Here is a 72089-nt window from a genome sequence, read left to right on the forward strand (position 1 = left end):
ACCGCTCGAACTGGTAACTGGACCCCTGACCAGTTCGTTTTTAAAAACCATGCTTGAGAGTGTTCAAATTTAGGTTGGATTGGCTTCAGCCCTAGGCTTGAATTTTAAAGTTGGACCTGGGTTTGCCCAAAGCCCAGACCTGCCCATCAACGTTGCGGTCCTATGAGCTAACGGTGCAAATCTGACTGGATTAGGTTGGGTTGAGGTCAACCCTAATTGTACCTTTGTTGTTGAATGGTTGAGCCCCAATCCTACCGGATTCCTCACTTCATTTTATCAAATGTTCTTATCTCTTAGACATAAAATCAGAGGATCAAGTTCACTGATTTTAGGATTACTATGTATACGAGACAAAGTTAAGGGTGTCAATCGACCGGTTTTGGGTTAGATTCAATCTGATCCAAACCTTATCAAATCAGATTTGGACGGTTCATATAATTATCGAATTGGGCTAATCCAAAATAAATTGGTCCATATTTTTTATTGGTCTGAATTGGACCTAAACCAAATTTTCAATAATCTGATTATGAGGCCAAACTCTTGTCCAATTTGAAACCGATCAAAACTGAAGCAGGCATAAAATCACTTTTATGAAAGTACTTTTACGTAAGCACTTTTATAAAAATAATTTTATGAAAAGTACTTATACGAAAGCATTTTTCAAAAATACTTTTATGAAAGCACTGTTACAGAAGCAGTTTTGTACTAACACTTTTACGAAAGCACTTCAATAATAGCACTTTTACAAAAGAACTTTTACATAAGTACTTTTATGAAAGCACTTTTATGAAAGTACTTTTACGAAAGCACTTTTATGAAAGTACTTTTATAAAAGAACTTTTACAAAAGTACTTTTTTGAAAGAACTTTTACAAAAGTACTTTTATAAAAGCACTTATACGAAAGTAATTTTACAAAAGAATTTTTACAGAAGCACTTCTACGAAAGTACTTAAGTACTTTTACAAAAGCACTTATACGAAGGTACTTTTATAAAAACACTTCTATGGAAGTATTTTTATATAAGTACTTTTACGAAAGCACTTCTAGAAAGCACTTTTATGAAAGTACTTCTACAAAAGAACTTTTATCAAAGTACTTTTATGAAAGCACTTTTAGAAAAGCGCTTTTTCAATGCCAAAAGGGTATTTTCTTTTTTTGTAATTTTCAGATTTCTTCATTTTAATATATTTTTGTAATTTTTATATGTTCTGTTTTTTATATATAATTTTTGATATTTTATTCAGTTTAGATTGGATCCAATCTAGTCCATTTACATTTTAATGGATTAGATTGGATTTGGTTTGTATTGGATTTGGATTGGATTGGGTCCTGTCCATTTGTAAGTGGACTCACATTGGACTGGATCAGGTTGGACCAAATCCAGTCCAATTTACACTTCTAAACAAAGTTATATTGCTATATCACACAATTACAAAATTTTTGCCTTCAATTTTAAAATTGTTGAACATACAAATATGAAGAAGACATGTAGAGTTTGGATTGGGTCAAGTTGGCCAAGGCCTCATACCTAAACCAAGCTACATTGTTTAGGTTATTTCATGGTAACCCAACCCAAGTTCCTGATTGGCCGGGCCCATAGTAGGATATTCGTCTGAATGCACAAATAAATTGGACTAGCTAATACATGGAGAATAATGCATCCATCTCCCATGGAGCTGATCAAGGTGGTTTGAGCTACGATGCATTCATCCGTGATTGGAAGCAAGAGCATGAACAATAACCACTGCAAACCCAAATAAAGAAAATGTTAAAATTAAAAAGGAAATGAATAATTGAAGGATTGTGTGGAAAATAGAGTATTAGGCTCAGTTTGAAAAGAGTTCAAATGCAAATATAGACACTACAAATACATGAAAAATAATATAAAATATAAGGTTTTGCACTTTACATATTTACATTTGTATTCCTTTCAAACTGTGCCTTAAGAGCAATCGATATATTAAACCTACCTAATAGTAATAGCTATTACTTTCTCATACTCCTGAGCAATGATCCAGTTCTGGTTAGCTCGTGCAGAGGTTTGTCTGTGAACCTTATTAAATTATAGGAAAAAGCTCCAGCAATAGTGCCAACAATTGGCCCCACTATGTAAACCCAGATAGACTTATATTGGTGCATAACAATGGCAGGTCCAAGACTCCTAGCAGGGTTCATTGATGCTCCAGATACCGGCCTGCAAATTAAATGGACAGTAGATTTATGCTAATGAAGTATAAATCTAAGTGCTATATATATATATATATATGTATGTATGTATGTATGACTTTTTAACTACTAATTAAAGTGCTTAGAGAATGAGAATTAATGAATTGAATTACCCAGCAATAACGACATTTAATAGTATTGTCATTCCGATTGCTATCCCTGCAAGTTCTCCAATCTGCAAAAAAGAATTTCATAAGAAAAAAAAAAAGTATACGTAGAAGATCGAAAAAAAGCTTAGAGGGTCTCTTATTAAAATTTAAGCTTAATTTAAGAGAAACTAAATTTGCTGTGACTAAACTTTAATTCCTTTCCAAGAAGTTAGATCCAAACAGATTTTTTCGTGATACTGAAACTTATGTTTCTAATTAAGCATGCATGAATCCAAAATTAATTTGTTCTTGCCAATAAACTCTAACCCAACTGAAAATGATAAAAAGATGAATAAAAGATTCTGTTAACTACTAAAGCTTTAGAGCTACTGTACTGACCGCTCTGTCATCAGTCGCAACACCTGAGATGACAAACATCAAGAGGTAGCTAATGATAATCTCAAGGACCAGAGATTGGATGTCAGATCCTACAGGAAGAGTTCCGAAATAATCCTTAGGTTTTACGGGAAACAGCAGATACAATGTGGCACTTCCAAATGTTGATCCTACTACCTGAGCCATAACGTAAATGGGCACCTGCACGTATAATTAGATTGCTTAATTGTTCATATAGAATAAAGATACACGGAGTAGACATCCCGTTTTAGAGATGTCAATGGTCGGGTTTGTTGTTGGTTCTTGCTCTGGGGTTTGTTTTGTTGTCCGTCCTGATTAATAATTTTTCTTATTGTCGAACCCATGATTTTGAAAATCGGATCGGAAAAACTGGGAACCGGTCAGGTGATCGGTTTCATTTTACCTAGAATTGTTATTTTGTCAAAAACAGTTGATTGGGTCAGTAAACCGCTGACTTGGACTGTTAAACCGTCCAACGGTTTTGATGGTTTTTTAATTTTTTTGTTAAAATGGGCCATCTGTTCGGTTTGAACGATCAGACCGTTCGACCCGGGAAACAGACCGCTGACTGGTTCATTGTTTGATTCGATTTTAAAAACCTTGGTCAAACCATTCGACCCGGGAAATGGATCCCTGACTGGTTCATTGTCCGGTTCGATTTTAAAAACCTTAGTCAAATCAATTAAGACCCGGACCAATTATATATAAATGTCTTTTTGTTTTTAGTGTTTAAAAGGTAAATTTCATAGGTATTATATAAAATATTCATTTTTAATTAAAAACACTTGTTTTTAAATTTCATAGAACCGATAAACAGGATTTATGTAGCGCACTCACATATATAATTGGGATAAGGCTTGGATGATGATTTTACTTTCAAAGGTTATATTATCAAAAACGAAGTTCTAAGTTGTTATTATCTTAAGTAATTATAGATGTTAAGTATAATCAGGTGTGATTGGATCTAGGGGTGTCAATTAGATTAGATTTGGTCCAATCTGGTCCAGTCCAATGTGAGTCCATTATAAATGGACCAGGTCTAATCCAAGCCAATAAATGTTTTGGACCAATTTGGACCGGTCCAATTCAATGTCTAGACCATCCGATCTATTCAAATTCATTTTGATTTAGATTGGTTTCAACCCAAACCCGGTCCATTGACACATATATTCTTATCTTATATCAATGGACTATATATTGGGTTAATCCAATCCAATCAAATATAAATTTGTTATGGACGGACCAGGTCCAATCCAATATAATAAATATTTTGGTCCAGATTGGTCCAATCCAATATATCTTGTTGGTCTGTTCAATCCGTCCAAATTGAGTTTGGACTGGGCGGGATCCAATCCAAAACCGGTCCATTGACACCCTTAATTGGATCAAATCCGATTGTCTTGATTAATAAATGGTTCATATAATCTGTGAAGACTGAAGAGGTTAAATTGCAACAAACTCCCCCAAAGGAAACCTCTTAGCTTTAAGAAGTTTTAGAAGCTCTAACATGCCTGAAGAAGTCTCAACTGCTAAACCTTTAAAATGGGTTGCTGTTTGCAGATATTGTCTTGTATTTTGTTTGCCCAAATCAATCCTGAAGCAGCCAATAAGAAGGAAAAGGGAAATTAAGAGAATGAAAGAGAAAGTGAGGACCTGTGCCCAAGGGAAGCCTCGAAAGATGGCGAAAGTGATGGTGACTGCTGGGTTGAAATGGCCGCCGGAGATATGTCCGACGGCGTAAATCATCACCATAACTATCAAACCCCATGCCACACACATCCCTGGAAATGAGATAGACCCATATATCTTATTGATGGCCACAGCCCCGCAGCCGGCGAATATAAGAAAATAAGTCCCAATAACTTCTGCTATCACCTAAAGATGAGACAAAGATGATGCATGATAACTCAGTCGATCGATCGGCTTAATTAATTGCATGCATGATTCAAAAACTAATTAGATTTTACATTTTAGAGAGAAAAAGAAAGCTATGCATGCAGGCACAGTACAACTACTATACAGACTGATATACGTACGTAACCTTTTCTAGCTAGTTTTCTTTGCTTTTCAAAAATTGTATCATCATCTTATTAATATAATGTAAATACCTTTTGTATGAGGCTTACGACAGCCCCTGATGCGCAAAACTCAGGGATCTTGTGGCCGCCGACTGAAGGACTATATGAACCTTCTTCCAACTTTGTGATTTCTATTTCATCCGCCATTGTCTAATTATATTATCCCACCCTCTCTCTCTCTCTGTCTGTCTCTCTGTCTGCAGATTATTAAAGATAAAAAGGAGATAACTTTATCCGGTCTTGAATGGAAACGAGAAGATAAATTAATGGTGGCTGTTCATGCAGGTCTTAATTATATAATTACGCTTTTCCAAGAAAATAATGATGGATTAATTCAATTGTACCTTTGAAGTAGTCCAGATGAGTAAATAGCAACTGATGACATACATACCTGTATTCGATCAGATCACAGGTCTAAGAAGAAACAATGACCCAGATGGGTGGGTTGACGACCGTTTCACCACGCTAACGAGTAATGACTAATCCAATCCAAAATGGGCCCCTTGTATTTATACTTTGTTTAGCCCAATGATATAATAGATCTGTAAACAGAAAACGTCTCTAATTAACAGTTTTTTGATTCCCTGTCATCAAGACTGGTTCCACCTGATGGTTCAATGACAAATGTCCCACAAGATGGAATGTTAGATCCTAAAATTTTCAATCACCACCTAAAATTCAAATAGGAGCTTTTGTTTTTTTTTTTAATAATTTTGTATGGTTGAGTGTGAAGCTGTGACTCTCAGGGGCTTTCCCCTGAAACATCGGTATGCATAAGGTCTGGAATCTGGATCCACCAATATTATTCATTCAAACTTCAAAGGGTCCCTACCCTAACTAGCTAAGGCTAAGAGATCACTCCATAGACATCGGCTGGCCGGATTTGGAAAGTAGACGACCTGGTCGATCGGTTTTTAAATAATTTTTGGAGCTAGCTAGCTCTCCTAGTTTTAGCTCTTAGGAGAAGGTGATGTTTTAGCTCATGATCCCTGGACATGGATGGTTCAGTGAGAGTGAAACATCTCTCCGTGATTTAGTGGATTTTGTTTTTAAATGATCAAATATAACATGCAATATTACGATCCACCGTACCATAGTTACAATCCTGCCATGAAAAAATAAATGTTAACCTTGTAATATTTCATCCAAAAGATGTTGAAGGTGCAAGTCATTACTTCCAATGGCTGCTTCATTTCCTCTGCAAGAAATTCAAAACAAATTTGCTCCTCTTGAATTGGCGTCCACAATTTGGTGGTAGATTCCATTGATTCCTCTTCTACTGCATTGCGTGGTGAGGCAATGCACAGTAGGCCTGGTCATAGGCAATGCAAAATGAGGTCCTTCAGACTTCAGAACAGGGTTTTATTACTACTTCCAGATTTCAGGGCCGGGTCTATCCAAAATTTGACAAAATCCCAACCCAAGCCCGCCTAAGTTGCATCTCTATTGGATAGACATTTATGAGCTAGCTAGAGTGTCTACCTATTGTTCTAGATTAAAACATAAGATAGAGTCAAACTATTCTGAAGACTAATCAAGTTTGGACCAGTCTGTGTCCTCTCCAAACCAATGAAAGCTTATTTTTTCTTTTTGAAATCATACTCAATAAAACAAAGCTTAATGGTTTTTAGTCTTTACTTTCTAGGGCTTAATTTGGGCCTAGGCCCAGGCTAACCTCAATTTTCTGCTGCCTTGTAAATTCTTACTTTGACTTTACCATTGGCTGATATAGATAAGCCTATAGTGGTCAATTGGTCTGAATTTCTTACTCCCCATGACTTATTGGAAGGGAAGTTGTCAGACCACCCAATTCACTATTTTTCTCAGTGGATCACCACTTGGACCATCAGAGCCAATCTGGGCCTGACAACGCTGCTTCATATATGAATTTGTTCCCTTGTCTCAAGTCAAACTCTTTACCTACTGAAATCACCTGTCCGAAGGTGGATAAGCATCATTTATGTAATGTCCCTTCTTTCACTTCCTGGAGACATAAATTCATTACCACTGGTTGAGTTTGGACACGACAGTGTCATTGGATTCTCCATCATCCCGTTATCTTCTTTTGAATAGATTAGTTACTTTAATATTCTAGAGCCTTTGAAAGATTCATATTCTTCTCTTTTCACTTAACCACCACATATTCAGCCATCTTTCTCTATCATCTCTTTCGCCTCCATATTTTCACATATATCCTTATGTTTCATTTAACAGAAAATAAGAGAGAAATAGAAAATTAGGCAAAGTTCTTAAAGCTCAGTTTGTTGGCGGTGTAAATTTCATTTCTACTTGTATATTCGGTTCAGATTTGGCTTTATCTTTATTTCTTAGTGACAAGTAAAATTATGTATACCATCAACCGATTTGAAAGAGAATGAAGGTAGGAAGAGGGCTATTCATCTAAGATGAGATAAGAAGCATTATGATGTTATCTCACTTTATATGAGAGAAAGTTGATGTAGGAGAGAAGTGGCGCAAAGTTTGCATCAGTTTTTGTGAAAAAAAATTTGCACTTCCAATCGGTGCAAATGAGAACAAAAAAAAATTTGTATCAGGAAGAAGTGCAAATCATAGTTACAAATAAACAAATGCAAAACTAAACTGAGTGCAACATTTGTATCTGGTTCAATTTGCAGTGCAAATAAACACAGGCTAAGGATTTTCAAACACGGCTTAAGAGAGACCCAACCAGCACAAACCTAACAAGAGATGCATACGTTTTCATTCAGAACTGGCAAGGAAAACTGTACCACATTCTGCTTGGTGGTTGAAGCAGTTCTAAGAGGACTCTGCATCATCATTGACTCAAGGGTGACCATTGTAGTAAATTGGATTAAGGGTCTTAAAAGTTTAGCAGATTGAAGGTGTCAATAGTGATTCGCAAGTCTGTGTCATTATTGGCATATGTATCAGTCATTATCCTCTTTTAAGAGTGACCAAAATTCTCAACTATGTGTGGTTGCTACCAATGTTTGATGGGTGGAGAAAAGTTTTATTGAACTTCAATGCATAAACCGGATGGTGGAAAATCAAGAATTGATGCTTATTTTTGGTGGAGACCCAATCAAATCCTATGCCTATGGTGGGTTTTGAGCTTTCAAATATCCAATACGTGGCAAAAGCCCAGACCACAACCTACAGATGATGATCAATATCACAAATCCAGGATATAGTTCCAGATTTCAGAAATTATTCATGAAACTTGATGCTTGTACATATTGAAGAACATAACTAATCTAATTGACCTCAGCCACTTATTTTGTTGGACTGAGCTACACTCCTTGATTTTAGCTCAGACATTATGAGTTGCATGTATTAACCATTAGAATATCCATTGGGTTCTTATTACAAGTTACGTTTATTACCCAAAATAAAAAATAAAAAAATTAAGCAAAAAAAAAAGAAAAAAACTGTTTTGCATCGGGTAGCTCCAGTTCATATTGACTCAAGTTTTGTGAATCATTAATTAACAGCGGCAGAGATATTGATGATAAATGGAGTCTTTACTAAACAGTAAATAAAATCCATTTTCTGCACTCAGATAAACCCCCCAAAAAACTCTATGATTCATACAGAGAGATCAGGTATGGATTTAAAGGGTTTCACCTGTTTCTAGTTTGCACCGGAGACTTTTGGCTCTTTTGTTTCTTTGTTGGTTGATTCAACTGGTTTTCATATTTTTTCCTCTGTTTCTTTTTCAGAAAGAAGAGGTGACGTTTGGTATGCATAGATGTCAATATGTTAAACGTTGCACTTGAAATTAGGAAAATATTATTTTCCTATTGATTTTCCCCATGTCTATGACAAAACTTGTACTATTTTTTGTTTCATTTGCATTCATCAGCAGTGCGGAATTTACATCCCAGAAACTTCTGTGAATTTTGTACCACCTTTCGCCTACCTACATTTTTTTCTCTCTCCTACGAAGTGCGGATCAAAGTAATTTTACTTCTTCAAAACCACCAACTTCCTCTTTTCATCTTCTCTCATATAAATTAGGGACAACATCATTTTACCTCCCATTTCACTCCTCTCAGACAAACAAAAGAAATTAAATTTCGACCTCTGGATTCCTGTTTGCACCCATTACAACTAAAAATCGTTTGGCAAGAAAATAATTTATTAATGCAAAACTAAACAAACTTTGCATTTGCATGGACCAGACTGCACTCTACATATTTATATTTGTACTTTATTTGCATTCTTCCCAAATGGAGCCTAAAAGTTTTTGTTTGAATAGAATGAGCATATAACTATATTAACCAGAAACAAGATTTTAATGGGATTGGGATCATTGGGTGCTAGAATATGCACAAGAAGTTGGTGAAGAGTCAAGACCATTGTGAACTTTAGTTGACATTTCTTGCAACATATGTAACCCTACCAAGCTCAGCTTGCGAAGCTATATGCAGAACCAAACCCAGAAAAAGGCCTAACAAAATGGATCACCTTGACCTATCATCATGACTTGGATTATGACATTATATCTTTAAGATATTTCACCTTACTTGGAGCTCCCCAGAGACTCTTATTCAGATTCTTATGGTATGGTGCTGGCACTAGTCTGGATTGAGAAAAAGAGGCAGATTATTATGGTCTTCCACACTGGCTGCAATCATTTGGGTGATAATGGAATGAGAAGATTGCACAGAGGTAAGATATTCAAAGACAAGACTAGCTCAGTAGATGCCCTAAAAAACAAGATAATTGGCATTCTTTGGTCTTGGATGGCAGTTATAAAGCTCTCTTCAGAGATGTCTCTTTTTCTTCACTCTAGATTTTCAAGTTATTTTTGAGCATTGCTGATAATTCTATGATACTGGTGAGTGGTGACATTACAACCATAGTGCTGCACAACATCTCATTGTACTTGGTCACAGTTGTACATGTGATACTCTTTCCTCAGTAATAAAAATTAAACTCCCTGAAGAAAATAGAAAAAGTATAGAAATCAAACGAACTGTAAGTACTTGAGCAACAAAGGTTCCAAGTATCCAAATAAAGTGATCTTTCATGGCTACTACTCCAGAGTGGCATTCTTATATCCAAGTCATTTTCCATCAGAACCCACATTAACATGAAATCTCAACTGTGAAAAGAAGATACTGATGGTATTAGTGTTCATTCTCCTTGGGGCAAAGATACCGTAAGCTTATCATATCAGGTTCACATCTAAACTGTTGTGTTCCCCGGTTGCTTGATGATACAATGTGCATGTAAAGAACCTTCTCCATATGAGAGGATAACTGCTCTGCCTCTAAGTGACCATGGCTTTGATGTAAAGCAACGAACTGGATCAATAATGTTGAACAAAATTAGCTCATTGGCTGGATGCTTGGGATCATGAAGAGGACAAAGTAGTGATAGAATTCAAAAGAGTAAACAGTAGACCTTTTACCATTTGTAAAACATTTAATACAACAGCTATTGTTTTACAAAAGAAGAAAATACCCAGGTAATCCCTATATATTGACAATTACCAGTCACTAGATACCACCATGGCCTGGACTGGCATATTTGCTATCTTATTTCTTCACTATGGAAAAAGAAATATTTTCCACTGTAGAAAAACCACACAGGTGACAACAAAAACAATCATTTTGATGAAACTTTGGAGGTACAATTAGCTACAGGCAGATCAGAGGGGGTACACACCAATGCCCTCTGCTGTAAATGTCTCAAGCTCTGTTCCATGCTAACTTGCACCATTTCTGCCAGCATCTTCTTCGCTTTCCCACTTAAATCTTCACCATCAATCTGAGAGACGATATTGCAAACAATATTCTCTAGTGTGTCAGGTTGAAGTTCAGATCTCCTGTAAGGGGACTCTCTCAGTAACTGCAACAGGGTATGTGCTTTTGACTTAGACTTTGGTGTTCCCTGAACAGTGAGTTCAAGGAGACCAGGGATGACGCCTTCACTAAGAATTGGCTCCCTATATCTGCATCTGTCACTCTCACACATTGTCAGAAGAGCACCAACTGCATGTTCTCGGCTTTGGAAAGATCCATTCTCGAGAACTTCAACAACTGCAAGCACTCCACCTTCTTCAGATGTCAATGCAGTTCTCCCTTCATCAAAACCCATCAAAGACTCTAAAAGTGCACTGCACTTCTCAGCTGTTTTTGAAGATTTCTTGCAGTTCTTAAGCAAGTTAACAAGAGGAGGGATGACCTTTTCTGAAAGAATAATGCTGAGATTCCCTGGGTGAGTGGAGAGATTGTAAATGGCCATCAATGCATCAATCTTGGCTTGTTGGCCTGCATCTCTAAGGATTTCAACTAGGAGAGGAATGACGCCAGAACAACTTATTGTTGGCTTGTTGATGGCAGACGCAGAGAGGGTGAGCAAAGCTGCAGTGGCATACTCCCGTAAATTTGAATTGTTTGACTGAAGAAGAAGGACTAGTGGTTCAAGGGCACCAGCATCTACAATCTTGATCTTATTCCTGTAATATAAAGAAGAAAATCACATTGGGTAGAGAGAAACGTCAAGGAAGATATGATTGTGTTCCAATGAGACAAAGGCTACCACTGTACTGAAAAAGAATATCATCTAACACATTAAAAGGAGCAAAGAACCCTTAAACAATAGCAATCCAATCTATATTCCAAAGAACCAATAAATGATAATCTATTAATTGATGTATGGTTCTTCCAGCTTCAACCTGCAGCCTTAACCTAAACCATCTAAACAGGAAATTGTGTGTTTGGGTGGGCTACTGAACAAATAAACATCAGTTGGTAGGATAAGGCATTAACCAAGTATCATATTCACCCCTTCCAAAAATAATCATATGGAAAAATTAGTAAACTTCTGCATGGAAACTTTATTACTGATATTCTAACCATCCATTCTAATCCATAAACCTTTCTCCACCCTAATGGAAGATTTTCTGTCATAAGAAATTGTGAATTTCTTGCTAAAGGTTTGCACTATGTTAAACCAATTTAGGAAAGATACAAGTATTTGACCATGTTAACAGGACTTTTTAAAACTATTTAGACTCCAGTTCATAAAAGAGGAAGAGTTCATTGGGCCATTGCTTTCTTATGCAGCCAACGATAACAAATGGAGCTCAAAATAAATGGTTAGCATATAAACAAAGATTCTCATTTTTCCTTAATCATTATAGCCCAATAGCAGTATGTGAATTGTAATTGTTACATTGGTTACATGCAACAGAAAAACAATTGGACTTGAGAATGAAACAAAAAATGATGCCCTAGGAAATTTTGAGACTGATTATTTTTTATTTTACATTTGATTAAAAATGCATTAATTAAGATTGCACTAAGAATTCTCACCAAAGTCATTCCCAGACATTTCCTAAACATATGTATATAAGGAACTTTCTGATATTGAATATTACGAGGAGAGATACTGTAAAAAAAGCATATTTCCCTGAAGACATGATGGAATAGTCCTCTTATGCAGATTGTTTCGTCAACTAATTTATTACCCAGGTTAGACATATGCTTTACCAGAAAGGAAACAGACATCAAGAAGAAATATGAAATGGACAAAGGAGAAAATGTAGCTAAAATGACAAGAACACAAACAGGAATGGAATTAGAGAGAACCAAAACTACAGGAGATCCACTGCTCTAAGCCCTCCTTGATATTAAACCTAAAATCTGATCACGGTCCATATCAGAGTCAAGCAAATTACAACTCTTAGAACATTTTTACATCATATTCATGAAAACAACGTTGACTTAAGCAACACAAAACCGTTTTCAACTTTTGAGCAAAGTAGCTTTTGATTAATGAACATGGTCGATTGGACCACTTTGATGATGATAGCAAACCTTAACTCTTAAGGTCATCCAAACACATATTTATACCTTTGCCTTAAGGTACACCATTCCAACTAAATATAAATAAAAGACCAACTGCCTACTCATCTATAGTAGAGAGAAAAAATAAGCAATCTTAGTATTTCCTTTCCGTTTCTTTTCTTGAAATGGTCTCCGAATATTAGTGGTTGTGTGTTGACCACAAGAACTTGGTACACATAAATTGGTGCCAACTGAACTTAGAATGTAACCTATGCAGCCAATGTTCTTGCCAAATTAATATGATGAACCAATTCCACAACATAAATCAATCACCTAGAAAGATGACTTTGCAGTCCCTTCATACTATAATAGCCTCCTCATCTGCAGGAAAATACAATAATAAGGTCTTATCTGATTTATGGATATGTTGAAGGCTAGACACAGATAAGTACGACACAGCTTTCTATTTCCCTTGGAAGGGACTTGGATTCACATATAGGAAGAGTTATCACCTTCAGTTGGCGGTTTATAGAAGTGCACTAATAACACAATTAGCTAGAAATACCATTTGTTCTCATGAATAAAAGGGAAGCTTCATGGATTTCCTAAAATTACGAGTATGAGTATGGGCTTCGCTGCACCACTCCCCAAAGAACAGAGAAAGAGCAAAAGGATACAATAGCTAAGCCAAAAATGGCAATAAGATGAAGAAACAATTGCCTTCACATATAATTCAAATTGCATAATTATACACATTTCTTATAACTCCCTACTTCCTTCCCACTTGCTTCTTCTAAACAAACAGACATGATTAGAATAACCCAATTCAAGAAATTAGCAAATCCCAAAAATCCTTAACTTTTTGTTCCGTACTATAAGATAAGCCTCGAAAGTTAAAGAAATCAATTCGACAAGATAAATTCAGGGGAAAGAGAAAGAATAAGAGAAAAAGAAAAAGGGGAAAGGTTAAAACGAAGCGTAGCACCGGAACCAAAGAACAGTCACTTAGGTGGCATGGAATCTCATTACTTAACCAACAAAGCATCAGTTTTTCGATTTAAACAATTCAAACTAATGGAATTACTGACAAATACTTAGAATTCCAATAAATTCAATCCATAATTTAAACAGAACAATCACACGATTGCAAAGATGAAAACAAGATAAAAATAACGAAATAACAATGTACCTCTCATCTTTGACGGCGAGATTGAGTAGGGCGAGAAGAGAAGCTTCTTTACATTCGAGGGAGTCAGATTTTAGCATGGAAAGAAGGGGTTCAATTGCGCCAGAAAACTGCCGTCGGTGCTTCTGAGACGTCTTGGTGAGACGTCGTATTTCTCTGGCCGCTTGAATTTTGGATTCTGTATCCTCGGACTGGATGAGTTCAATTGTCTGTTTCACGATGGCCGATTTCCTGACAGTACTTGCACCGAGGTTGCGGCTGGAATCGTCACCGGAGAACTGGCTCTCCGACTCCATGACCTCTCTTCACAAGCACGGTACCGAGACAAAAGAGGGAGATAGCAGAGATGGCTTGGAGAAAAATCTGGCGTTCGAAATGTTAAAATAGAGTTTAAGCGAGCAAACGAACAAGAGAGAGAGAGAGATGTTGGGTGGAGACTGGAGAGGAACGCGAGTGTGGCGTTAAGTAACAGTCATAACCGGCCTTTTCAACGGTTTCGACGAGCGGGCATGCGAACAGCGACAGTGGTGGTTTCTACTTTCCGTTTGGGTGGAAGTTTTGTTCTTATCTTCTCATATTTATGGTAGTGGGAGGTTAGATTAGATTGCTTCATTTTACATAAACACCCCCAATTTTCTATAAAAATGACAAACAAGCACGATTACCGAGTCAGCAAACTTTTACAATAATTGTCCAACTGTACAGGGGTATTTTGGCCATTTTACTTTAAAGAAACCCCCGCGATTACATGATCAAATCGTATAGCCACGAGTGATCACTTATCAAAAAAAAATCGTCCCAACTCCCAAATGAAATGGTCCTATTTGTATACAAAAGTGAGGAAAAAAATTTCTTTGGTGTAAAGTGATTTTGCTTCATTACCTTTTTTGCTACAAAATTTTTCTTCTCCAGGTTGATTTTTTTCTCCCCGGTTGGTGGAGCTACAGAATGGGGTGTCTTCCCATCCCCTTAACCCCAACGGATGTTGGCAGCGAGATTTGATCCCGAAGTCTAAGCTCTGAGCCAAAGCAGAGATCTCCAGGTTGAATTTTGATTAGCACGAAAAGTACTTTAAAGTCGAAAGCATAAGAAGAACTTATCGATGCTGTTTCTAGAGGGAGTTGATTTGGGCACATCAAATACTTATTATAATAAACTAGGCGTCTACGCCACAACCACATCAGAGACTCTGTCTTTTCAATAAAGTACTTTTGGGAATTAATTTGTGTCACATTAATAAAAAAGGGATGTGACCCAATCACCATATTCACCACCCCTTTTAAATATTTTCACTTTCTTCTTTTTTCTCCCTTCATATTGTTCTTATTTTAATGGTATGTGTGTAGATAGAAATATTTTTAGTAGCATACACCCATTTGACAATGGCCAATAGAGAAGCTATATGCAAATCAGTTGCAGGTACTAGGGAATATAATTGCCATTTTCTAAAGTCTGGTCATGTTAAAAAACTTGCAAAAAAAATAAAATAAAATAAACCATAAAAAACAAAAAGAAAATCTCCCTCAACAAACACCTTTTCAATGAGGCATTGGCAAGTTTGGAATAAATCACAAACTTAGAAATCAATATTATTGATTCGTTTGGTGCAATGGTAACATGATTGTCTCTTGGCTATGTGTATATTAATTGGATCTTACAGAAAAATATCCTGAAATAGAAAACTAATGGAAATCCTTGATCAAAGAAAGGATAAAAAAAAATTAGCTGAATATATTTTTAGCTTAAGAAATGAAATAAAATCTATCAAAAACATCATCATCACCATGGGGTTGAATTGATCAGAGAGATGTTAAGGTGTTCAGCTTTGGTACATGGGAGTAGTAATTCACATAAGAATTGTGATTAAAATTAGGTCTTAGTATCAATAATTGTCACAAATTTGAATGGGGCACATCAATTCTTAGTAACCCATGTAAAGTAAAACCTTGACACCAGTGCTCATGGTTTTCCTCTCTTTCCTTTTATCAGCTTCACCGACACTCAAGGTGGTAGAAATGGGTGATTTTGTTTAAAGAGGTTTCTTCTCTGTATGGGAAACCTTTATAGCATGTAGAGGGTTGATTAGCTTCTAGCCTTTCTAGCCCACCTTTTTTAATACCCACAATTTGGGTTAACTATATGACCCACCTTACAATATATGCCCTGTTTTTCCTATTTACTATGAATTTTTTTCTATACTTTTTCTTTCTTTGAATTGAACTGGGAGTAGGGGCAATTTTGGGACCCAAACAAGTGTTCTACAATCTCTTTCATTAATTTAAATAATTGGATCTATAAATTAAAAAAAAAAAGAAGACATGGGGTCATCTAACTTGATTATATTCCTAGCTTAATATAGCATTTTCTGAATAAAATAAACAAACATCCCTAGCTTAACTACAAATAAAGAAAACCTACTCCGTGGTTCGGATTGCCCGTGCTTGTTAATTGTTAGATATAAGAAAGTAGGATAGAGAGTTGAGGCTGGGTACATACAAAGGCTTTGCTGAGAGAGGGATTTGTACTCTTTCTCTTGGGGAGTTGTGGTTGCATCGACCACAAATTAGTCTGATGTGGTCGATCAAGTTAGTACCCACTTTACTATCAGTCAATTTTGGTCTTATTTGGCTGCCCCATGGGAAAGTGAGTGTTGATTCTCTGATTCTCTACTCCCATTTAATAAGTGTGGACCATGGAGAAGAAAGTAAAATGCAGATGTGACCTAGGTCTTAGGGGTTGTTTGGGAATTCCATCTAATGGTAATGGTCGGCAAGAATAATGAAGCTGGGGCAGAAAGAGTGATTAATAAATTATGTATGTGGCTCGTTCTCTATGAACCCATCTTCCCACAACCATATCTATATCTATTTACTTTATGTGATTACATGACCACATTTAATTAATGGATTCATATGCAATGTTTAATGTTGATTAGTATTGGTGCCTATTGTACAATACGTATTGGTTTTTGAATCTATTGAATATTAAGAGTTAAGACATGTGGCTACTTTTGGAGGGTAATAGTAATACCTTTCCAAGAAATGATTTGATTCAATTCTTGAAATTAAAAATTAAAAAGTAAATCTAAGTATATCATCCATTGGGTTCAGAATTTCAGATCTGTTACCAATAAACGCTCAACACTGTCCTAACAAATCATTATAATTGTATATCAATGAGAAAGGAAAAGTTCCCCATATGCGGCTCAGTAACCTGTTGGGAAAATTTTATTAGTAACAGGTCCCTTCTCAGAATAAGACTGTAAGAGGTGGGGACAGGGCAAGGTGCACGTGTATGCCTCCATATTTCGAGGGATACCAAATAACCATCTCAATTACAGAGTAATTAATCCACCACTAAGGAGGCCCATAATAGTGCCACTCCTCTCGGTAAAATGGCATCTTCATCAACCAACCATCACCGAAAATGACAGTACACTGGGGATATTTTGGTCAATCCAGTGTTGGTCATGGGTTTAAGGCTAATCGGGTTGGCCTTAAATCAGGTTTTGGGTCGGTTCAGGTTGACGTGAAGAGGTGCTGAACCTGACCCAGTGACATTGTTGAAATATTTGTACCTTGACTCTAGATGTATTACATGGGATGGATTGGTTTAAGTTTGAGCCACATTGTGTTGGTTCAGGTTGAACCAAATCAAATCTAAGGCTAAACATGACCCTTCACACAGCGGTTTATGGCGTTGTAAGATGAGCCTCACATAGACTGCTAGAAGCTAAGTTTAGTGAAAACTGAAAAGCCCAGAAAGTCCAAGTATGCCATCACTCAACTAGAAAATTGGCTTGTTTTAGTGGCTTCCTTAAAGTGGATCCGTGAAATTAAAGCAACTCTCAAGCAAATTAAACTGAAGCCCTCCAATGAAGCTTGTTTTAGAATCCATTTGGGAGTGGGAGGGCTTCTGCATTTGGGGTATGTTGTATTAATTGAGCTGTGATGTGATGGTTGAGCACTGGGTATTCTGAAGAAAGTAGTTTTATATTTGAGCAGTGGTTTGGACGTTCGGAAAGCCCATGTTGGTTTTATAGGTTGCAGATCCAATCCAAGCTCGTAAGCACCATCTTCCTACGATATCATAAGGATGTGTTTGCTTTGCAAGGAAAGGTAGAAAAACCTGTACAAGTTTTGTATAGGTTTTCCTACCTTTTATTTCAAACCAAACACAGCTTAAAGTTAAAGGTTATCCGTGTGCAAAGATAAATTTTGGTTGATTTATCTCTTCCTCTCTTCTGCTTCTCTACTACATCTACATCTAACAGCCACCAATAAGAGCTTTTTCATGATTAAAACGCAAACGACTATTTTCACATTCGAAGGAATCGATTCAAATAGTCAGCCCCCTTACACAAATATTCTGTTGGTCCAAGAAGAAAACGGGAAACATGTTAATGTTAAAGCAAAGGGAGTAGTTGAAATGGAACAACATTCGTCTCGCTGCAGCTTCCTTGCTGGTCTTCTTACACAGGGGAAGATGAGCTCATGTGCTAGTTCACTTTTTCTTCATGTGCAGGTGGCAATCCCTTATTCATACTCATACATTTGGTGAGCCTCGGATGGGCCCAAAGCCCACTCCATTTTTTTAATTCAAATTTATTGTTTTTTTTTTTAGTATTTTATTGCTAAAGCCATTTTCTTATAACCCAAGATATCCATCCATCTGCAAAGGAATGTGGAGTTGTAGTGTTTACAGAGCGACATCTTCCTTTTATCATTAAGGATAACATGCAACACATGTGCATGAGGAATGTTTATATATTGTGTTGTGACATTATGTGACACATCAACCCTTTTTGGGCCTCATTGACACATGATTTTGGGCCCCCATTGGACAAAACTTTAGGATCTTTTCCTTGTAAAAATATCTGAATTAATTGGCATGTGCTTAGCATGTGTTTAGCTTTGTAGTATATATTATACAATAGTGTAACGGGAGTTGGTATGGGCTAACATTTGATGGGTACTTCATTAGAAAGCATATATCAAATGATTATAGCCTTTTACAAAGATTCTGATTTCAGGGTCTTTCACTGATTGGTCGGTGTCCCTGATTGCTGGGCCCATTCTACCTTTGTCATAATGATGATTTAATAAGGACTCTCTTAAAAAGATGTTTACAAGTCAAAACATTGAAAGGAGCTTAGCTTATTGTTTGATGAAAAGTACCTGGAATTCATGGTATTTGATTTTGTGGGAAACAAAGTTGATGATGCGCGATTTAGAAGTTTTTAACTGGAGGTTGTATGGACGTGCTTCGCGTGTTGAGTTGGATCAATTTGTGAAACAGAGATTAGAGAGATCGAGGTGGAAGACCCAGGGATATCGATCCGATGCTTAAATGTAAACAATCGCATATACTTGGGCTTTAGAGGGGTTGTTAACCTTATATAGCTGAGTCATTGTGGGTCTTATGAAATGGTTCCGAGATCTTCAGCCTGAGTAGATGAGATCAATTTTCACTTTAGTCGAGGAGTAACATATCAGTTAAGGAGTTTGTCGTCTCCGCCCAATCCGGGCATGGAGAGGATAAGGCATGCCGTTATGCGGCGTGATCCCGTGAGGTTTGGAGTTCATTAGGTAGCTTATGGAGTTGATGATGTGTCATTCCAGGTCTTGAGCCCCAAGCTGGATTAGGTGTTGAGATGCCTTTACACCGAGATGACACTATGTCGAGGTGGTTTTGTGCCAAGGTGACCGAATACCCGAGCTCTAACTTTTGCTGACTGGGCACTTTTCACTGAGTTGTCATCCTTCGGGCAGATCGCATCCACGTGACCTCTACTTAGTAGGTCATGCCAAATCACCCTCTATTAATTGCCCCCCACTCCTCATGCCGGGGGTCCTGACCTGGTGCGGGGAGTTCATGACGAGCCCAGGTGGATTTGGCACGAAGTCTAGGCGATATGGAGGTCAGACCGTTGGTCGGACCTGTTTAACCATTTGGCTCAACCAGGAAGTGACCCAGATCGCGTCTCAGCTACGCACGGATGTCACATTGTTTATAAACTCTGCGGACATCAAAGAACACGCTCAAACGATTTCGTCCTCGGCTAGTGTGCAGCCGGTTTCCATGGGAGCCGTCGGATCGTACAAATCACAACCATTGACTCCTGGATATATAGGTTATAAATAGGGGCCGAAGGGCCCATTTTCTCCACTTCAAAATCGTGAATCTAAAGTCCTTGAGCTCGTGTTGCTCTTTTCGATCTTCGTTTGGTCTTTTCGGTCTTCGTTTGGTGAGTTCATCTCCCTTTGCTTTCGGTTCCATTGCCTTTTCTATTAACATGTCTAGTCTTAGCTTAGATAGTCTTTTAGGTGGGAGTGGCGAGTCCGCTGGGGCTGAGGTGGGACCTCGGCGTAGACCGCGGAGCCTCATCCTACCGAGGTAGGCACTTTGGCAGGGGATGTGGACTCTAATCCGTCCGAGGAAGACTCACCTAAGTGAGACTGAGAAGCCTCTGGCAAGTTGGCCTCCACCTCATAGCGAGGTTGCCTGCCAAACAGCTTCGGTCCGTCCACAATGACGGCGAACAGGCTCCTTTCCTTAGTAGCTCAGTATATGCTTCCCAATGATCTTGTTTATAGCATTCCCTTAGGCAACTTTCCTTGGGATCACGGTCATGACGAGATCGTGGTCTTTGAGGAGCAGTTCGTAGTTGGGCTGCGTCTTCCACTCCATTCTTTCATAGTCGAAATCATCATGTTCTTTGACATTGCCCTAGACCATCTACATCCGAACTCCATCTGTAACATCTTAGGTACCATTGCCCTTTTCCATGATTACAACCAACCTCTAGACCTCGACATCTTCTCTTCAATCCTTTCCATCAAAAAGAACTCGTCCTGTGTTCTACCTGACCTCAGGCGAAGTTACTATATGTCTCATCGTCCTGGGTACAAGCTGTTGCACGAGCTCCCTAACAAGGTCCCGACATGGAAGAGGCGCTACTTTGTGGTCCGTAACACCAAGGGGCGGCCTTTCCCGACTCATTGGAGGGTATCCATCCAGGACCTCGGCGTCAAACTAGACCCGAAGACAAGGGAAGAGATCCGATCTTGGGCGAAGCTCCGCCTGAAGTTTGAAAACTTCATGACCAAGGAGAAGCTCGTGCAGGCCAGTTTGAGCCCTCCTGGTAGGTCGCTAATTGTTGAACCTCTTTCTTGTTTTTTTTACTTCGGTGTCATATCTAATTTGGCTCATCACTTGTTGCAGTTGTCATGGACGACATCCCTATTGATGAGCTCTTTGGGAGCATGCAAAAGGGGAAGAAGAAGAGGGCCTCTAAGGAGGCTCGCCTTCACACCGAGACCACCACCTCTGATGCCGCTAGCTCTTCTCCTGGACATCCACCCATCGCCGAACAGCCCCCCCGTGATTGATCTAGTCGAGGAAGACCTAAACAAGGCCACCTCACCCCACGTGCTCGAGGAGACCACCTCTTTAGAGCCTTAGCCTATACCGATGATTGCCACCTCTTCGGGCAACAATACTTTAGTCCGAAGCATTCTGACTCTGAAGTTTGGCCTTCTCAAGAGCAAGGACACGGTGTTTGATGAGGAGGTTACTCATTGGGCTAACCTATCGGTTTCCCAGCTCGGGGCCCAAGCGGCCACGCACTGCATGGTGGTACATATTTAGTCTTCAGATTGTTTCGTATTAGATTTTTCTTCATACTTATGCTTGTTCTCTTCTTTTGGTAGGTGAACTCTTCTATCCATGCTTTGGCTTGTCAGTCCGAGCTGAACTTGAAGTGAGCTCTCGAAGTCGAGGAATCCTCTCGAAATGCCCACTCCGAGCTCAACTTAGCTTGTTGCGAGATCAATCAACTGAAAAAAGACGCTTGAGATAAGGAGCTATTGACTCTGCTGATAATGGAGAAGGAGGATCTCGAAGCGAAGAAGAAGCAATTTGAGGAGCGCGAGGTGGTCCTAAAGAGAGAGAACGAGAACCTCGAGGTGCTTGTGAAGGAGTAGACTGAAATTCTGCTTCAGGCCATAGAGGATGCTAAGGCCAAGGTTGTGGAGGAGTATAAGTCTTCGGCGGAGTACCGTGAGAAGATGGTTGAGGTTGGGACTGCGGGCTACCGCAAGGATTTTAAGCTCAACAGGTGGTTGAACCAGCGTGAATTTCCCCATCTCGACCTTAGCGCCATCATGACACTTAAAGTCACGAAGGAGATGGCCATCGAAGCCGCGAAGGAGCCCAATTCCGAGGAGGAGAGTGGTGACGACCTTCTTGATGATGCTAATGCCGCCGAGGACCGCATGGAGACAAATCCACCCGCTGATGCTTCTCTTTTTTTGTACTATGCACCCGAAGCATCTTATTAATGAAATACAAGTATTCTTATAAAAACTCCTTGTGCACAAAATTTTCTAAGTGTAGATTTCTCCAAATTCGTGAGCTAAACCATATAGGAGCAAAATTTTTATAAGTATAGATCACTCCCAAACTCAAATAGGCATCAATCGTTATTGAATGCCAGGGTGGGGGTAGACACTATAGGGTATATATACTTGACCTGTCTATACCTAAGCCCGTATGTGGTACCGAGGTCTTTTATCAGCTTGACACCTTAACCCTTAGGCATCTGGGAGTGACTTAAGGTCCACTCTCCTTATCCTTGATCTTGCCCATGCCAAAGAAGCGAATGGGTCCCATGAGGTGCCGAGATCTTGTGTTAGCTCGGCACTATAGCCCTTAGGCTTTTTGGTAGGGGACTTCCCAATTTAGACTGAGCTTTCCCACGTCAGGCTCATGTACCATTACCTTGTGAAGGACCAGGTCACCGACTCGGAATAGTCGTTTCCTCACCCGGGCGTTATAGTACCGAGTTACTCTCTGCTGGTAAGCCGTTGTCCGAATGTAGGTTAAGTCCCATACCTCTTCTATCAAGTCTAGGTTGGTATGGAGTTTGTCATCGTTTGCTTCCTCGTCGTAAGCCTTGAGTTGCAATGTTGGCACTTCGATCTCTGCTGGGATCACTGCCTCTGTACCGTACGTGAGGTTGAAGGGTGTTTCACCCATGGTGGTCTTGATGGTGGTTTGGTATGCCCAAAGGACACTAGGCAACTTCTTCACCCATAATCCCTTAGCTCGGGCTAGGCGAGCTTTTAGTCCATGAAGGATCACCCTGTTTGTCACTTCAGCTTGCTCGTTCGCTTGCTGGTGTGCTACCGAGGTGAAATTTTGCTGGATTCCCATCTTGGCACACCAGTTCTGGAACTTGATGTCTTCGAACTACTTGCCGTTATCGGATATCAACACGCGAGATAGTCCGAAACGACACACTATGTTTTTTCCAGAAGAAGTTCTACGCATTGCGGGCTGTAATGGTTACCAAGGGATCGGCCTCTACCCACTTTGTGAATTAATCTACTGCCACGACCAAGAACTTCCTCTGCCTGATTGCTGGTGGGAAAGGTCCGAGAATGTCTATTCCCCATTGAAAAGGCCACGGGCTAGTGAGGTATTTTAGATTTGCAACAGGTAGTCGGGGGATGTTGGCAAGCCTTTGGTAGTTGTTACACTTCTTGACGAGCTCAAGGGCATTTGCCTTCATGGTAGGCCAATAATATCCTTGCCTTAGTGCCTTCTGGGAAAGTGCCCTTTCCCCCAGGTGTCCTCCGCATAGTCCCTCGTGGATGTTACGCAGTACTTGATCTACTTCTGAAGGTCGCAAGAAATGTAGGTAGGGGAGCACGAATGATCTTCTATACAGCCGCTCAACGATAAGAACATATCGGGTTGACTGTCGCTTTACCCTTCGAACTACATTGCATTCTGCTGGCAGGGTCCGTGGAGCAGATAATTGACGAGTGGGTCGACGATCCAACTTGGTTCTGCTACTAACATGGGAGCGACCTCTTCTACCTCCCCGAGAATGATAGGGTGAGGCAGGTCTTTGATATATACTGTCTGCTTCGTGATTTCACTAGTACTAGCCAATCGAGATAGTGCATCGACTTCAACATTCTTGGATCTCGATATCTACTTGAGGAAGCAAGAGTTGAAGTTCTACAGAATTGCTCTGACCTTGACTAAGTATGTTGCTAAGGTTTGGTTACGAGCCTCATAAGCACTATTAACCTGGTTAACCACCAACTAGGCATCACTACATACGACGAGGTGTTTTGCTCCCATCTCCTTTACTAGATTGAGTTTGGCGATTAGTGCCTCATACTCTGCCTTGTTGTTCAGCGCTTCAATTCCAAACCGAAGGGAGTACTTCAGCTTCACCTTGCTTGGTTTGTACAGGACCAGTCCGGCACCGCTTCCTCATAGATTCATTGAGCCATCTACGTGGAGGATCTAGGGCTCCTCATCCCATGTTGGCTTAACCCTGGCAGGGAACGGTGCCGCATTGGTCGATTTCTCCAACATATTGGTGGGCTCAGTCAGTTCTAGGGTCGGCGTGCTGAACGTGTATTCTATGACGAAATCCACTAAGACTTGGGCTTTGATCGATGCATGGGGGCTCAAACCGGATATCATACTTGCTTAGTTCGATGGACCATTTTGTTAATCTTCCAGACACCTCGGGCTTGAGCAGAATCTGCTTCAAAGGCCTGTTGCTAAGGACAACAATAGTGTGGACCTGGAAGTACGGGCGTAGTTTTCAGGCTGCTATGACTAGTGCGTACGCTAGTTTCTCAATCTTGGGGTACCTGGTTTCAGCATCCTGCAAAACTTTACGAACATAGTAGACGAGCCGTTGGACCCGGTCTACTCTGATCAGTACATCTTTAACTCGTCTCCTTCTTCAGGTCGGGTTAGAACCAGAGCAGTACTTAAATATTTTTTCAGCTCGTCAAACGCGAGCTAGCACGCCTCGGCCCATTCGAAGTGCTTGTTCTTTTTTATTGCTTTTAAAAAAGGGCAGGCATTGACCTATCGATTTAGACATGAACCGGCTTAGGGTTGCTACTCGACTGGTCAATCTCTTGACTTCCTTTATTTTCCGAGGTGGTTTCATAACTAGGATAGTCTTAATTTTTTCAAGAATGACTTCGATGCCACGTTGGTTCACTATATAACCTAGAAATTTACCCAACCTGACCCCAAAGATACACTTGTTCGGGTTCAATTTCATACTATACTTAAGACTTGAAAGACATCATTTAAATCATTTAATAAAGAATTCAAAAATTGGGTCTTCGCGACCATGTTATCAACATAACACTCAATTTTATTGCCAATTAATGGTTGAAAAACTTTATTTACAAGGCATTGGAATGTTGCCCCAACGTTTTTCAACCCAAAGGGTATAACTTTATAACAGTATAGCCCGAGCTCGGTTATAAATGTGGTTTTGTCCTGGTTAGCAGGGTCCATTCTTATCTGCTTGTAACCAGAGTAGGCATCCAAAAAACTCAGCAACTCGTGCCTCGAAGTCGCGTCTACTAGGCGGTCAATCTTGGGCAGTGAGAAGCAGTCTTTTAGGCAGGCTTTGTTCAGGCCGGTGTAGTCGACGCACATGCGCCACTTGCCATTGGCCTTCTTCATCGGAACCGGGTTGACAACCTAGTTTGGGTAATGGACTTCCCTAATGAAGTTTGCCGCGAGGAGCTTCCCAACCTCATCATCGACTACCCTCCATCGTTCTAGGTGAGGTTGTGTTTCTTTTGTCTTACTGGTCTGACTAAAGGGTCAACATTAAGCTTGTGAATTATTATTTTGGGGTCAATTTCAGGCATCTCTGTCGCGGACCAAGCAAAAATATCTAAATTATTAAGTAAAAAACTTAATAGTTGAATTCAGAGTGGCTCGTTGATCAAGGCACTAATTTGAAGAGTTTTGGTCAATTCGGTCTCAGAAACCGTTATGTGGACCATTTCTTCTGTCGTGGGGCAGCTTGCTCCTCTGTATGTTACGCTGGTTGCTCAAGCTTGATATCCTCCACCAGTTTTGCTTTTCCTTTTAGGGCGGCCACGTAACATTTATGGGATTCAAGCTGGTCACCTCGCACAACCCCCACATCGTAATCAGTTGGGAACTTCATCACTAAGTAATAAGTGGACACTATCGCATGTAGAACGTGTGTGATAGGCCGACCTATGATCGCGTTGTAGGGGGATGGAGTCCTGACTACTAGGAAAGTGTGCTCGATTCGTACGAATGGTGCATCTGCTGGCTTTAGGTCACTCCGTTGTAACTACAACTTATCGAAGGTCTCCTTGAAGAGGATATCTGCTGAGCTGCCCGAGTCCACCAGGATCCGCTTCACTTCGAAGTCATTGATTCTGAGCTTTACGACTAAGGCATCATCATGCGGATACTGAATCCCGCGTGCGTCGTCTTCGATGAAGAAAATAGGTTCTTTGAGCCGATGTCGCTTTGCGAGTTTTTGCCTACACTCTCCAATTCATGGGCCGGTGTTCTTCTTGCTGCTGAGGTGCACCCTGCAATTATGGATCTGCCGGTGATCATATTGATCACGCAGCGGACTGGTCTCTCCTCTGGTAACTACTGAGGTGGCTGTTCGTTCTGTCTACTACCTTATGGGGAATCTTTTTTCCAATCTCCCTATCGGTCCCCTTGTCCTTTTTCCTCATTCAAAATATACTTCTTCAAGTATCCATGACAGATTAGTTCCTCGATCTCATCACGGAGATTCCTATAGTTTTTTGTGGTGTGACCATGGTCCCGATGAAAGTGACAATAGACATTCGGGTTCCTGGTCATTGGGTCTCTCCTTAGCCTGGATGACTATCTGACAATAGAGGAATCTTTGATGACCATTAGGATCTCTCCCCTCTTCGTGTTTAGGGGAGTATAGTTGGTTCTCTCCATGGGCGGGGTCTTGGAACACCGACCCGACTTATAGCTTCGAGAAGGAGATTTACCTCTTGAGCTCAGGGACTTACTTCTTCGCTTTTGGGAGTTGCTTTTTTTCCTTTTTTTGTTGCTCATTCCTTCTTCCTCTCTTTTCCTCTTTTCGCCAGGCTGGTTGTCAGTTTTTTGGTTTATCTCTTCATCTGTACTGATAAACTAATCGGCCAACTTGTGGAACTCGGTGATGTTCTTCAGCTTGTTGCCCACAACGTGCCATTTGAACTCTTTGTGAGTGATTCCTTTTCGTGTTGTAGTGAGACTGTATTGCTGGGTCAAGGTCCGGTATCTACAGGCATGTCTCGTTGAAGCGCTTGATATAGATTCTCCTTCCCTTTGCACCACGTTTAGAAGACTCTCATGTGACTTCGGGCACTTTTTACTAGTGATGAAGTGGGCCTGTAAACTGTGCCCAACTTCTGATGGAACCCAGAGCAAGGTTCTTATACCAGGTCCGAACTACTCCTCTGAATGTGGTGGAGAAAGTCATGCACATACACGCCTTGTCGGCCCCGGTGAAATGCATCTGGGACTGGAATGCATCCACGTGATCGTTAGGATCAAAGGACCCATCATACTTGTCTAGCGGATGTACCTTGAAAATTTTTGGCATTGGGGCCGCTAGGAGCCCAGGTGATAGGGGGGATGGCCGAATCAAGAGAGCAAGTGTTGTTCTTGTGGCCACCAAGCTCACCTCGTCTCCTTCACGACCTTGATCCGTGGGATGGTTGGGCTTCACTGGTGGATCGTTTCTTGATGTTGAGCGGCGAGTCTTGTGGCATCACCACTACTATTTCTTTGGTGGTGCAGCATTCGTGTTGCCAACCTTAGTATTATCAGGTACTTCAATCTTACTCTGAATAGTAAGGCAAGGTGGTTCAAGGGTTTTCCTCACCGCCTATTCTTCGTCACACGTTTGGTGCTGGCTGTCGCGGGGAACTAAGGGGTCTCTTCTTGAGCCCACACTTCGGGCCCCGAGCTGACGATCCATATGCGGATTTTGCTGACTGAGTCTCTCAGGCTGGCTAGGTTCTGGCCTATCTCTCGAGCTTTCTCTTCGGGAAGCAGGAGTATGCTGGTCGCCTACTGTGCCCCCGCGGCAACATCCGTCCCTAGGAAGGGACCGATACTTGTGAGGTTCTTTCACCGCGGGGGGGGGGGGGGGGGGGGACCGGCAGACGTTCTGATGAACCCGATTCTAACTTTGGTTATGGATTTTCCCTTGACGATGGTTTACCAGCCGACATTTGGATCTGCATCGTTCGTACGCTCTAGACGAGATCGATGAACTGGGAGTGCCCGACCCTCGGGGGAATTACAGAAGGCTCCGAGAATGTGGTGCTCACTTGGGGGAGCGGTACACTCATCTGTTGGGTAGTGTGTGGCACGAACAGCGACAGGACCCCGAAGGCGGTCAGGGGGATGGTGAACTGGCTGATAGTCACTGAGGATCCTTGGGGAACGACTACTTGCTACTCTTGGGATGACCTTTCGGTCGTGATTTCCACAAACGACGCCAATGGATGATGCGCCATCTGGAAGCTCCTAGCTGGAGGGTTGTCTGGACGTGCTTCGCGTGGCGAGCTGGATCAATCTGCGAAACAGAGATCAGAGAGACCGGGGTGGAAGACCCAGGGAGGTCGCTCCAATGCTTAAGTTAGTAATATGTTGCTATTGTGAGCTAAAATTTTGGATGCTAAAGAGCTTAAATGTAAACAACTGCACATACCTGGGCTTTGGAGAGGTTGTTGCCCTTATATAGCTGAGCCACCGTGGGTCTTACAAAAGGTCCCGAGATCTTCGGCCTTAATAGATGCGATTCATTTCCGCTTTAGTTGGGGAGTAACGTATCAGTTAAGGAGGTCTATCATCTTCGCCCGATTCGGGTGGGGAGACGATAAGACCTGGCATTATGTGGCATGATCCCGTGAGGTTCGGAGTTCATTGGGAAGCTTCTGGAGTTGATGATGTGTCACTCCAGGTCTTAAGCCTCGAACTGGATTAGATGCCGAGATGTCTTTACACCAAGGTGACTTTTTGTTAATGTGGTTTTGTATCGAGGTGACCGAATACCCAAACTCTAACTTTTGCTTACCGAGCTCTTTTCGCTGAGTAATCATCCTTCGGACAAATCGCGTCTACATGACCTCTAGGTCGTGCCACCCTCCATCAAAAATTAAGAAAAAATAAAAAGAAGCAATAAAACTGTAGATTAACTATCATCATCGTCTACCTTAGGAGTGGGAGCCTTTACATGGATGGTACGGACCATCTTCTCTATGTGTTGAACTACATTTAAGAGCTTGAGCTAGAAAGCTAACATACTGTTGTTAACCCTATCTCACTGTTTTAAGGTGTTTGACTCTGGATGACAAATATTCTTGTACTCCTCGGATGGGTCCTAAGCCCACTCAATTTTTTATTTTATTTTATTTATTTTGGTTAATTGTTTGTTTGACCTAATTATTTTGGTTAATTTATCAGTTATCACTATTTCCTTAAAATATAAAATGAAGAAGTAACTCCTAAAATAAATAAATTAACGCACCCACTTAATAGGAAAATGCTGTCCGGTTGGAATTCTTGGAGTCTGGTGTAAGATTGAAATATCATTTTCGTATAACCAAAGCTATCCCATCCAAGTTTATTAGAATTTTTATAAAAGGGCATCTTGTTTGACATACACGTTTGAGCCCATCATCACAATGCTTTTGGGCCCCTGTAGGCCTGATCCCAAAGCAGATGCTTTTCCAAAATAAAGCTACTCAAATCAATAAATAAGAATGATTAATTAGTCAGTCCCTTTTGTCCATTTTTATATCCTACAAATTAACCATACGATTAGGGAACATTTCCAAATCATTTTCTGTATATTTTTGTATGTTAAAATACTTGGAAATCAAAGGGCTGGTTCGATATGAAATTCAATTTGACAAGTAGAGAATTGGCACGTGGTATGCATGTCCCGTTCCTTAAGAAATTTCAAGTAGTGTAGTTTAAGTGTTGTGAGGAGGGTAGGTGTGTTCTAAGTTGTAACCTTTGATGGGTACTTGGCAAGAAAGCAATTTCAAATAGATTTTGATGGTTATGATGATCAAATTAAATTGGTCTTTCACTGATTGGTCAGTCTCTTTGAATGGTGGGTCCGACTTATTTTGGATGTGTGGCATACGTGCAGCAAATAGCAATGATGGTATTATTAAAATGGTTTCAGCCAAATGTGGGTCCCAATCCTCTGTATGTACAGTTTGTCCCAAGTTTTACAACAGAACCCCATATCACAACTAGCAGATCCAATCCAAGACATGAATGCAGAGTTCATAGAAAACTTCAAGCAGAAAGCATTATTATTTTTTTGTAAATTAGAAACACAAAACAAAACAAAACAGAAATACTTCATATATAATAGCGTTTCAGGTCAATCTTTTTCCATGAGGCATGAATAGTGGGTGGGGACTGGGGAGAAGAACTTTGGACACTTGTTTTGGGTTTCTAACCGATTTGCCATGTCTAAGATTCCTTGGTACGTTGAAAACTCAGAAAATGGGCCTAGCTCCTTTGGCTTGAATTTAGGAATTGTTCGTGTGTTTTTTTCTTCATCTTCTTCTCCTTCTCCTTCTTTTGAAAAGTTTGTGACAGTCATGAGAATCAATAATCTACAACAATCCACGATTGATACACCTTGAATTGGAAGCGGTTTAGCTGTAGCATCAGCTTTGTTAAAGAAAAAGGTAATGCCTTCTCCTATGGCTAGCGTGTCGAATAGTATTGAGCTGAGCTTTATGTTTTGTTATGTCTCACTAATGGATCCATCCAAGATATGTCACATTGCAGATGATATAGAGGAGAGATGTTATGTCTCACTTCGGCTTCGGTTTTGCGTAGAAACTGTAAATTAAGAGATATAGAAACATAGATAAATTACAAACTCCCATCCCCCCAAACTTTAATTTCGTTTGAGAATTGAGAGACAAAGACCCATCAATTACAGCACTTTGTCCCTGTTTTAGATTTTGGTCACTTAACTTTACAAAATATTCTCATGCGACTGTTTAAACATTTTTACATCCCAAAATGCCTTTATATCATCTCATGAAACTATTTTGCAAATAATTGATAAATACAACATAAAACAGAAAATAAAATAAAATAAAATGTAGAAAATTATAAAAAAAAAAATGCAACAAAGAAAAAATACAGGCCATCAGGCCATGAACCCAAAAAAAATAAAGAAAAAAACTAATACAGAAAATTGCAAAAGAAAAAGAAAAATACAAAAAAGTGGTAGAACTATTTATCAAGAAATACTTTCATTTCTTCTCTTAGCCCATAAAGTGCAATAATTACATTAAGAGGTATATTGCTATTAGTGAAATTTTCTTTCTTCTGAACCCTGAATCAGAGAATGTTGTTTTGAATTTTAAAAATAATCAAATATCCATTTTGACCCTATATATGAGAGTTTTTGTTTGTCTTTTTAGGGGTATCATTGAAAAACAAAAAGTTGTGTAATTGTACTTTAAGAGATGAAAGGAAAAGATAAGACTTAAGAGAAAACGAACAGCCTCTAAGTGTTACTACCCCCAAAGTACAAGATAGCACTCTGTAATTTATCCAAGATTTTACTTATTATATACCGTATAGAAAAGTTGCTGAAAGGATAAAAAGACACAAAAAACATCCCGACTAACAAAGGCTGCTGGAAATGAAATAGAAAGGGCCTTCTAGAGCTCCACAGGGGCTGGAATTACACAACACCATAACCCAGCTATCAGGCCCAAACTTAACCACTTATAATCAGTGAGGTTCTGTATACCCACCATTCCATTTATTGAACAATCTTCAGTAATTAGTTCCAACTAGATCTGGGTGGGTCAGTTCAAGAAAAAGAAAAAAGGGGAAAGTAGAAAAAGAAAAAGAAAAAGGGAACACATGAATTCTGATATAAAAGATGTGAGCCCTAATTCCTTTAAAAACAATGTGGCACCAGGCTAGCTTGAAAACCCATTCTGGTGTGGCGATCTACACCTTACTATCTGTCCAATAACGCTTCAAGAGCTAGGACCGACTAATGGTGGAGCCTTTTTTATTTTATTTCAGGATAAAACTTTTATCCACTGTCCTCCATATAAATGAGTGAAATCAGAGGGCTCCTCTTTTAAACCATCTAATGGTGGGTTCTGTTCCTGTTGGTCTTAAGTTGGTAGTCAAAGGAGCCTAGCCTGGTTAACTGGCTGGTTGCAGGTCGGCTTGGCAATGGGTAACCCAGCCTGGCCCATGATCGGGCAGGCCTAGGAATAGGCTTATTGCATCGGACTGACTTGTCATTAGACCGGGTTAGAAGAGCCGTGCTTGTGCTAGACTGCTTGCTAGGTACCAAACAGCCAGACCAGGGTTGGTCTAGCCTGGCAATTATTAAAGCATCCCCTATAGTTTCATGAATTAATTAAAACCTATACTATAATTTATCTTTTATTAAAGCATCCTCTATAGTTTGTAATCAATTTACTTAATCGATTTTTCATTGAATGAAAGTGGAAAATAACTGTTTTAATACTAATATCCATTCGAATAAATTTAATCAAAAGAAATTAGAAACAAGAATGTTATTTTTGCCCCTAGTAAAATACGGACAACCATTCTATTTTTCTCTATTTGGTTAATTTTTCTTTTTATACAAAAAAGTGTTAAGGGTACTTTTGCAATAAACAACCATGGATCTATACCCTTGAACATTTTCCACTCAATTTAGGGGGTACTTTTGGAATAAACAACCATGGGTCAATGCCCTTAAACATTTTTCACTTAGTTTAGATGATCATGTTACTATTTTCATATGGCAAAACCAATAGTTCTTAATGAAATGTTGATTAAGTAAATAGGTTAAAAATTATAAGGGGTATTTTAATAAAATGCAAACTATAAGGTAAGTTTAAATAAATCTGTAAAACTATAGGGAATGTTCTAATAAATGACCATAATCTCAATTGTAATGTTCTGAATAAAATTTCTGTTGCAGTTGAAATGATTAAGTAAGCCATCTCTTTCCAACTCAAGGAAGGCTGACAATTATTGAATCATGATCGGACCCATTAAACCACAGAAGGCTTCTAGGATTTGGGTGTGATAATCCCAACCCGGTTTAGGTTGGGTTCGGTTGGTTCATGTGCTTGTGTTAGATGGTCCTCCAAAGTTCAACCCCAGCCATAGGGAAAGGAAAAAAGGCTAAAAAGCTCCTTTCATGATCTTCTCTAATAGTATGAATCAACTAATATCAGTTTTGTAATTAATAGTTAAGTACTTGATCTGCTGTATCTCACGTACACGTGGCAAACTAGGAGACGAACCACGAATAAACTCTACTTTGTTCATAAATTTACATTTGATGATTGAATTTATGGTTTATGTGAGATTGCGACTAATTCGTATCTAGCCCGTCAACTCAACTGTCTATTGAAGTCTCAGAGTGCTGTTTTTCAGGTGGGCGTTGGGCGATCACCTGAATCTTTAATGAGTTCATACAGGTCCTCGGCGTCAGCCCTTCAAAATTCAGTGGAGTTAAACGGAGTCATCCGGGTCAGGCCAACCATGCCTCAACTAAGAATTTTCCACATTTAGATGAACCCCAACTGATGAAATTGAGTTCTCAAGAAAATCAATATGCTTCAATCTAAGCAGCTTTAGAAGTCATTACTGATTGAACTTGAAATATTGGTGTAGCCAATTTAAGATTTGGTGGGCTGAGCCTAATTATGACAAGGTTGGTGGCCAACATAAGGAAACTGCTATTTCTTTTCTTCATGCTTGAGCAACTACACAAGTAATTTTTGATAAATGTTAATCCAAATCCTCCTAGAAGTGGTTGGTTTTAATACACTCAAATTCCTCATAAATCATTCCACAGACAAAGGAAGGAAGTGGCTAGTAAGTTAGGGCCTTAAGCACGAACCAAGGATCAGGACAAGAGGAAAAATTGGAATTGGACCTAACTAGGCCCATCACCTATTCAAAGGATGCCCATCCTAGCCACAAATTCTAGGCCAATAAGGTTCAGAGCATTGTATCTTCCAATACCACGTTGATTGCCCAATAAAATTTAGGCCAGCCCAGGTCGAGTCAGGCCTCCCCTGGCCTTGAGAGAATGTTATAACATTTATTATGGAATGCTCATTTTATTGGCGGTTAATCAAATTTCTCGTGGGTTGAGTTGGGCTCTATTTTGTGGCTGGCAAATTGTAGTGAAATATGGGCCCACATTGTAGAATTCACTTGACGTATTCTGTATTCATGTGTCCACAGCCTAATGAATTCACTTGACGTATTCATGTGCCACTGAAGGGCCTCAACAGCTTGTCTAAGTTCCAACTTGGCATCATGTCTTGGTTAATTTTACTCAGAGACTCAACCAGTCAAATCATGACTAAATGAGTTGTGGTTTAAGTGGGCTGGACTAGAGGCCCATCTATGTAAATAATTAATGTACAAAATGGATCTATATTTACTACGTGGACTGAACCACGCCCAAGACTAGCTGATGGATTGGGTTAGGTCTAACCTGAATCAAATTGCATCCCTAGGTTCATCGGGACATGAGCAGGAGATGCAACTTTTGTGGGACCGAAGAGATTTAAGGATAAGGCAAGTCTATTCCAATCCCAGACTAGGCCCAAGCAAGTTCATTAAAAAGGAATCGAAGCCACATTTAAGTACACGTGGTGAACAGAAAAGGTAATTATGCACGAGTGAGATTGAAAGTACTTTAAGGGTTCCTTAAACTATCTCTCCTGTTTAGTTAATTGATAAACTGTATCCTTATTGTTTAATTATTATCTTAGAGTATCCTTAGTTTTTTTGGAAATTGTCTAAAACCTCTTTGTCGTTGAGGAATGTTGCACCATCGCTAGCATCTCGGTTTCTTCTTTACTCACATGGATCTTTCCTTAGTAACCACGATGGTTACTTCAGGATTCAGGTGATAGGTGAAGAGATGTAGAGCAACAGTTGAAGAAGAAGATATCCAGGTTCCTTTGCAACTACTGCGTTTGGATGTTCCGAGAGGTTTGAGACTGAGAGATGTAAAAGACGAGGGAGGAGGAAGGTTGAAGAAGCAGGAATACTCGACCTCCCAATGGTCTTTAATGGCGTTGAGTGAGGTCTCAAGATTTTCTGTCGAAGCAGCAAGAGAAAGAGCTCTCGCCATTTTCCCTCCTCCCTAGTTTGTTTTGTTTTTCACCAAAACCCATTTCCACCATCCCGGCAATCACCTATCCATCTCCGGCACCAGCCACACCACCAGTGGATCACCTCTCTCTCCTCCTTTCCCTTTGTTTTCTCTCCCTCTCTCCCTTGTTTCATCAAATTGTAGCAGTGGTGAGAAATCGTGGCAAATCTTGTCACAAATCATCGGAGAAGCCATCTCAATCGTTGTTGTCGGTTCCTAGTCTCGTTGGTCTCGCTTCCTCCATTGGGAAACTGAAGCAATTCCTACTCTCAACCAGGAAGTAAAGATTCTCCACTATAGCTCAGAGTGGTAGGTGCTCTAAGTCACAGAAATGCAAGGTTTAAGACAAGAAGATGTGATTCCACCCAATCTCATACTAATCATCACAAAATGCAAAGGTTTCCCGATAAGTTTGGTTCCATATTCTAGAGCATTCGATCTCTTATCTTCAACTAACTACTGTATCAGAAGAAGAAGAACCCTTGAGAGCCACAAATCTAGCGAAGAGATTGGCTCTGAGAATTCTCTCTATTTCATCTTCCTTTCTGGTTTTCATAGTCAATTGCTTCCTTTTTGGTTTTCATAGTCAGTAGCTGTCAGCACCTGATTTTTGCTCGGTCTGTTGTCGAAACCTTCAATTCACCTCAAACACCCGATCAAACTATTCTAATCCCGCTTAAACCCATAGAATCCTAAAAACCCAAGCCTCAACCTCAAAATCCTCAAAACCCATTGTTGATCTCATCTGATACCCCTAACCAAATTATCAAAATACCCCTCAGACCAAAATCCCAAAATATCCCCCATTCCAAATTACTAGAATACCCTTTGAACAAAATTCCCAAGATATCCCAATTACCAGAATACCCATTGAACAAAATTCCTAAAATATCCCCCTTGACTAAATTCCCAAATTACCCCCTAACCAAATTCCCAAAATACCCCCTTGGACCAAATTCCCAAATTACTCCTCACACCAAATTCCCAACACACCCATCTTGGACCAATTACACCAAATTACCAAAATACCCCTGACCAAGTTCCTAAATTACCCCACACCAAATTCCTAAAATACCCTTGACCAGATTACTAAAAATACCCCCCTTTGCCCAAATTACCAAAATACCCTTTTTTCCATATTTCCAAAGTACCCCTTCTTCTAAAATTACCAAAATGCCCTTCATTCCGTAAATTACCTAAGTGCCTCTCTAAGCTTACCCATTTAGACCCCAAATTACCAATTTTCCCTCTAAACCCAAATTGCTAAATTATCCTTTTACCCCAAATTACCGAATTGCCCCCAAGACCATAAATAACCAAATTTTCCTCCTCACCCAAAATTACCGTTTTTGACTCTTGAAGACCCAACCTGGCAAGGTATCTCCTAAAGCCTATCTTATAGGGGTGATTATGGGCCAGTCCAGGCTTTGCACTTATGATAAAGGTTACGCCTTAGGCCCAGGCCCGGGGCCTGAACACAAAACCTAGGCCCAAACCCGGAATTTAAAGGCTACTCCCTTTTCTTTTAGAATCTTTTTAGAAACCCCCTTCTTTTCCGTTATAAATGGGAAGCACCATTCCCAAGGGGGGGGGGGGGGGGTCGAAGGGGGAAGCTCTCTCGGTGTTTTCCTTTTGAGGAGATGTTGAGCTGAGAATTAAGGAGAGAGTGGGAGATCAGCTGAAAAAAGAGAGGAGAGAAGAGACAAAAGAAGAAAAAACAAGGGGAGAGCTCGATTGAACTGAGAGTTTGAGAGAGAGATCGAAGGAGATTAGAGAGAGGAGAAAACAGAAGAGAGGGCTTTGAGAGAGAAAAACAAAGAGACGAGAGGTTTTGAAGAGCGAGAGGTTCACTCAAGGAGGAAGAGAGAGTTGAAGCTGATTCGAACAAGAAACACACTGTTCAAGAGCTCGGTTCTCCCATCTTCTGTCAAAAACCTAGGAAATATCTTGGCATTCACATTTCTCAGCTGGGGAGTAGACTCTCGCTCTTTCTTCCGCGAGTTTCCTCCTGTCGTTTGCGCATCAACCTTCACCAGTTCCTAGTTCGAAGTCCATCTAAAGCACTGTTACCTAAATTCCACATTTCAATAGAGATTGCGACATCATTGTTTCGTTCAAGGTCACAAGAGGTAAAAAGTGATTAACTCATACCCCTAAGCTCCTGTCAAAAACCTGATTCAATATTTAAAATAATCTTGGTTTTGTTTCGGTTATCTATTTATTCATCTTTTGTTTTTTTTTTTAGAGTTTGTTTCTTCCTTTGTATTTTTTATTAGCCGCATTAGTCTTGCTTTCTATCGTGCATTCAAAGTTGAACTCGAGAACCATTGGGTCCTCTAATAGTTGAAAGGTTGTTGTTGTAATTTCCTTTTCCTTTACTCTTCAGCCCTGTCAGCTAAGTACGATGGTGGGGGTTCTCATAGAAAAGTGGTGAGAATCATCTTTTTGCTCAGGCCCATGCGTTCAAAAGGGGTCGGTATGGAGGGGAGAAGAGAAAATTGTATATCCTTCCCAGTTTGTGAATAACCTGGACTCTCGGTCTAAATTTAAAATAAATAGGGAAGTACGGTGTTCACATGACAAGAGAGAGGGGTGTTTAACTCCTTTTCTCTCTCTCAACTTACCTAAATTAGCATTGTCCTGGTTGACTGATATGGAGTTATTGTTAATCCTAAAAGTTTTGTGAAATTTAAACTTGGGAGGCCCATCACTACCAATTATGCATTCTGATGGGTGGCGACTCCATATATCTGACCATGCCATGAAGTGAACTATTGGGGGTTTTTTTCCCGACGTTCACAAATGCTTCAATGGTAGTGACACCTTCGTAATTTTGGGAGGCACAACCACACTCCCTCCCTTTTCCATGTGAGTCAAGAAGAAACCGAGATATTGGCTATGGTGCCAAATGGTGGTGTTGTAGTTTTGATGTTAGAGATGGTGGTGTCGCTAGTGCTAGAGTTGCTACTGCACCTGCTATGAGGTAAGGCTAAAAAGAGAAAGTTGAAGAGAGGAAAAGGTGAAATGAAGAGAAGAGGGATGGAGGGTAGTATTGGATTTAAAAAACTATACATCACATGGTGTCATATGTGTACGGATTTTGACAGAACATTAATGAATGCTGATGGCAAGGGTAGAGTTAGTCAATTGTCAAAAAACTTAGGGATACTCTAACACAATACTTAAACAGTAATGATACAGTTTGTCAATTAGCTAAACAGTAGGGATAATTTAAGAAATTTTCACTTCATTTTTAATAAAGTAGTTCTTTTACATTTAATGATGTATGATGTAAACAGTAGGGATAATTTAAGAAATTTTCCCTTCTTTTTTAATAAAGTAGTTCTTTTACATTTAATGATGTATAATGAGACATACATGCATTGAAGAATTAATGTTGCATGCAAGTTTTTGTGCTTGAATTTATGACCAGTATTTATATTGTTCTTGGTATATATGTAATACATTAATATAAGACCCAGATTTCTGGTACCTGTATTAGAATTTAGATCTCGCTCTACAATTTATTTCTAAGCATGGTTTTTAAAAATGATTCAGAGACGAAATCGGTCAGGGGTCCGGTTACCGGGTCGAATGATCGGCCTGTTCTGACAAAAAAATAAAAAATAAAAAAATAATAAAAAACAGTTAAAACCGTTCGAGCAGTTTGAATGATTAACCGCCTGGGTCAGCGATTTGCTGACCAAAATCAATGGTTTTGGGCAAATTTCTAGTTTTGGGGAAAACCAAAACTGGTCATCTAACCGGTTCCTGGTTTTTCTAGTCCGACCGTCTGGTCTGGTCCGGTTTTAAAAACTATGTTTCCAAGTGCATTACGTGAGATAAGCGAATAAAGATAGTGGTTTGGCAGGTCAGTTATTTTTTTTATATTTTTTAATAGAGAAAAGAAACAAGAGGTATTGTCTGAAATATGTACAGTTTTTTTTGTGTGACTTTAAATGGGTCCGGTCTGATCCGGTTTTGAAAACCATGTTTTCAAATGCATTGCGTGAGATAAGCGAATAAAGATAGTGGTTTGGCAGGTCAGTTATTTATTTATTTAATAGAGAAAAGAAATAAGGGGTATTATCTGAAATATGTACAGTTTTTTTTGTGCGACTTTAAATGGGTGTTCTACAGCATGAATGTTTTTATTTTCATTTGTTTATTGAAGTTGCTATATCAGAAAAAAAAAAGAAAAGAAAAGAAAAAAAGCTCTTGAATACCATGTTTGTTTTTAAAGGCAAAAGCAAGTTGGTTTTATTTAAAGAAGCAATATATGTTTTTGAAACCATCAAAGTAATGGCTTTTTATGGAATATGGTATAAATAACTAGATGAAAACACGTTTTGAAACCAGGAATTTAATTAAGAACATATTTTTTGTTTTGGTTTTCAAACAAAGAACACATGTACAACTAAGAACATATGTTTTTCTTGCAAGAAACAATAATTTTGTTTTCAAACTGGATGGTTTTGATTTATCTTTGAAATCGGCAATAGTTGGGTTTCTCCACCATTGTGACCTGGGTGGGTGACCAAATTCAAATCTTGGAAACAGTTTCTCTGTATATACATGGATAAGGCTGGGTACATCTATCCCTCTCTAGACCCCACATTCACAAGAATCTCAGCACTGATTTGCCCTTTTTGAAATCAACAATAAAATAAAAGAAAAAACAATTCGTGTTGTAAAACACCCCCTAAATTATGTTAGTTAACTCAACCCAACTTATCAGTATCCGCAATATATCTGAATCATTAATTAATATACTCCTATTTAACTACTCAACCCATACACTGAAGCGATTCATCCTACAGAGTGGAGACCGCACTTTATGAGATGGGTTATTGTTGTTTGAATTAGCTAGCTATAGATATTGATGTAAGCTGTGTAGGAGTTGGAGGGAGAACAGTGCTAAATGCTTGAGCGACTATGCGAGTAACTGTTATTAGCTGTGCGTGCCGTTCTCGACTTTGGCCTTCACATTTAGATTTACTGATGTCAATGGGTCCGCTCTGGTCTAAGCCAGTCAAGACTTGGTCCCAAGTTCTAATATAATCAAAAATTAAATGTGCAAATCAAGGTCTGTAATTGGGAGGTCTGAGACGATAAGATCCTGAATATATATTTTTAATTTATAATTTGATAATAAGTCTATTTATTTTTTAAATTAATAGGTTTGGGATTACAAGTAAATCACCAAAAAAAAAAAACATAGGTATTAGAGTGGGGCCGGGGGAAGTCTATGTAATATATAAATAGTCATATACACGATTATATATGTTGAAGATAATGTGCTCATGTCCAAATCAGATCAGTCCAAGCTGCTTAGGTAACTAACTGGATTAGTTTTGTTGTATAGCTTAACTAGATAACTTGTATATCCATTGATCAATCAGAGTAAAACTCTGAATTCAGTTCTATTGTAACTTATCTTCTTATTTATCATTTTAAATACAGTAACCGAATCACCCAAAATCTGTGGTCGGTTTTCTTCAAACTCCTCTTGTCTTTCATGGTATCAGAGCCTCGTCAATCTGAAACCATGTCTACTCAATCCGGTGCAGCTGCATCAATCAATGCTGCCCATCCATCTTCGTCGCCCTCCACACTTGTTGTTTTTGGAAACAGCAGTTTCCCAAACACCATCTCGGTAAAGATGGGTGGTCGTAACTATCTACTCTAGAAATTTCAAATACTTTCAGCACTGGTCGGAGCAAAACTAACGGGGTATGTAGATGGTTCTCTCATATGTCCCTCTCGGTACCTTTCGGATAACACTATACAACCTCTACAAGCACAAAATATTCATCCTATGACTACACCAGCCAAGGCTAGCATTTTTCGCCCCTCCAAGAAATACTCGTTGGTCTCTACTCGTTATCCTTTATCTCACATGCTTCTCATTTGCTAATCACCACGCCCATTGGAGAGCTGCTATGTAGGATGAGCTTGATGCACTACTATGGAATGGTACATGGGATTTGATCCAACCCAATCCCAATGCTAATGTTGTGGGCTGCAAGTGGGTCTATGTTGATGACATCATTGTCACTGGGCCTAACTCGGGTGCCATCTCCAATTTACTTCAGCAAATGGGCTCTCGCTTTGCACTCAAGGATCTCGGCCCACTTCATTATTTTTTGGGTATTGAAGCCATATGCACCAAACATAGGCTCTTTCTCTCTCAAAGAAAATATATGCAAGATCTATTACAGACTCTCTCTATGGATGGCATCAAGCCCATTAAAACACCTATGGCATCCTCTACTCAGCTCTCTCGCAATGATGGTGATCCCCTTTCGGATCCCAACACTTATAGGCACGTTGTTGGTGCTCTTCAATCTCTGCTATTCACTTGCCCTGACTTGGCTTATGTAGTCAACAAGGCGTGTCAATTTATGCATACTCCCACTACTACTCATTGGGCCTTTGTTAAGCGTATCCTCCATTATGTCAAGTATATTATTGATGCAGGCCTTTGCATTCAACCGTGTGCTTCTTTCGATGTCCACATATTTTCTGACTTTGATTGGGTTGGCTGCCCCGATGATAGGCGGTCACACAGTGGTTTTTGCATCTACATTCTACATTGGTGACAACATTGTCTCATGGTCTTCTAAGAAGCACACCACTATTTCATGCTTCAGCACGAAGGCTGAGTATCGCAGCCTCGCCCTCACAACATCTTAGGCCATTTGGCTGTGCTCCCTATTAAATGAGTTTGGTGTGAAACCTTCTTGGGCTCCTACTCTCTAGTGTGACAATATTAGCGCCACGTGCCTAGCGGTTAACCTAGTTTTTCATGCACACACCAAACACATAGAATTAGACTTTCAGTTTGTGCGTGAGAAGGTCGCCACCAAATGTTTGCATGTTCATTACATCCCCTCTCAAGATCAAATTGCAGACATCTTCACAAAACCTCTTGGCGGTCTTAGGTTTTCCTTCCTCCGGTCCAAGATTCGTGTTGTTTCACCTACCATCAGCTTGCGGGGGGATGTTGAAGATGATGTGCTCACATCCAACTCAGGTCAGTCCAAGTTGCTCATGTAACTAATTGGATTAGTTCTGTTATACATCCTAAGTAGATAACTTGTATATCCATTGATCAACCAAAGTAAAACTCTGAGTTCAGTTCTATTATAACTTATCTTCTTATTTATCATTTTAAATACAGCAACTGAATTACCGAACATCTATGATCGGTTTTCTTCAAACTCCTCTTGTCTATATATATATATATATATATAACCCTTTCTTTTATTGGGCTTGATAATGGTGGTGTAGACGAACTCACTCACAAAGTTATATGTTTATATTGATCATTGGTAAATGTTAAGCCAAAGACTTTTAACATTTAGGACCGTAGCATGTATAGCTCTGAACAACTCTCAGTACTCTAGCAGCAAATTAATAACCCTCTCCACAATGGTTCTCACTTTGGTGGTAGGTAATCATCCTTTCCATAACAGATAACACTCTAGTGACGTTCCATTAGCCCATGTTGTGATAGGCTTTAATCAGTTAGGATCAGATAGGCACAACTTTATAAGCATGTTAAATAAGCACTTAGAATCTTTTTGACACCGGTTTTTTGAAATTATACCCCAGCCTACCTTTGAAAAAGATTAATATCCACCTTTTAACAGTTATCAAAATATTTACCAATACATCAAAAGCCTTAAGACAGTTGAAACTTGTCAAGACAAACAATTTTAACATTTAGGACTATAACAACATTGAATGAAATGGAATGACAAAGTAGAATATTCATGCAATCAACTCCACCCCACATAGATCGATCTCAACCCAATTATAATTATAATTATAATCGGGATAAACAATTCATGCCCAAATCCTATATAGTTGAATAGTTCAGTTTAGGTGCCTAACAAACTAACAGTCATTTTCACATTGACACTCATCATTAATTTCAAGATTATTATCATTTGAGGGGTTTAATTCAAATACGTCTGATCAGTTGATATATAGAGCTTTCACTATTTTATCAATTACCTAAAAACTAGTGATGACCGGAGGTTCCCCAGATTCTGATTTCTGAATGGAGTTGTTGCTCCAAGACCTCGATATTCATAAATTAGTGACCGATTAATTATTTGTAAGTTATCTACATCGTTAATCTAATAATCAAGATAGTTTTACTGCCTTGTAAAGAAAGCCTTTGGTAACATAAAACCTAATCTATGATATCTACCTACTGCATCTTATCGTTTCTTAATCTATCGTCTGTGCAATTTATTAATTCCATTTTCTGCACACAGAATCTGTTTTGCCTCTGCTTTGCGTCATGATTTTTTTTCTTCCATCCAAACATTTGCGTCACGGCTCTTGATTAATATATTCTTGACTCCATTTGTTTTATTTATTTCTTTTTGGATATTTTAGGTTGCTTAGTTCAATACTGCAAAGCAATTAAGAAGTGAACGTGGATTTTGTACGTTTATGGTACTACAAGGGTCCCTAAGGTCGTTAACCAAACAGCATCAAGTAACATGTTAAGGCTTAGTATATGCCAAAGGATCATGCTTTCCATTCAATTCTATTAATAAGAAGCCTAGCAAATTGGTTTGCTTGGCGGAGCACATCTCATCATAGGCTTCGTAGCACAAGGATCTAGTGTTGTCACTTGTTAGATCTTGGATAATTTATGATTCAGATCATAATAAAAAATCACAATAAAGCTGGGGCATCGAAAGCTCACTTGGTGACTTGTGCTTCACCGTGTGAGCCTATCGGGGTCCGACAAGACTGCAAGGAAATGAGGAACATTGAACTGGACCAGCTTAGGCCCACCCAACTGACCAACCAAACTCCAAAGCCCAGTTGCACAAGCAAGGCACAAATTCCTATGGCATTATAGAGTAGGTATCTCGTAGCCCAACAACATCTCACAAAGTGTAAGATGTTTTTTTTTTTTTTTTTTAAGCTTTATTTCTCCCTTTAAGTTAATCTAAATATTAGCCTATCGAAAATTTAACCCATTCCATTCATTTCATCTTGTATTTGTCTACCAAAACTTCACTTCTTTGGTAAACTTTGGTTAATTGTGTCTCATTTTCATGTATTTAATTTTTTGCTTCTACTTTAGATATTCATTTAATTAACTGCACATTGAAATAAAATAATTGTCACAACATTTCTAGGAACTTTTAGAGTAACTGAATTTATCATATCTTTAAGCTATAATTTTTCTAATTCACTTAGTGCCTTTTTATCGGTGTTCACGGTGCTGCTGCCAATTATGAAGCCAAGGGTAGCTTAATAACTTCTGAGGTCAAGTCGCTAAAGGCCCTACCTGCAAAGAGTGAAAAGAAGCCTTGAAAGCGTTAGCAGAGCTGCAGAGGCGAGAATTCATGATGGTCAAATTAGGTAAGGGCTGGTAAAAAGTCCAAAAGCAAAGCAGAGAGAGAGAGAATTCAAGTGTGCACCTTTGGCTAGTGTGAACTTTTATAGTCAAAATCGCCAAAAAGCCTAATAATGAGCCAAGAGTAACAATACCAAGGATTAAGGTCATGAATGCCATTGCCGCCGTTACAAGGACGAGACCTCGTCAACTGAGCGTTACGCCCCCTTCCTTCACTAATGTGCAGGGTGAGAGCTAAACCGAGATCATAACGCCTGTAGTTAATGCTCCGCAGTAACGAGTTGGGAACTACTCAATTGCCCTTTAGTCAGGGTCAAAATGACAGACTTGCCCTTCGGGTATGCCACATGTCATCATCGATGGGATGGTTAATCTTGCCCACAACATATGGTATTCAAAATAATGGCTTCTTGCTTTCAATTATCACACTATATGAATTCATATGTAAGAATATTAAAATAAAATAGTTATTGAGAGAACCCAGATATATAACACAAATTTTATCTGCTACAACAATATATATATATATATATATATATATATAATGAAAATTGATTTGGAGCACATAATAGGATTGAACTTCACAAGTCCATATCCATGCTAATCAAGTGGAGAACTCTTTTGGAGGCCTACCCTTGGCTTTGGTTGATTGGAATGCTTTGCTTTCCCTACTAATGTCCCAAGGTTATTATCTTCATTACACACAGACATATTAAATAATAATTCTTGGCTACCCATTTTCATAAAATAAAATAAAAGAATGATTGTCGTAGTTAATTACCAGATAAGTCATCACCTCGGCCAGTATGCTAGACAGACTGAAATATCCAAATTGTTCTGAAAATTGGAACATAAGATGATAGAAAAGAAACTGCATCAATTATAATGCTATTCAATTTATTAACTCTTTATGTATATAATAAAGTAATTGGATTTATAATTTCTAATATTTTGCCCATGCACAACAGGTCAGCCTTGAAGGACGTTTTCTATCTTCTGAGGCAGTGAGGAAATGGGACGGTCACTGAGTCACCAGTACTGCAAAGCGGGCGACGACATCCTCAAACTTTGTGAACTTAGCAACCTTGCATCTTCTGCATTAATACATGAAGTTAATTAATTTGTTGTACTTCATAAGTGATTATTAAGACTAAAATTCAGAAAAATACTAATCTTTGATGAATTTTTCGATTTAAATTCTAGGGTAAATGATAAAAAAATATGTAGGCTGAGGATCTCCAAGAATATCCTAAAATGCCACTTAGATTAATAATTTGTACGTCCAATATATATACTATTATGTATACAATATAGGAACTCATGTAGTCATGTGACTTCACCTATACTACAACCTTATTCTTATTAAGGCTTTGATTATTTTATTCAATGTTTTTAAAACCAGATTGGATCGGACAATTGGACTGGAAAAATAAAAAATCGGTCACTTAATTGGTTCTATTTTACCTTAAAACTATTTTTTTGGCCAAAAACTTTTGATTTAGTCAACGAACTATTGATTCGGATGGTTGAACTGTCAAATTATTTGACCCAGAAACGATTTTTGGCTGTTTTTTGAAATTAAAAATTTTATTTATTTATTTTTTTCAAAGCAGGTCGCCCATTTGGAAAGGACGATCAAACTATTCAAATTAAGGTTCAAGGGTTTTTGTATTATTATATATACGAGTACAAAATCATGATATTTTAGGAGTACAATACTTAATTATATCAGTGTAAAACTTTGCCTTCAAAATTAAAATTGCTGATAAATAGATGGATATATAATATTTAGACATATAAATATGAAGAAATGTTGGGTCGGATTTGGCGATACCTCAACCCTAAACTAACCCGAATTTAAGCCGAGTTCATATTTTTCAATTTTATTCCTGATCTGAATTTTAATCTGATCCGGCCCAACTTGACTTTTTTGGGTTGGGTCGGATTGGCCAAGTAAACCCTAACCTAACCCGAATTAATCCGGGTTCCAACCCGGAACTGAATTTCAATCTGATCCAGGTAAGTTGGGTTGAGATTAACCCAGCCCAAGTTGCACCGTTATCAATATCTAGTCAGTTGGGTTGGGCCCAATCAGTGCACAGTAACCCAACCCACCCTGTCATTCCCTGGGCTCGCATCACATGACCTTCAATCATGCATGTGCCATCACAGGGCTTAACAGCTTGTCTTAACTTCCAGGTTCCAGCTGACATCTGTCAAACAGCTTAATTAATTCTTAAAGCATTGTTTACAGCACAAGTAGGACTCATTAATTGCTGCCTTAAATGCTGTGTCATTGCGATCAAAGCCATACAACCATTGTGTGTTTTCAAACACCAAGACTCGAATCTATTCCGAATTGAGCAACTTAATTGAAAAATTCTACTATGTTCAGTTAATTCAATTGATACGGTGATTCTTCAGGCGCCAGAATGGGGTTACACAGAACGGGGTAGTAGGTCCTCAAAATTCAAAACAAGCAATTACATTTAGAGGAATAGGGATGGAACTGAGAGAAACATCGTTTGTGTGTGTATAGTTAGTTAGCCATTTTGCAGCCATATTTCCTTATCTGTAGATGTAATGATACTCAATGGTTCCATCTAATTTTTCTCTTAAAATGTAGCAATCTTCAATAATTGGGCATACTCTCAATGGGGGATTGTAGCTCTTCTTCAGACACTCAATAGCTAACTTTGAATCTCCTTAGATGATGATGTACCTGTTTGAGAAAAGTTAAGACTAAGATTACACTATCCACGCTTCAGTAACATTAAATGTAGTTTTACCTAACTTGTAGGCTTTGAAATATAGGATATGACCCAGGTGGTCCCTAGCAATACAAGCAACTGAGCAATCCCCATTAATACACGATGCATCAAAATTAATTTTAATAACCAGTTAGGTAATTGCCAAATAAAGAAGGAAAATAGAGAGTTCATTAGCTAGCTGAGTCAACTCAAAGGCTAATTGAGTTACGTTGATAGAGTTCCGATCGAGCTTTGATCCTGAGAAGTTCAAATTTGAAAGCATGCATATATCGAATTGATCATTAATTGATCGAGTGGTTCCTCCCTATTGATCACAATGGCTGTCTGCTTCATTCATTCAGGCTTCAGTTTTGCTGAAAACTTGAACCTAAGCACTGACGAGTAAAATGAACAATGGAGAAAATTATTAAATTGAATACCATGTAATAAATAGTAATTAATTAAAGTGATCAATACCGCTAACAAGGTCGTGGCTAAGTCTCGGTGTAAAATGTAATCTTCTAGATAGCATTAGGCTTATAGTCTTCGTTTAGGGTTAAAGAGATCCTTTGTTTGCAGTGCATAGTTTCATTTGCACTAGTACAAATATGTAAGAGTGCAATTGAAAACTCACTACCTAAAACATCAGAAAGAAGTATATATATATATATATAATTCAACTTCCAATCGTTTATCTCCTGATTTTGGTTTTATTGTACTTGATCATCTACACTGCAGTCAAATAAAATAAAAGTAGAAGCTGAAACAAAAATAAACCAAAATTTACACTCAAATCATTTGCACCATTACACATGATGAAATTGCATAGCAAGCAAACCAGGGCAATCTGAAATTTAATCAGCTGCTAGCAAGAGAGAACCCCAAATCTAATATTGCTGGTGAAGATAGTTAAGTATACAGGGTATGAATCATTCTCCCATAAACTAATCTTGCTTACCCTACAAGAGAAACATGAGAATTTGAATGCTTTTGGCTGTTTTACAGACATGCAGTCCTCTCGTTAATTATTTCTTTTGTCTGAATGGAATTCCACACAAGCAGATACATTTACATAACTGAAATCAAGCGTCAAGCGAATGAATCAACACACTAAACAATTACAAATTAAATGAAAGAAAAAGAAAACACATGTTAAACAAATGTGAAGAAGTTCTCTGTTGGGGATTCAGAACCCTCGAATCTCAAAAAGCATTTAATATGGTGGGGACTTTAATTAATTAGAACATATATAGTCAAGTGGATTGTGTTGTATTTTATTATTTAATGAGAAATTGATCACTGAGCAGTGATTTCTTATCCAAAATAATTTGATGCTTGGTCGTCCTATACGAGCATGGGTTGGTTTGTCTAGCATTTATTTTATGACATTCGGTAGGGTTCATTTGTTTTAATTTTATATGCTATTAATCAGTATTAATAGTAGGTTCATTTGTTTGAATTTTGAGTTAATTAGCATTGGGAATGTAGTGATGTAGTCAGCTCTGGATGGGATTGAGCATGTGAGTAGCCATGTGATCCTTAATTAAGGCAGGCACACACACACACACAGAGGGAGGGAGGGAGAGTGAGAGTGAGAGAGATGAAACTTCCATGAAATGGGCAGAGAAGGAGAGTAAGAGCTAAATTTCTTGTGATGGGTTACAAACTACAAAGCATGGGATGCATCGGGTCAGCTCCTAAACCCATTTTATCATGCAAGACTCGGACCTAGGCCATATAATTAGGTTTTGCTAAATATACAAGTCCAACAAATACATTTTTTATATAAGCAAACAAATACACGTACACTAGTTTGTTTTTTTCACTTCCTTTGATAAAGAAATACACAGGTTGAACCATCTAGAGCTAATAACCCATGGCCTGATCGATCTGATTGGGTCCCAGTCCATCACTATTATCTCTTAGTCTTATACCCTTTCGTTTAGGCCAGATAACTGACTTCACAAGGCTGCTTTGGAAGACTATTGTTTCACATTCTTAACTAGTCTAGGTATATATTGAGACTAGGTTGGTTTTATGATCCAATTATTGTAGGGACCCTGACTTAATCAATGAACAGAAGTGAGCCATTAGTTTAACAGAGATGCTGGAAACATAAAACAAAATTAATATGAAGTTGGTCCAATTTCAACTTAAACCCCTCTAGCACAGCTCTTGCATCAGTTGAGTCTCCTTGATATTTTAGATGAAATACAACTCACTCCAGTGAGACAACACGTCTGTCAAATATGGAAACCACAACCACCTCCCATCTCCCCCAGTTAACTTTAACATTTCCTTATATTGTAAACGTATGATGTGGGGAGCTAGGAGTCAAGGTCGTCTACAGTTGATGGAACTATGAGAGAAAACATTCTTCTCAGGAAAGGATCAAAGCTTCAAAGATATACCAAGAGGAACTCAAATTTTCAAGATAAATTGAATTTAAGAATGAGAACAAACATGAAATTGATTTCAGTCTCGATTCTCAATATGAAACGGTAATAATGCCGAGCCACAATAGAGCTCCACAAGAAGAGCAGAAAAATAAAGAATAAAATCCATACAGAACCTTTTCTTTCCTTCTAGCACACTAACTTCCAAAGAACAGCTTTTTATTTTTTCCTTCGCCAGTCTAAGTGGTGTACATAACAACTTTTCTCATTCACTTTTCAGCCTTTTCTTCTTTTTTATTCGACTTCTTCTTCTTCTTCATATGTTCTTTTGCCTGGTGGATCTTTCACTTTGAACTTGATTTTTGGTCCTTGTGGGATGAGAGAATTGCATCAATGGCTTCCTTCACTTGACCAACCTCAGGAGCTTTTCCGCCTTGTTCTGGCCAGAATTCATCCGTAGCTAAGACCTGTGCCAAGAACAAACGTCGTCTTAATTATGTGTATGGCTATATAGCTGTATAAGACGACCCGGCTTGTCCATGAAATCCAGTTGAACTATTATTTATTACCTTCACTTGCAACTGTAGAAACTTCACATAGCTGATGGCTTTTTCTAGCATGGTAACCAAATCAACCTGTGTAATTAAACTTAAGTAAGTTGAATTAAAATGAAGTGAAGGCAACATATATATATATATATATATATATATATATATATATATATATCATTACTATCATGGTAATGATATTTCATCATCATGAAGCAACACCCAATTCAAATTGAAGTAACATATATAAGAAGTAGAAAGCCCACCTTTGTTCCATTGGGTACGAGATCCTGCAATATCTTCAACCGTTCACTGATCCGCTCTCTTCGATTCTGAAATACAAATAGAGTTAATTTAGAACCGAAGCCTCCTTAGGTTTGCATGAAATTGAATTCGACTTCACAAATATATATATATATATATCCATGTCAGAATAATATATAGTAGAAAGAATCACACCTTGGCTGCAATACTCTGCGGGTCCTTGGATGCAGATGACTTGAATTTTGGCTTCAAATCTGAATCAAAACACTGCTTCTTGGCTGCTGCTTGCATCTCACCACCCTGCGCAGCAAGATTGCCATAATCAAATTAAACCCTCAAGCGTAGTCTGATATTAATTGTTGGATTGCGAAATAAAACATTGCAGTTTTGCACTGGAAGATGAACGAAATATGTGCAAAATTAAAGCGAGTCGATACTATATAGGAAGGAAATGACTATATATATATATATATATATATATATATATATATATATATATATATGAAATCAAATATGAGGGTTAATGCTATATATATACATTGGTTAGATTTGAATTATCTATAAGTTAATCGTGGCCTCCTTATTCAAGCAAAGAAGTTTCTAACTTACTAAGAAAGAAAGGGAGAGCTAGCCTCCTTATTCAGCTAAAGATAGTATTAATCAATTTGTGAAATGTAACTATACCGTGTAAGGCCGCTTGAGCAAGCAGGCTTCGTCTGGTCCACTGCAGGATTCCTGAATACTTCCAGTGGTGGCAACTGGTGCTGGAAATAACCACCCGAACGGCCGCTCCCGGTGCTGGTTGTCACTGCTCATCAGGTCATAGCCACTCGCAGTTTCAAAACAATTCAGGTCCTCAGACAGACGGGTTTCATTAGTAACCTTGAGGCAAGTAGGTTGATTCCACTGTATGTTATGGGCCACGTCATCCACCCAGATTGAGTAGTCATCTTCATGATCAACCATCCGATTACTGTTGCCAGAAACCACAAGTTCTCCCTGTTCAAAACTAAGCAGAGATTCCTCATGACACTCCAAATTGTCATAACTGGTTCTGAAGTTGATAACAGATTGAGCATCCTCGGGTGGAGAATTCGCAGTTCCAAACACAAACCCAGTGCAGTTTGCATTAGTAGCTGCTGGGTCTAAAAGAGAAGGAAGATGGCTCAATGAGGAAGCATTCTTCGTAGACCCACTTGAATTATCTGAGCCCTCTCCCTCTTCAAGCACTGTGTTGTCACAATAATTATTGTATCCAAAGAAGCCAAGTTGAGAAGGATCTGAAACTTGGACAGAAGATCCCCCACAAAGGTTTCCATACAAGGAACACGCTTGAAGGAAGGCAATATGTGAGTCTTGGCCCTCCCTCTCCCCGGCAAACGCCATTTAGAAGCTAAGAGGGAACAAAGTAGTAGAGTTGGAGGTGGAGCTAGCTACCTAGCTGAAACTTGAAAAGCTTATCGACAAGGAACTATATATATGCAAGCGATAAAGGTGAGAATGACAGTTTCGAAAGAGGACCCTCTGTAGCTGTACTGCTGTAAGGATAGACAACTTTATCTTCTTCTTATATATATAAATGGTGATGAGCCGAATTGTAATTTTTTTTTTAATTTTATTTTAATTACTTACTAAAGTTCAGCATTTAAAGTGTCGGGCGAGAAATTATGTAACCAAGTAGAGATGTAATGAGTTTCGAATATATTTATTTTATTCTAATTATTTGGAGATTGTTAGCTGGCATAGAGGAAGCCAGGATTTTGAAGAAGAGAAGGTTGCTAGAGAACAAGCAGCATAAGCTTCGCCGGATCTTTCGCTCCCCCCACGTCTCAGATTCCTCTCTCTCTCTCTCTCTCTCTCCCTCTCTCTCTCTCTCTCTCTCTCTATCTCAGAACCTGCATCTCTTCACTTTTCAGGAGTTAAGTCTCGACTTCCTTCTTCCTTACTTCCAGCATGCGGATCCACATTGCATTTCCAAACAGCAGACAAACCATCAGTTTTGTTTCGGTTCTGAAATATCAACTGAATAGGTCAAAGGTTCAAACCCTTTGCTTCCAGGGGCTGGATTGGAAATTGAAATTGATCCACCCGGTTTCTATTTAAACCGAATCCTTGAAATAATTAGGTGGGTTCCACTTGTCTAAACCGGGGTACGAGTACCACTTACCAATGGTGGGGTCGGTTTAACCCTGCTGGAGAGATTCAGCACTGGATTCTCCGTTCTCGATTATGTTACCAAGACTGAGTCGGGTCAGCAAAATGTGGATTAATCAAACACCCTATAGGCTAAACTGTGGTATAATTTATTAAGTCCATCTTTTCCCAGAGCCGATGAATGAAGATCCTCATCCACATGTTTTGTTTTCAAATTCAAGTAGTAAAGCTAAGCTGAGAATATTGGAAGGAGAGTAATTCCTTGCTGAAACCAATTAAACTCCTACTCAAACCCATGATTATTTTAATCGTGGTACGAATACCATCAAAACTAAACAAATATTAACACATAATTAATCAACTGGTAGCTTCCTAATTTCAACCCAACAACCAGTTCATTACGTACACCGATTGACTGGTATTAATCCCAAGTTTATAAAATAAATATTGTTATCCAACCAAACGGTGGGCTGTACTAAGCTTTGCTATATTGCTCTAAACACTTCACCAAATATCAGTTCTCTAAGACGAGACTAGGATAAAATAAAGAGTTCATAGTACTGAAAAGTGAAAATGTAAGAGAGATATTAGAGAGAGTAATTATAAACGTATCCATATATCGGAATAAAGAGAGGCCCATTTGAGAATAATAAAAATCCTAAATTCATGTTGTATTGAATGAGTTTTCTTATCCCCCTAGCCCACCCAAAAATAAAATGTAAAGGTAAAATTAGGATTTTGGTATTACTACCTCTCACAGTCCAGCATAGAACATAAACTCAGAAGCATTGACAAGGACCACTGCTCTTGCGAAAAAGGAGAGAGAGAGAGAGGGAGAGAGAGAGAAGCACCCCCTATAGTCTCTAACAAATGAGATTTGGTGATAAAGTTCTTCAAATTATTTATTGATTCGTAGAAGAAAGAAACAAAATTTCCACCTGGCAATCTTGAGCGTACAACATTACGTTTGAACTGTGCTTAGAAGTAGAACCAATACTTGTACAAAGGGGATAAATGCCCAAACGGGTAGGGTGTGAGGGGATTAATTGGGTTAATATCAAATCCTTCTTTATTGGTTGCCCACTTTATCATTTTGACACTATAAGGACATATTCATTTAATTGAAAAATTGCAATTGAAACACTTTTCTAATTTTACCAACTTTTATATGATAATTAAGTCCATTCTAGATGATGAATTTGGGTTGATATACTATTGTTACATTTTTCAAAGAAATGATTTCAATATATACATATGTGGTGTCATTAACATACCTCCCATATTTTATGACATTTTTACCAAAACTCGTTCTCTTTATTCGAAAATTGTCATACATTACAATAATACAATAATAGACTTGGGGTGAAAGTTGGGTGGGCTGGGCTGGGCTGGATTTAAGGTCAACCTAGGCCCAGCTCACACTGAAATTTGAAATTTGAAAGTTGTGTGTGTCAGTGTGTGTTTATAGTTGGATTGGGCTTAGCTATCTTAAGTCTAGGCCCATCCCTAAGTTTTGAACCTAAGGCCAGCCTAAAGACCGAGAATCTAAACCCAATCCATGTAAAATTGCAAAGGTCAGTTACATTAAATCTTGGATTAGGTCCATCCAAGTTGACTCTTAATCTCCCGTGTGAGTTTGAATAGATTGATAGTTTTCCCTTGACCCTTAACGTTGCTAATCACTGGATAACCTAAAATAACTATTTCCCTGTGTTGGTTAATTATCTATAGTTAAGGAGAGATTGAAGAGGTTTAGCTAGAAAGGTAGAATATATAAGAAGTGAGTGCTCCATTGCGACCTTATGTGTAGCTTGAACAGGTATAAGAGGTATAACTATAAGTTCAGTGAGATATTGATAAACTGAAAAAAAAAAAAAAAACTAGTGGAACATTTTCCATATATATAAACAGAGATTGAGTAGAATGAACGAACGTGATTAATGCATGAGAGTGCAAAATGGACCAAGTGTAAATTCTGGTCAACTTTTGCTTAAGGTTTGACTTTGTTTTGTTTGTTTATTAAGAATAATTAAAATGGGAAGTAAAATGATGTGGTCTTCCCTTTATATGGAACAAAATGTAGGTAGGAGTAAGGGATGAATAAAATAGGAAAAAAGGTTTCTAGTCCCCACTTTATATGATAGAGAAGTAAAGCAGGAGGAAGGTGCATAGTGCAAATTTTGCATTAATTTTTGGATACAAAAATTGCATTACCAGTGAATGCAAGATAAAAGGTTCAAGTTTTACATCAGGTAAAGTGCAAATCATGATCACAAAACAGTCAGGCAGAAATCTAAACTGGGTATAAAATTTGCATCTTATTAATTTTTGAACCGCAAATTAAATAAACAGAGACTAAATAATTAGGCTAAGGCCTTATTGGGCCTTTCGTTCTAAGTTGACCTTAGCTGAGTTAAACATAAAAGTGGTCTTCGATAACAAAATCAATCATGTTGTCAAACACCCCCAAATTAACTTATATTAACAGAAATGCATCGATTTTCCAAACATTGAAAAATTTTGATTGAGAAGGGAGTTGTCGAACATAAATTATTAGTCTTTAAATTTTAAAACCATAAACATTTTCATTTATGATTACTTTACATTAATTAGACAATATTAAAAGAGAGGGTAAAAGAAATTAGGGATAAGTGAACTGCAATATTCACCTCAGAAATCTGAATTGCAGCCCCTCCTAGTGCCCCCAATAAACTGTATCCTGCCCATAGATTTCGCATCAATCCACAGGCAGGATTCAATCCACCCTAGAAATCCTAGTTCCACCCTAGGGGTGGACTGAATTATAAAACCCCCCCCAAAAAAATGAAATTGCTCACACCAAGAAGATCTAAGGCTATGTACATTATCAAAACCATATCATTATCAAAATGTAGAATCAAAATATAGTAGTAACCATTTGCCAAGCCAGACCACAAAGGATCAAATTTTCAATATTAAAATATTCATTATTGTATTGATGCATGAATAATGTTTCAGAACAAAGTGAAATGAGGTTTTGCCACAGTACCAAATGTCACTTAAAAACTAGTGTTGGTCCCGAAAATAATACCCTGTTGCTAGTAATCGGCTACTATCTCAATAGAACTTGGAATAGCAGTAAGAGTAAACTAGAAATAATAGAAAATATCAAAGCAACCAAACAAAGGCAAATAAAACAAGTACCACCAAGAACACAAAGGATTTATATGATTCTGCCTTATCGCCTACGTCCATGAGAGAAACGAAAACTATTCTTCACTATGAAAGAAACGAGAAATAATATAGGTATCTTATACCTTGCAACCCAAACAACCCTTGACCCTTATACACCTGTTTTTCCTTTCCTCTCTCAACCCGAAAAACATAAACAAGAGAAAAACACCACCCTTACATCAAGAGCACTCTCTTTCTCTCTTTTACTCACTTACCCACTCTCTCTCTCTCTCTCAGCCCTACATACAAAGAACCTTTTATATGTAAAATCCTCTTTAACCCAAAGACTGACCAAACCAACTGTTAGATTAAAAATAATTAAATGATTGAAAAATAAGACACAACCCCAACAACTAGAAACCAAAATTTATAATTAGAAATCATTTAATAGAAAGCCTACCATTAAGGACCAAAATTGCTCTTACTAAGAAACCATGAAACATAAATTTATAAAACCCTTAAAAGAAATAGTATTAGTTTTCATAAACAGAAAAACTACCAAATTATCACAAACGAGACTCCAATATCACACAGACCTAAAGCCATGGAGGATGAGTAAAGAAAAAGCAAAAAAGGAACAAGAAAAAAAATGCACACAGATTTTTTAACACGAAAAAACCCTTCAAGTAATGTAAGGGAAAAAATCACGAGACACTAATCTAGAAAACTTTCACTATATTTCAATAATGGAATTACAACTTCTACGGCTTCATCCAGAGGATAAACACAATCAAGAAAATTAACTCTCCTTCTCTTTGTATAAGAGGATATCCTGGTCTTACACAACCATTCACAACTGTTTCTAATTAAAACGTATATTTATAGATATACTAGAACCATTGTATTTATAGTATTAGTTTTCATAGACAGCAAAGCTACCCAAGGATGTCATTTGCCTTTGTTAGGATCACAGGTGATCATTTCTAGTCCCTGAATTTTAAAACGTGTCTCTACGGTATTTAAATTTTCAAAATATGTCAAATAGGTCCCTGCTGTTAACAATCCATCGGTTATCTACGTAATGATATGCACCATTTAAAATTTCTTAAAATATTCAAACTACCCTTCAAAAAAACACTATTTATTATCTTGTACCTTGAAAATAAACCCAGATATTAAGAAAATGCAAGATTCAATTCGGATTCGAAAGCATATAATCCAGCTGGCTGCAGGAAATCAGATCCATCAATCGCCTCCAACCGGCATCCTTCTAACAAGAGTTGGTCCATGAGATCAAAATCCCTAGTGGTTTCCAGAAGAGTCCCCAGAGTTGTAGCTTGTGGAGAAAACACCTCTTCCATGTTTGTTTGTCCTCACAACTCCGTCAAAAAACAGCTTATTGCATTCGAATTGCAGAAGTTTCAGGATCCAAAACAGAAAAGAACGTAAAATATATAAAACAGATACATGAGCTTCCAGGAAGTATTCATTTCTTCAGCCTTCAAAAACTCAATTTGTCCGAGTTGGAGAAACATTGTCAACAAACATCTTTAGGAATTGCAATCAGAGAACTATTTCAGAAAAGAAACCTCACATAGTTTCAGAGAGAGCTGTTAACAAAATTTGGTTAGGTAAAAATTAAGGATCTGTTTGGTTTGTAGTTAAAATTGGAATCGAAATCCTCTGAAATTGGAATTGGAATGGTCAATTCCCATAATTTGTTTGGTTCAAACAAGAATGAGAATGGAAACTAAAATCAGCAGAAATGAGAATCAAATTCCAATTCCACCCAACCAAACAGTTGGCCCATTCCGATTCCGATTCCAAACCCCTATTCCTGCGAATCAAACGATGATTAAGAATAAAAAATCTTTCCCTAAGATTGGGTTTCTTCTTTATTTCCCCCAAATCTAGAGAAATCCCAGTTGCAAGAATCACCAGCAAAATCAAAAAATAAAACTTAGATTACCACGAGTAAAAACCTGGTTCAGGAACACCAAATCAAGAGCACAAAATGAATCTAGCAACTGGTATAGGAAAAAACACTTTTTACAGATTCTTCTTTCTTTTACCAAATTCTTAGAAATTCTAATCACTGTTTTTGCAAACAAAACTAATCAAGAAAAAACTACAAATGAGAATCAGGAAGAAGTTCAATTGGCAATCCCCAAAACTAAACCTAATTTCATAACCCACACGACCAAAACCACAAACATGAAAAAACCATAGAACTTCATTATGTGTAGATCCTTCAAAACGCTAATATGGGTATTTCTTCTTTTCTTCACAAACCCAAAACTTGACTAGGATGCAAGAACGTGACCAACTAATTTTACATGACATGTAATGTTATGGGGCTCTATTAAAACCCTCGGCACAAGGGAGAGCTGCTTTCTATAATTATCATGAGTTATTCTCAGTTTCTGAAGTTATTCTCAGAGAAAGATGTTCTGCTATCTCTTGCCATTTTATTTTAGGAGCTAAAAACAAGAAAGCTATAGAATTTGTTAGATTGGTAACAATCTATAACATTTTCGTTTTCAGTCTTAAGGCAAAAGACAATGAAGAGTTTCTATCGAAGGGTAGTTTTGACATTTCCAAAATCAATTGGCGGACTGTTGACAACAAGGACCTATTAAATACATTTTGAAAGTTCAGATATTGCAGAGCCAAGTTTTGAAGTTCAAGGACTGACTTGATATAACCCTAAGTATAGGGTATTGATAAAAAAATTTCTAAGAATTTTTAACATGAAAAACCCTTTAAGGAATCTTAAAAATAGGGCAAAGCTCTTAAACTATCCCTATATTGTTTACGAAATTTACAAACTGTACTCTTAGGCTATGTTTGGTTTGAAGGAAAATGTAGGGAAAGGAAGAAAAAGGTAGGGAAACCTTTACAAATTTTGTATAGGTTTTTCTCCTTTCCCTACATTTTCCTTCAAACCAAACATAGCCTTACTGTTTACATATCATCTTACGCTACCATTAAGTTTTTTGACAATTGTCTAAAACCTCCTTTGCCGTTAATATTCCGTCACACTCTGTTCACATGTGACATCACGTGAGTGGTAATTTTTTGTTCACTGCCGCTGTTGGAAGTTGAAGTGGTGGCGGTGATTTTAATATCATCGCCTATGATGACGGCGGCCACTACTAGGGCTGTTCATAAGAAGGCCCAACCCGACCAAACCGACCAACCCGGACCGACCCAACCCGAGTCGGTCGGGTTTTCATTAGCATGGGTCGGTTTCGGGTTGTGCAAATTCCTAAACCGATGGTTCGGGTCAGTTTTGGTTTTCACACAAGAAAATCGAAACCGACCCGAACTGAACCGACTTAGTTCCTAGTTCAAACATGAAGTTCCAAAGCCCATTAGGCCACCTAGTTTTTGAATGGTTGCAAGAAACTTTGGATTAGTGAATAGTGATTAATGAACAACTTTTGTGATTAACTTTTCATTTAAATTTTATCAAAGGTGATGGCTGAAATGATGTTCACTGTTTTTAAAATTAGCAAGATTTTATCACAAGGATGAATTTAGAACCGAAACCAACCCAAACCGACCCAACCCGATTCAAACCGACCAGGTCAGTTTTGCTTAACACTGGGTCAGTTTCAGTTTCTACGTCAGGTAACCCGACTAGGTCGGGTCGATTGGAAAAACCACAATAAACCAACCCAACCCCGACCCGTGAAGAGCCCTAGCCACTACAACTTCCAAACGACAAAAGTTTAGCGAGAAGAAAGTGAAGAATGAATTGGGCCGGAAAGCCATCACTACTCATGGCTCCAGAATCAGGGGTTTCTCGAATTAGTTGCTTATCTTCTGTTCTTCTTAAAACACAGAAGCAACAAATCTACCATGAGAAAAATTGGGAAAAATTGGAAATCAAAATCTACCAACAAATGTATCGATATCGAACTGTCTACTCCCTATGCAGCTTGTACTACAAGAATTCACTCTTATAAAATGTCCAACATATCTCATCAGTGATCACCGCCGCCGGCAACATTGGAGTTTAGCGACGGAGAACCCCAGGTAATTAAAACCATACTCTTGTTCCTTTTTTCTCTGTTTTTCTCTCAATCAACATCATCACCATGCCCAGTCTTCTTTCTTTCAGTTGCGTTTTCAGATAGGGGAGAATTCAATTTGGGTCTAGAGGACCATTTCCATTCAAGAAGCCGGAATCCAGTGTCGACGGTCCCAAATTTGGATAACCACCAGCTGCCTTCACACACTCTTCCCCCCTCCCCCCCTCTTTTATCTTATCCTAGTGACCCAGAAGATGCCTCTTCTGTGTCGTTATCAGCTAGTAAACATGACAGCATTACTCTAACTCAAAAGATCCATCTCTCTCTCCACTTAAAAAGATCAACAAGAACAAGAAAAAATAAACAAAAGCCTTCCTTTCTCTTTTTTTTCTGGAATTTCTCTGCTCCTCTTCCCCCTTTTTCAAGTTTCAACAGAGATGAATTAATTTGTACCGTTGAAAAATCCTCCCTTCTACCTCTTAGAACTCGAGCTTGCAATACTGATAAGGATGAAAAGAAGAGAAGCATATCTGCAGTAGGAAAAGGTGTCCTCCCCCGGTGGTTCAGACATCAAATTCAAGAGAAATGTTTCCCCTTATGCTGACCTCTTTTGTGGTTCGATTTTCTCTGCTAACTTGGTGGTGTGACGAGTTGCAAGTGATTCAGCCTAATTAAATTTGTCACTTCGATTCTCAGTTCGCAGGGGGTTCAAGAAATTCGGTTCTCTACGACGTTATAAAAGGTTCGTATAGGCAGTATTATACATAAGAAATTTGCAGCCTTTTTAACAGTAAACCCTCTGATCTGGTGCATATGGGTCGGTCTGCAATCTAAGTTGGACGCTGGGTTTTGCATGAATGGACAAAATAGGTATTCGTTGATTCCTCTCGTCGGCTGCTGCAGTGAGGCAGGTTTGAAACTCATATCAAATACGGTATTGGAAATCAGGGTTTTTTCATTAGTTGGATTTTATTTTGAAAATATGATGAATAGTGAAGGATAAATTCGATATTTCATTTTTTTTTTCTATTAATGTTTAGGGTGTATCAGTTGTCAGAAAGATAATATGTAAATAATAAGGATACAACGTGAACAGTAACAATAATTTAAGAGATTTATCCAAAAAAAAATTATGAGACACTACTCTAAAAAACCTCGACTATAAGAGGATATCTTGGTATTATACACCCACTCACAACTTACATCTTTTATGGTTTCACAGAAGGATAAACACAATCAAGAAGATCAATTCTCATTTTTATTTAAGAGGATATCTTGGTTTTACACCACCACTCACAACTGTTTCTAACTCGGTGTCTCACATAAATGATGTATGAATACAGGTAGTTTATACACGTGTATGATGGTTCAGGGAGACAAGAAAGGTCAAAAGATTGATGGAAAACCAAAGGTTACTAAATTATCACGAAGTCGAATAGATAGCCAAGCCAAAGTCGTAGGAAGCCCTAATGAAATGTGGGAAAAACTTTAGCTGTTGGGGGCCGAGAATTTCTGGGAATGCCATATTATCATAAGAATGGGTAAATTAATAATTATACATTAATTTATTTTTACTTAAAACTAAAGCATGGGTATGAATAGATAAATCCAGCCCAGAAACTGTCTCAACAGCCTCTGCTGTTGGGCCCCAACAACCAAAGTTAATCCTGAAATGTGAGGGAGGGAGGACAAATAACTTGTGAGATCCACCAACTGCCATCTCACGAACCCGATGTTGCACTTTGCACTACCCATCTTAAATATGAGGTCAGAAACTTGTCTTTGTGCCTTTACCAGATCCAACACATTTGTGGTATCCACCGCTTCATCTTCATGAGCAGCTATGGAAAAAAAAAAAAAACCAACGTTAACAGCCTTAAGACACTTTTCCCAGCAAAAATCTATACATGTAGATGAAGAAAATTGTATGAAAATGTATTTTATTTTTAAATATTTTTCAACCTGTAACTCCAACATGTTAAGGAAATATTAACAAGGAATTAGATGTATCTGTGGATATAAAGAAGACCATTTTTTGACGTCGAAAGGCTAGAATTCATTCAAAATACTCAGTGAGTACAGTCAGAAACCATCAATTGTCAGAGTAATGAAGGACACTCGGACTAGTACAAGGATGAGAAATTGAAATTATGTCTTACTAGTTTATGGGCAACCTTTGTTGCAACACTTTTAGTGACTATTAGGAGAATTTATTAAGGATTTCTCTGCAGTGGGCTAAGATCATGTTGATTCGCCAGCGGGTGAGGTGAAGTTCCCAATTGAGAATTAATGACTATTTGCACATCTCCCTCAAAAATAATATGATCCATATTCAAATCAGTTGCTAATTTCAAAGCTTCCAATAGGGCCCAATCAACCTGTGATCAATCTTTGCATTGTGACAGATTTCGCAGATGGGATCAATTTTGGCGCATCTCCCTCGAAAACAATATGATCAATCTTTGCATTATTAATAACTTCTAAAACATTTTCAAGGTGCTAATTTATTTGCATTTATTTGTTTTTTAAGCCTGAACGACCATTTATTTATCACTTCTTAATTGAGGAGAACCAAGACCAATGAGATACATAGTCCATAGGAACATTCTGCCACACTCGGGCCGTTGGCCATGAAAACCCACATAAAGGGAGCTCCTTAATGCTCTCTTGGCCTGTTTGTGAGCAACCAGCGAACCATTATATTAGATGCTATTGGGCCGTTATTATTTACCACATGGCAGATATTTAGAAGTTCAGGAACCAATAAATAAATAAAATAGCTTACACACACACACACAAAAAAAAAAGATTATGATCAGATTATTTTAGATCATTTGATTTATTCATCATTTTCAGAAATTTCGAAGACTTCTTAGTTATATAGAATTTTTTACCACCACCCGAATATTTGCTTTAAAAGCCTAAATATGAGGTTATAAGATGGTTTTGACTTGTTTTTTTTTTTTTTTCGTCAGGGTGGGACTCAAAGAATTATTGGTTCTTATCATCCAAATCCATGCACTTCTCGTAAAACTTACAGAGTTATGAATGGAAGCCATTTATGAACTATGATAGATAGAGTGTAATGTTTTTTATAAGGAGTTGATGATGTTATGAATCGGAAGAAAGGAAGTTATTTATGATAGTTAGAATGATATAGACATACATCACTAAGAAGAATATCAAAGTTCTATTTCCGAAGTAAATTAAAGCACGTAGAAGTAGAATATGAAATGTCTCCAAAATATCAATTGATGCTATTGAAAAATATCCTGTATCATTTTCCACCCATCATACCCAAACAAGACACCGTAAATTTCTCAATGCAAAATCAAACTGGGCCTGCATCCTTCTACTTGAAAATGTTTTAGAAGGTTTCTATCCCACCTAAATAGAGGATGCCATCACAACCCTTGACCAAATATAATGCCTTAAGAATAAGCAAAGAGATCATATGGACCGGCAGGATTTGAATCTATCTGAACATCTCTTTTCCACATGAAATCTTTTGAGAGGAGGAACATTCATTGTTTAGAGGAAGAGCTTCCTTCACATTTTTCTCTATTTGAGGTATTTTAGTCCAATGACTTGTGAGCAATCAGACTTGCAATCCCAACAAGATGGTATAAACAATTAATATATAGTTGATAAAGGTACCCTAAAGAGTGAAATATGAACATTTCTCAAATTTGGTTGAAGTTCAAACACACCAAAGCAGCAAACAGAGGTTAGGAAATTTAGGTCTGTGTTCTCAGTTATGCAGGCTTATTTATGCCAATAGATCAGGCTTTTTGATTAACTTGATCCCTGTAAATTGGCCTTAAATTCCAACCCAAGAATGCCAAACTAAATTAACACCTCCTGGAATTGAACGCCAATTTAGTGGGCCAAGCTTGAAATCAAAAACATTCATCAAAATAGGCTTACAGTTGGACTAAACTTATGCCTCTGGTTAGTTTTTCAGCTGCAAATGAACGTAATACAGCCTGAACCAAGTTAGCCAGATCAGATTCATCTTAATGACATAACCATGTATTGAACTTGTCTCAATCAGTGCTCAAATCAAGGTAACCTTATGGAAGATTTTTGCTAAACATTAACTGACAGAGAGATAACGACTTGATATTAAGGCCTCAAATAGAGATAGGAAGAACTTGGGCCTAAACTCTTGGTGTGATTTTTGTTTTCTTGGGCCATAACCCATGAGTGCTTGCGCGCATATACTAAAGTTTCAGATTCTCCACCCTTACAAGCAAACAAGAAAAAGTCTGCCAGTTCAAACTCAAGCAAAGCCCATCTTTTTGCTCAAGTCTTCATGGAACGCAGTACTAAAATAAAGTCCTCAAGAAGAGTAAGCTGTAAGAGCTTTCTCTTGTCCCTTGTTGTAACCGTGCTTTATACCTGCAATTTGAACTAGGACAACCCAAATCTTGTCTTGTTCAACAAAAGTAGGATCTACGAAGCCCATCCAAAAATCTCGGCCTGACCCAGATCCAGATTAGTACTCAAACCCCCATTCCTCCAACTCTCCACCCTCACCCAAAATGATTATATAGTTATAACCCGAAGAAACTATACTGGTTTGGGATTTAGACCTGGGATGATCATAGGCAACCCATCTCCCTCATACTCCTAACTCCTTAGTAGGATTATGTGGGCGATGGGATTCTTCAGTGAATCACTTGTACTGTGTTTGGTTTGAAAGAATAGGAAGGAAAACCTCTTACTTAATTGACTTAGCTTTCCTTCCTTTCCTTTCTTTTTCTTTCAAACCAAACACAGCCCTGTGAGCTAAGCAAATTACCATCGACACCCTTTAATATCCACAACTATAGTAGACAAGATTAATTGTATTAATGTCTGAAATAGTTACTGCCACTAGAATTTAGGTAAATACTTGTTGAATTCATGGTCAATCAATTTTAGAGGAATCTTGAACTGATTCCTATCAAGTATTCAAAGTCCATGGATGCATCAAATTGAGTGCATCCAGTGCCACTTTCCACCTCAACTTTGAACCAAAAAATAAAAAATAAACTGTGAATACAGTGAACCAATTTATAAAAACGCCGTCCTTGTAGCATGTGTGGAGACTGGGGGCTAACTGGCTAAGGTCTAGAGTTGCCAAGTGAAAGGTGCAAGAAGGCCTCAGGACCTAGAGAAGCTGGATCGGCATGGACAAGACCTGGCTTGTTTTCATTTGTAATGGCCTTTTCAACAAAAGTTATGCTGTCGAACATGCTTCCATTCCATGCAAAACAGACTGACCTTCGACCTTGGGTTGGGTTGCTAAGCATTTATGTTTATCCATGTCCACATTGTTTGATTTCTAGTACACTGAAACACACGGTGTCCATCTGGGCTACGTTCTGTGGGAACCGACAACCGACCCCCCAACGAAATCTTGCACGATCGGATGAATTTAACCATTCAATCTGTTTCTTTACTTTGGATCTATTATGCCAATAATGGCTCAAAACCTAGTTGATGCTGATGCTATTGCATTGCAGTAGCCATTTTGATCATTGAGCCACATGTGGAGGAAGACTTTATTTAGATGCAAGAAGAGTTTAATTAGATAAGGACCTAGATGTCCTCTTCCATACATGGACAGAAATTGATGGATTGACAAGCAGATAAATCCTGAAAAAGTTTCTGAAATGTGCGGGGGGGATACTGAATTTTTTCAGGCCTTGCCCCAAAACCAAGGGGATCCACCATGGAAAACATAGCTCCCAAATCTCTGTGGATCCCTACGCAAAAGGACCACTTAAACACTTCAATAGGGCCCTAAATCCGCTTAGCCCTTACTCAAAAGGGAAGAAATAGGACCCAATTCCAGTGAAACACATTAACTTTAGCTTTAGTCCAGCCTGCACTTAGACACTCTTTATTAGGAAAACTACCTATTGTAATGTACCACCATTCTCTCATGTCTCTAAAGTGTTTGTGTCTATGCGTGAGAGAGAGAGAGAGAGAGATAGAGCCAGGAAACGTGTTTTGGCATGGCTCGGTTTGTAAAGGAACCTTCATTGTAATGTCTCTTTCAACCTACCAAGGAGTCAAGGACCAAGCCATTGTTGGGCCCAGGCTCATGTCAGTGGTTCTCCCTACATGATCAAGACCCTTTTTCTTCTTTCTCTTTCTCTTTTATTTCTTTCCCTTTCTCAGTTGCTCTATTCCCCTCTCTTCTCCTTGTACTGGTTGGTTACAGCTTGTTTCTATGTATTTATTCCCATCTGAACCCCAAGTGCGGAGTGCCCCCACCTACTTGGTATCCATCCAGGTCCAAATCAGAAAAATATTATATATATGATATAATATCATGTGTGCCTATGTCTCAAATATCAACCAACTACTACGAGTATAGACGGAGAGGGAACGAAAGCCAGAAACTCCAATATATATATAAAGTAAACCCTAAGGACCCCACCAGTTGAAAGTTGAAAATGATTAGGATAGGCCCACTTTGGCAATCAATCCATCACACAATTTATGAATTTCTGACACTGATTCGTTTGCATGAATTGAAGCATATTTCTATGTATGTCGTGGATGGTCCCTCTGGCAGGCTGGACTGGACTGGACTGGACCGGACTGGACTGGAGAGTGGAACTAAGCGCACGAGGACATCAAAATATATGTGATTGTCTGGGCTTGCTAGTTGCTCCATCCATCCTCTTTTACCTTTTTCATCAATCATCTCCCACTGGCCACTCCACTTTCCACCTGAAAATTAGAAAATATTTATAAGGGTTACAGCAAGCCCACAATTTATAAACCGCGTCATACTTCATACTACGTTCTCTTTATAATCTACCATATCTGACCCGGCCCATTCCATCCTTGCTTCCATATCTGATATCTGATGTTACCGAAGAAATCCCAACTCCACACGCAGACGCAGCCCGATAGACTGACTAAGTGGGCCTTGTCATTCTGGGTTGTCGGATAGGATCTACGATAGCCCAGTGCATGAACCATTATCCGACAAAGAATTGTACATGGGCCAAGTACGATATGAATTCTTATCAGGAGGGAGAAATGAGTCACTCATCCCTTCAGCTCCAAGCCATTGGAATTTAGAGGGAGGGCTAGGTCCTAGGTCCAATCTTTCATTCTCGGATCCCTTGTCATGGCATAGACTTAACGGAAGTGGGCCTAGGGAGGCTTCAAGATTAAATGTATCAGTTGGGGGCCCACTCCAAAGCTTTTTTAAGAAACTAAAGCAGTTTCTACAAAGTTGAAAGCCCTGCCAAACATCGAGTCTCAGTGGTCATAACCCTAGCTTGGATCCTATCCTCCATGATTGTCATTCCCCACTTGCAATAATATAGACCATCTTTGGCGTGGATCACCTTTCTAAGCCTAACACCACATGGATACAGCATGGGCATTCACATGGACCAGGGGCCACCAAAAATTTGGCCACGCAAGTCCAAACATCAAGATGGGTTTTAACTAGAGCCAATTGGCCATCACCATGTGCCATCCAAGAGTCCATACGTGCGCATACTATTGTCGTATGATCTTTATTGATAGTGAGGCATGTTGATGCATCATCAAATGGTTATTGTCCCTTTCATTTGGACAATTGGTAAGGTTGAGAGAAATGGATACATCTCTGGAGGCCCAAAGCTTCCCGAGTACCCGGGGGGGAGGGGAGGGGAGGGGGGTCCTCCCTCTCTCTCTCTCTCTCTCTCTCTCTCTCTCTCTCTCTCAACAACAGATAATTGTTGTCCATTTGAATAGGTTTAAGTCTTCAAAAAAGAAAAAACGTCTTCAGATATAAGTGGGCCTAATACTACTTTTTTCCATGTAGATGTCCATCACCTATTATTCCAGGCGGCAATGGCAATGGGAGTCTCACAGGACAAGAATTTCCATTTGACAGATGAAATTGAAATTATAAGCATATATAGTGATATTGTCAAGAATATTACTCTTTGCCACGTGGCAAATTTCTCCTGATGGTTCAATGAGTATGGCAAAAAGATGCCACTTGTCCCCCTTTCTTTCAAAATCTTAGAATACTAAATGGTTGTATGTGAAGAAGAAACACAATCTAGTTGTTCCTTGTTCCTCCTCAAGACTGAGTTATGAAGGTGCGTCTTCTGGGAATTATAGTTCCAAAGAGAAGATTTGAAAAAGATAAACCTCGTTTCTATGTAACTGTTGGGCTTGCCCCTTTCATCCAGACTCATGGAGATCAGATATGGTGGACATGTGTGACCAAATCACTACCCGTTTGACGAAGGATCCTGACGTTAGGGGCAAACAAGGGTTGTAATTGAAGTGGTAATGGGCCAATTTTGGGCCATGTCAACTTCACATGGGTTAAAGAGTATGAATGCCACCTCCTGACCAGCCAAAGAATGCATAGATGTATAATGACCCTTAATCTAAGACCAACCTGAATTTATTAAATACATTCTTTACAAGGAGGGTTAAGACTTTAGACATAGTGGGTTTTCAAATTATTGTTCATATTCCCTTCTGTTATGTAGAAATTATTGCACTGGGCTCAGTTTTGGAAGAGTACAAATATAAATATGTAGAGTACAAATACAAGGTATGTAAATACAATTAATATATAAGGTTTTTCAAAGTTTTGCATTGTATGTATTTGTACTCTTGCCAAACTGAGCCTAGAAATTTTATTAAGAACTTTCCCTCAACCTTCTTTCTCTCTCTTATTTCTATCAAATCAAACATAACCTTAAGCACACTAGTTTCGATCCTGAGAGACGAAGTAAAGAGCCATGTTTAAAAAATATGGCTGCAATTAGGGGGTGTTTGTCAAATGTGTACAGTTTTGCTTTTCAAAACAAAGCTCAACTGCAACATCAGCAAAATCAATCCTTAATTGCAAGTAAAACGAAAGAAGATGAATAATTTACTTAGAAAAATGAGGTCCAATAGAAAAACAAATCATAATCTGACTTTTCCTAATTCACTAATAACCTAAATTTTGAAAATCATTTATGTTGCACGATATGGATTGAGACTTGAGAAGACCAACCTTCTTTTGAAGAATGAATTACCAAAAATCAAAAGGATGTCATTTTCCTACAATTAATAATCTTTTATATATTTTTGAAAAGTATTAATTGTCCACAGCCATTTTACTTGCACCAGCCACCAGGTACCGCAAAATAAAAATATTCAAAACAAAAAAAAAAAAAACTTTCAATTTTCTAAATATTTCATGCAATTAAGTGGATTCTCACCACAAGTTGTAAGTTATGAATCTAGGTTTTGGTAATAGTTGTGCAATCTGATATAGAGAATAAAATTGATGATTATCCCAGAGGATGTTACATTTGATGGACCATTTAGGTAGTCTTTGCCAATGTTGTTGTTTTCTTGAGAAAATTGGACCCGAGTAATTAATGCATTTTCACTACTTTCACAATCTGAAAGCAGTAGAAATCCATTTCTCTGTATTGTCCAATAATTTCCAAAGAGTTGGATCCCACACGTTACATCAGCAGCATAAAAAAGAGCCGTTATTCAATGTTGGTTCCAGCTATATGGAAGGGTGGACTGGATACATATCTGACCTTTCTTCGCATTTGCTAATAATCCCGTAGTTGAGACGGTCACTTGTGTCCCTCTACTAAAATTTTAAGTCTATGACCTTAATAGCAAACAGATTTATGCATTAATGTAGTGGAAATTGGTTGCTTACACATTATACGGGAATTATGAGGTGGGGTGCGAATGAGTCCACTGACCTTATCATAGAGGGTCCGACAGTCATGAACAAGTATTGTTTTAACAAGTATTGTTAGCATATAGGCTAAACAAGTATTGTTTTAACAAATTCATATATGTCTCTTGTTAGCATATAGGCTATTATATTATAATAAAAAATGTATAATTCATCTATGTCACTACTCACTAAAGGCAGTTTTTTTTTTCATGGGGCAAAGAATATTTTGACCTGGTTGAAGTAGTTTAATAATCTATATATCCGCAATATCTTGGTTTGGAGGCCCAATTCTCATTAGATTTCATTCTGTGGGCCTCCGGTCCGATAGATTTTAGGGGTCTTTCTGATAATGACTGAAGCTGCTGAACTGAATGGTTTATTGCTTTGCCTTTTATCGATTAAAAGTCATTAAATAGATTGTGAGTTTCATAGTTGCTGAATAGGAGGTTATTGTTGTATGACTACTTTGCCGGACAAAGCAAATAACTCATTTTTGTTGACACACATTAACCGTTACCAAATTGGTTTTTGGTTTAGGGTTCTATATATACATCCTTTCTGTTTTGTTTTCTTTCTATATATAATTTGGAAATTAAATCAGTTCAACTAATTACCTTAAAAATTACTCGGAGCAATATAAGTTATATATTCTCAATTTCGTACTATGCTCAAATTTGAGAAATTGGTGTGTAAAGTTATTAATACAAATTAACAAAAAATATTTTATTTGTATGTCTTTTTTTGGTATCATATGTTTGTTTTGATAAACAAAGCCTTTCATTGTAGCAAACCCCCCCCCCCCCCCCCCCCCCTTAAATATACCATTGTTTTCCATTGCATTTGAAGGAAAAAAAATCAAGATGAAATCAAAATTTTCGGATATGTACAAGCAAATTTCAGGATGACATTGTTCTGACAAAAAAATTAAAAATGGTAAAAAACTATTAAACGATTTAAACAGTTCGACCACTTGAATCAATAGGTTACTGACCAAATCAATGAATTTTGGCCAAAAGACAGTTTTGAGATAAAACAGAACCAATCAGGTGATTGGTTCCTGGTTTTTCCAATCACCCTCTTTCAGCCAAACAAGTAACGACATGATGAGTCGATATCAAGTCCCAGATATGACCCCAATTTGTCCATGCATTCAACTGTTATTAGTATTAGAAGGTGAAGAAGTATTAGTTTCAGTTGTAGCTTTTAAAACTTGGAAAAGGAAATCGGAAAATGAGGGCTATCTTTTGCCACTTGGCATGTTGTTAAAAGTGAAATAATTAGCCACGTGACCTGCTTGGTGCTCTTGCAAGACTTAGCCATTTAAGGCCATAATAACGTGTGAGACTCATGGTTCATATAGATCCTTCGCTACACAACCACAAAGCTCTTCTGATGGATTAAACTCTATTATCATGTTTTGGTTTATTTCAGTTTTGATAGATTAAGAATATAATATAATGGCATTTACATATATATATATATATATATATACTTTGCAATTTTGCCTGGGAAATTTCCTAACACAGTAAGACAATGATATTTGATGCCTTTTCATTTGAATCTATTTTTGAGGATTGATGCCCTTATGCTAAGCGGGGGTTGTTTGATGCAGCTGAACTGATTTACTTATTGCTTTGGATTTTAGGTGCTAAGTTATTAAATAGGTTATGAGTTGTGATAACTCTAAAATGGCTGAATGACATGTTGGATTGATTACTATATCATTGAATATTCTTCTATGTAATTATTATTTACAAAAATAATAATAATAATAATAATAATAATAATAATAATAATAATAATAATAATAATAATAATAATAATAAATGGTAGGGGTGTCAATGGACTGGGTTTACATTGGACCCCATTGAATCAAATTAAGTCAATTTAGACTGGTAGGGCGGTCCAATAAGACATTGAATTAGATCAGTCCAGATTTAATGGTCCAAAGTATTTATTAGACTGGATTGGACCATGATCTATTTGTAAAAGATTTATATTAGACTGGGTTGGGTTGAATCAATCCAGTCCATTGACAGAAGAAAAGAATAGGGGTTTCAATGTATCAGGATTGAATTAGACACAATCTGAATTAAAACCAATTTGAACAGATTAAATAGCATTGGTATTGAATTGGGCCAATCCAGTCCAAAATATTTGTCGGATTGGATGGGCCTGATCCATCTGTAATGTACTCATATTGGACCGGATTGGATTGGACCAATATCCGATCCATTGGCATCCCTAAAAAAATTTCCCCTTGTTGAGTGAAGTGCATGCATACATTTGTGTTGCTCGCGGATATGGCAAGGACATGGTTATTGGATACAAAATTTACCCTAATGAGGTACTGACATGATACAAAACCCTTGTAAACTTTTTGAGGTTTTACAGGTGCACACCATGAAAATAGTAAAATGTGATAGGTGGGTTCTTTCTGTGCCTCTCCATCAAATCTGGCTCCCGGGCCCATTTCATCTTAACACCCCTATGACTGTTGCTGAGTGTATATATTCAGAATTATGACTGGGATTTGGAAAACGTAGATCCCTACTTCCAAAGAAAATCTTACAATCTTTGCAATTCCCAAAAATGAATATAGTGGTAATGACATCTGGTATTGGGGTCAAAGTAAGAATGGTCAGGTTACAGTTAAATCGGCTTATAATTTTCTAGCTGAGGAAGTGAGGAGCAGCTTGAAACAATCTTAGATCCTTTGGATTTTGTAAATTACCAACATCAGCTCATTTAATTGCTCAAAATATCACCACAAATCCCAACTGCCAAATTTGTAAAAGTGCTTATGAAAATATTGAACACTTTATTTATTTGTTGCACT

At 38.3% G+C, this 72089-nt stretch overlaps 4 protein-coding genes across 4 annotated transcripts; all 4 read right to left on the minus strand.

Annotated features, from left to right (window-relative positions):
• Nucleotides 1-1433: 1433 nt before the first annotated feature.
• LOC104594524 (putative aquaporin NIP-type) lies at nt 1434-5325 on the minus strand. Its single transcript, XM_088901314.1, has 7 exons — nt 5203-5325; nt 4842-5008; nt 4387-4608; nt 2716-2913; nt 2341-2402; nt 1972-2195; nt 1434-1745 (listed from the first exon to the last, which is right to left on the minus strand). Exons 2-6 carry the CDS (start codon nt 4956-4958, stop codon nt 1988-1990), a joined length of 807 nt encoding a protein of 268 aa, XP_088757440.1. The 5' UTR covers nt 4959-5008; nt 5203-5325; the 3' UTR covers nt 1434-1745; nt 1972-1987.
• A 4295-nt stretch (nt 5326-9620) lies between these two features.
• LOC104599431 (uncharacterized) lies at nt 9621-14323 on the minus strand. Its single transcript, XM_010262003.3, has 3 exons — nt 13782-14323; nt 10467-11259; nt 9621-10102 (listed from the first exon to the last, which is right to left on the minus strand). Exons 1-3 carry the CDS (start codon nt 14072-14074, stop codon nt 9926-9928), a joined length of 1263 nt encoding a protein of 420 aa, XP_010260305.1. The 5' UTR covers nt 14075-14323; the 3' UTR covers nt 9621-9925.
• Nucleotides 14324-22490: 8167 nt separating this feature from the next.
• LOC148801058 (uncharacterized) lies at nt 22491-22994 on the minus strand. Its single transcript, XM_088900311.1, has one exon. The coding sequence runs from the start codon at nt 22992-22994 to the stop codon at nt 22491-22493; it is 504 nt and encodes a 167-aa protein (XP_088756437.1).
• Nucleotides 22995-49649: 26655 nt separating this feature from the next.
• Nucleotides 49650-51584, minus strand: LOC104594531 (putative transcription factor bHLH086). The gene is made up of 5 exons (XM_088900167.1): nt 50876-51584; nt 50387-50491; nt 50194-50259; nt 49949-50014; nt 49650-49846 (listed from the first exon to the last, which is right to left on the minus strand). The coding sequence occupies exons 1-5, from the start codon at nt 51575-51577 to the stop codon at nt 49724-49726; spliced, it is 1062 nt and encodes a 353-aa protein (XP_088756293.1). The 5' UTR covers nt 51578-51584; the 3' UTR covers nt 49650-49723.
• Between the last annotated feature and the right edge of the window lie 20505 nt (nt 51585-72089).

This window comes from Nelumbo nucifera, chromosome 3, assembly GCF_055504915.1.
Source record: "Nelumbo nucifera cultivar China Antique chromosome 3, China Antique-T2T, whole genome shotgun sequence".
Taxonomy (NCBI): domain Eukaryota; kingdom Viridiplantae; phylum Streptophyta; class Magnoliopsida; order Proteales; family Nelumbonaceae; genus Nelumbo; species Nelumbo nucifera.

Coding starts and splice junctions, on each gene's coding strand:
- LOC104594524 (XM_088901314.1), bottom strand. CDS start 4,958: ATGGCGGATGAAATAGAAATCACAAAGTTGGAAGAAGGTTCATATAGT. Junction 2,403..2,715: donor TTGCGACTGATGACAGAGCG/GTCAGTACAGTA, acceptor TCTTTTTTGCAG/ATTGGAGAACTTGCAGGGAT. Junction 2,196..2,340: donor TTAAATGTCGTTATTGCTGG/GTAATTCAATTC, acceptor TTTAATTTGCAG/GCCGGTATCTGGAGCATCAA.
- LOC104594531 (XM_088900167.1), bottom strand. CDS start 51,577: ATGGCGTTTGCCGGGGAGAGGGAGGGCCAAGACTCACATATTGCCTTC. Junction 50,492..50,875: donor TGCTCAAGCGGCCTTACACG/GTATAGTTACAT, acceptor CTTGCTGCGCAG/GGTGGTGAGATGCAAGCAGC. Junction 49,847..49,948: donor TTCTACAGTTGCAAGTGAAG/GTAATAAATAAT, acceptor TTCTTGGCACAG/GTCTTAGCTACGGATGAATT.
- LOC104599431 (XM_010262003.3), bottom strand. CDS start 14,074: ATGGAGTCGGAGAGCCAGTTCTCCGGTGACGATTCCAGCCGCAACCTC. Junction 11,260..13,781: donor CTCGCCGTCAAAGATGAGAG/GTACATTGTTAT, acceptor TTTATATTACAG/GAATAAGATCAAGATTGTAG. Junction 10,103..10,466: donor ATTTACAGCAGAGGGCATTG/GTGTGTACCCCC, acceptor TTATTGATCCAG/TTCGTTGCTTTACATCAAAG.
- LOC148801058 (XM_088900311.1), bottom strand. CDS start 22,994: ATGGGAATCCAGCAAAATTTCACCTCGGTAGCACACCAGCAAGCGAAC.